This window comes from Mustelus asterias, chromosome 16, assembly GCF_964213995.1.
Source record: "Mustelus asterias chromosome 16, sMusAst1.hap1.1, whole genome shotgun sequence".
Classification (NCBI taxonomy): Eukaryota; Metazoa; Chordata; class Chondrichthyes; order Carcharhiniformes; family Triakidae; genus Mustelus; species Mustelus asterias.
Genome location: NC_135816.1, coordinates 9,427,021 through 9,493,143, shown reverse-complemented (window position 1 = coordinate 9,493,143; position 66,123 = coordinate 9,427,021). Strand labels below are relative to the sequence as shown.

General features: G+C 44.9%; 2 protein-coding genes across 2 annotated transcripts; both read left to right on the top strand.

Annotated features, from left to right (window-relative positions):
- Positions 1-7,298: 7,298 nt before the first annotated feature.
- Positions 7,299-23,799, top strand: LOC144505633 (dead end protein homolog 1-like). Its single transcript, XM_078231751.1, has 4 exons — positions 7,299-7,419; positions 14,064-14,531; positions 20,954-21,460; positions 23,732-23,799. Exons 1-4 carry the CDS (start codon positions 7,299-7,301, stop codon positions 23,797-23,799), a joined length of 1,164 nt encoding a protein of 387 aa, XP_078087877.1.
- Positions 23,800-32,938: 9,139 nt separating this feature from the next.
- zmat2 (zinc finger, matrin-type 2) lies at positions 32,939-56,389 on the top strand. Its single transcript, XM_078231755.1, has 6 exons — positions 32,939-33,031; positions 41,816-41,909; positions 43,138-43,261; positions 45,929-46,002; positions 52,472-52,617; positions 55,205-56,389. Exons 1-6 carry the CDS (start codon positions 33,014-33,016, stop codon positions 55,346-55,348), a joined length of 600 nt encoding a protein of 199 aa, XP_078087881.1. The 5' UTR covers positions 32,939-33,013; the 3' UTR covers positions 55,349-56,389.
- The last annotated feature ends 9,734 nt before the right edge of the window (positions 56,390-66,123 follow it).

The window sequence follows — 66,123 nt, the reverse complement described above, 5'->3', positions numbered from 1 at the left end:
AAGATACAAAATACATTTTAATTATGAGTATGATGTTGGCATATTGCCAGGTGTAAGCTTGATGTGATGGCCACATGCTAGGTGCCTGTTCTGTTACAAGTGAATGCTAATTATGTAAATTAACTGGCTGGCTCCAGGAATCTTTAATTGATTCTATCAACCCTTTCACCTGCCGTCAGAGGTGGGAAGTAAGAGATACAGCAGCAGGTGGGAACAATAAAGCTGTTTACACTGGAGAAAATGAAGCTTTTAAAAGAAGATGACAAGCTCATTTTAAATTGAAACACAAAGTTTAGATAGCATCAGCTAATGGTCTAAATAAGCATCGTGTAGTATTGTAAAAACGACTGGTTTTTTTTGCACTGTTTGTAATTATCGGATATGTTGTTTTGCAATGGCTTATTTGAGAGCTTTTTTTATGAATAAAGTATATTTTTGAAATAAAAATTCCTCTCTGGAATACAGCTGATTCTTTCCCTCTTGCTAACATTGTTACATTTGCTTTCTTGCGGTAAGTTTTATAAGAGTAATTGGAGTTGATTTTAAATTGTGTAATTGATAAGTTGTCCTTGTGTCAGTTGGAGCTCAGCTGCTAGTACTGTTACCAGTTTTGGGTTTACGTCTGAATCCAACAACTAAGCTCTGGGCCAGCACTTCAGTCAGAGGTGCTGGCTTTTGGATAAGATGTTAACCTGAGGCTCCTTCTGCTTTCTCGGGTAAATGTAAAGGATCCCATGATATCCCTTCAAAGAAGAGCCAGGGAAATATACCTACTGCCCTCGCCAATACTTATCCCTCAGTCAATATCACAAAAACAGATTCACTGGTAACCATTCACATGCTGTTTGTGAGAGTTAGCAGTTTCCAGGACATCACTGCAGGAATTCCACAGAAAGTGCCCAACAAACTTAAGCTGCTTCATCATTGACTTTCTCCCCATTATAAAGTGAGAAATGGGGATGCAGCATTCTATGTCCATATGCAGCAAGACCTGAACACCATTTGGGGCTTGACTGATAAGTGCAAAGTTACATTCATGCCACACAAGTGCCAGGCAATGACCACCTCCAACAAATGAGAACCTAGCCATCTCTCCTTGGCATTCAATGGCACTAACCTTACTGAATTCCCCCGCTATTGCTGAATTCCACCATTACCCTCTGGTAAAAAGGTTTTTCCTCACGTTCCCCCCTAAACCTCCTGCCCCTTACCGTGAACCTATGTCCCCTCATGACCGACCCTTCAACTAAGAGGAACAGCCTTGGAAATATGCAAGTTCTGTCAGTTAAAGTTTTGGAAAGAACGTTTAGAACACTTAATCATATTTCATGAATAGGGTTTATTCACTGCCTGGGTGATGTGGACTGGTGCCCAGACGTGAGTTAGTCTGGTTAGACAGTGACCTTTAAGGAACCTGTGAGAACTTTTATTTCAATTCTGGTCTGAGCCTCCAAGGCTACTAGGCAAGCGGGGAATGGGGTCAGCCAAGACAGGAGTCAGCTTCCGGATTTTACAGACTAATAAAGTACCATTATGTTGGAATGTGATTGTCTAAAATATTTGTCAGGTATTATTGTTGATTTGTGTATCTTGAAGATGACTGATTTCAAATTACTGAAAGGCAGGATAATTGATAAGAACAAACTATAATTGATCTGTTTTTGATTGTATATGTTAGATTCATCAGAGAGGTTTTGCTGCTCTATGTCAGAGCTGCTTAACCCTTTGATGAACTCCTGGTGGCCGCTGGTTTAAATAAAGTTACGTCTTTGATACAGAGACACTGGCTTCGTGAGTATTGTATTGTCTGAAGTTTAGGCAGTATTGGTCACCTCGGTTACCCCACCTTACCCAAACTTCATTTGTTGATCTTCAGAAGCATCAAAAGAAGCGTCCAGAATTGTAAGCTTAAAGATTGGTGTTGGTGGAAATGTGACCAAAAATAAATTCTATGAACCCCAGAAGCAATGGGAAGAGAGAAGTGTGAGGGTAATCCAAGGTCCAGGCGATTGTTCTGGGGACATGGGTTCAAATTCCACCGTGACAAGTGGTAGAATAGAAATTGAAGTAATGAATCTGGAATACAAACTAGTCTCAGTAATGGTGACCATGAAACCATTGTCGATTGTTGGAAAAATCCATCTGGTTCACTAACGTCCTTTCGGGAAGGAAATCTGCCATCCTTACCTGGTCTAGCCTACATGTGACTCCAGAGCCACAGCAATGTGGTTGACTCTTAACTTCCCTCTGAAATAGCTTAGCATGCCACACAGTTCAAGAGCAAATTAGGGACAGGCAACAAATGCTGGACTTGCCAGTGATGTCCACATCCCATGAAAGAATTTAAAAAATGCAAAACATCAATTGGCATTCAATAAGCTTTATTTTTAGTCACAATTTTATGTAGGAATATTAGTCAAGGCCCCAGAGAATCAATATCTGTAGAGACCTCTTTAATGTGGAGATGCCGGTGTTGGACTGTCTTGGCTGGAGACAATACACATCTCTTCAACCTGTGCTTAACCCTCTCTGCACTCACATTGTCTGTACTTTTAAGATTTGATTACCTGTAAAGACTCGCATTCCAACCATTATCTTGTAAATTGAGTTTGTGTCTTTATATGAACTCCCACTAACCTGATGAAGGAGCAGCGCTCTGAAAGCTAGTGGCTGGTGCTACCAAATAAACCTGTTGGACTTTAACCTGGTGTTGTGAGGCTTCTTACTGTGAGACCTCTTTACCCAGAGAGTGGTGAGAATGTGGAATGCACCAGATGCATTGATGTGTTCAACAGGAAGCTAGATAAATGCAGCAGGAGAAAGGAATCGAATGGCATGTTGATGGGTTTCCATGAAAAACAATGCTTTGGTGTGGAGCATAAACACCAGCTTGGATCTGATGGGCTGAATGGCCTATGTCTGTGCTGTAAATACTTTGTAAAGAACTGCTTGTTATTCTTCAAATAACCCTGAGGGAACTCCTGTTACCTGAACATTCGGATTATACAAAAATCTTTGGTGATGGAGCATTCTTTAGTATCTGCACTGATGTAACAGCTGAGTTTGTTTTATTCTTTGACAGAATGTGAGTGTCACTGACTGGCCAGCATTTATTGCCCATCCCTAGTTGCCCTTGATAAGATGGTGATGAGCTGCCTTCTTGAACCATTGCAGTCCATGTGGTGTAGGTACACCCACAGTGCTCTTAGGGAGGGAGTTCCAGGATTTTGACGCAATTCCTGAAAATGAGAGCTCAAATCCCCACTGTTGAATTGGAGGAAAGCAATGAAATCTATCAAACTGAACGGATATTGTTGTCAGCTATTGATGTGTGCTGTGTTCTACACAAATCTTTGAAGCTGGCAGGACTATTTATTTTGTTACTATTGTAAACCACTAGTTAGACCTCAGCTGGAGAATTGCATCGAATTCAGGTCACTGCATGCAGGGTAATAGGAGAGGGTGCAAGGGAGATAGAACCATAGAAAAGTTACAGCACAAAAGAAGGCTATTCAGCCCATCTTGCCTATGCCAGCCCTAGCACACCCAAGTGTCTTTTCTAATCCCATCTTCCTGCACCCGGCCCATAGCCCTGTATTTTACAGCACTTAAGGTGCAGATCCAGGTACTTTTTAGAAGAGTTTAGAGTCTCTGCCTTCACCACCAACTTGGGCAACGAATTCCAGACACCCACGTAAAAAGGTTTTGCGTAAAAAAGTCCTTTTTCATGTCCACTCTACAACTACTTTTCAGGAATATTCTTACACAGAGAGACTGGAGAGAAGCTGTGACTGGTCTCAATAAACAGCACTAACAATCCTCAGGTGAGCTTCCCACTCATATCATGCTATTGGGATTCAGGTAAAGCGTGTACCATTCACTGTTTTTGCAATCTGTGGCCAATTCATTCAGGATTTTGGAGGTGAGGTTAAGAAGAAGTTTCAAATTTGCATTAAGCTTATTATTTCCATTGAAACTTGGGATTGCAGCATCAAGAGCAAGGTTATATATCCAGCAAATAGGGATGGTATGAGAATAGGGCAGGAAAGTGGAGCGGAGCTGGAAACTATGCTACGATTTTACTGAATCCTGAGTAGGCTTGAGATGCCAAATGACCTGTTCCTATGTTCTCATCACAGGAGGAGGTTGAGGAGAGTTTTAAGGTGTTTGAAATGGACAAGGTCTGGAACAAACTGCCAGAGGTAGTAGCAGAGGCCAGTACAATTTTGTCTTTTAAAAAGCATTTAGACAATTACATGGGTAAGATGGGTATAGAGCGATATGGGCCAAATGCGGGCAATTGGGACTAGATTAGGGATTTTAAAAAGAAGGCAGCATAGACAAGTTGGGCCGATTGGCCTGTTTCCATGCTGTAAAACTCTATGATTCTATGAGGTACTCGGGGAAATTATTCCTACTGGCAGGAAGCTACAGATTTAAGATAGTTATCTAAAAAGTCAGCAAGGCAATAAGGAGCAATTTGTTTATTTTAGTGAGTTATGATCTGGAATTACTGTCTGAAGGGTAGTGGGGACAGATTAATTCAGAATTTTCAATAGGGGCTTGGACAAATACTTAAAAGGAAAACTTTACAGTGCTTTGGAGAACAGGCAGGTCTAACTGGCTGAAGGTTCTGTCCAAGAGCCGGTACAGGTTCAGTGGACTGAATAGCTTCCCTCTATCTTTTGATTCTGTGAGCGGTTACAGCTGTGAAGAATCACCTGAAGTTAAAGCTTTATTTAATATTAGGGCTGGGAAGCAAGTTTAATGACCTAATTAATGTTCAAGATTATGGAGTGAGTTAAAGTGCGATTGTTTCCGCTGATTGACGAGTTTACAGAAAGTACATGATCATAAGTGGGAAATCAAGATAAGATTCTTTACAAAGAGGGTGGTTAGAATGAGGAATCTGTCCCAAGCTACCATTGAAACAGAGTCAATAAATACTTTAAAAAATAGAATTAAGACAGCTAAGATAAATAAAAGGGAGATCAGTGAGATTAGACAAGGCAGTTTGAGGGAAAAAAACCTCAATGGTAGAAGGTGAAATAGATTGATCTGGGATTTTTTCACCTTGCATTTCCAATATTCCTAATCACTGGATTCATTCAGGTGGTCCACCCAGGCTCAGATCAGGCAGGCTGATCTCTCAGGCTAGGGTAGAGTCAACGATCAGGCAGGTTGATCTCTCAGACTAGGGTAGAGTCAATGATCAGGTAGATTGACCTCTCATGCTAGGGTAGAGTCAATGATCAGGGGTAATCAATGAGGTTTAACCGAAGTGTTGCCTGATGCAATTTTTCAAAGCCATCTCGGCCTTTTGGCTAAGGTTCACTAGAATGATTCCAGAGATGAGGGGTTTGTCGTATGAAGAGAGATTGAACAGTTTAGGTCGATACTCTCTGGAATTTAGAAGAATGAGGGGAGATCAAATTGAGGTAAACAAGATGATAAAATGTATGGACAAAGTAGATGTGGAGCAGATGCTTCCTCTTGTGAGGCATTCTAGGATGAGAGGTCATAGTCTAAGAATAAGGGGTAGCAAATTTAAAACAGAGTTGAGGAGAAACTACTTCCTCCAAAGGGTTGTGAATCTGTGGAACTAACCCAAAGTGCAGTGGATGCTAAGTGAGCAAATTTAAGGAGGAGATTTTTAATTGGTAATGAGTTTAAGGGTTATGGGGAGGAGACAGGAAAATGGGGATGAAGAGCATATCAGCCATGATCAAATGGTGGTGCAGACTCGATGGGCCGAATGACCTAATTCTGCTCCAATGTCTTATGAACTAAGATGAAACATCTGATTAAGCCTGGGATGGGATGCAATGTCTCATTGTATCAGCTTGGATCTTGTTCCTTTTGCGGAGACCATAAATTGGATTAAATTTTAACTTTTTTTGGATGGAATAATTTTTTTATTAGTTACTGTACTTTAACGTTGTACAATTTAATTAAAAGGCGCAATAATGAATTCTGTCAAGGCATCTACCAGTTTGGGAGATAGAAAATGCATTGCCTGCTTAGGGGTGGATGTAAAGTGAATAGAACTAGTCTTCTTGAGACAGAACCTTCCTTCTTGTTTTACCTCATAATATCTGATAGAATTCGGAGGGGTTTTTTTTGCTCTTTGCTTTAACTGTCTGGCGTTTTAACAATCAACACCCTCCACCCCCAGTGAGAAAAGGTCCCCACACCCCTTGGCCCCTGCACAGTTTCGGAAGGAATTGACCGATGCTGCGCTGCCCACGTTGAGACTTGGGGTTATATAAAGGGGTGTTGATGTTTGTGCACAGACCTTGCATGTGCTCAATGACGCATTAGGTCAGAACCAGCAAGAACAGGTTGGTGGATGGACATTTAATTGTTTGGCAGATCAGCCCCTGTAACGTTTTCCGAAATGTTGAGATTTAGCGGTTGCACAGTTTGCGTGGCCTACACACGTACCATTTCATCTAATTGTGTCGAAATGGACATTAATCACTTTTGCAACCCGGGAATCCTTTTATTTGGTGCTTTAAAGAGACCTTCAATTGTACTTGGAAGAACTTCGGACTGGGAGCCTGTCTAAACACACAGTAAACTTGGACGGCCAGTTGTCCTTTTTGTCGGCTTCGTTCTCCTTCTCTATCGGGTACTTTACACAGTGACTGTCCCTGTCTGGGTTGTGACTCTGAAGCTGCCAGGTTGCTCATGTTTGACCAGTATCGCAGCTCAGTGTCTGCCCCTCCTTGCACACTGCATGGGTGATGGTGGACAGACACCATTGTGATTAGGAGCCAGAACCCCACCCGGGTGAATTGAATTTTTATTCTACCTTGCTTTATCCAGCAATGTAGAGATGAAACTACTTGACGTAGAGTTGTATAAATTACGGAATCATTTTGTCCTGTTGTTGGTGACAGTTAAATCATAAAAGGCAATATTGTACCAGACTCAAAAACCACTCTAAAAGTCTGAACTGGAAGTAACATTTTCTAGGCTGACACATCTTTAAGTTTGTGGAGATTTAATGGGGATATATTTATAAAGGCTATTTCACCCATCCCAAAATTCAAAGCATTGTTAACAGAGTTGGCTTAACTGAAAGTATTATTGGAGTTTGAATTTTGATACAGGAAGGGGGTTCCACCTCTGTGTACATACTCTACATGTGTGTGGTCTCCTGCAGGAAGGTATATTTTAATGTAGGGAACTTCTGTGTCCGCTGAATACATTATTTTTTTTCTCCCTTTCAGAATTGTTTTCGTAAAACTTCTGTTATAAAATTCTAAATGCCCATGCCTTAATATTTTGCACAGATGATGGCGAATATCTTGTTGACCTCGGCTAATAAGTTGGCATTCGACGCATGGGTAGAAGCAACGGGTATCAGTCTGGTCCAAATTAATGGGCAAAGGAAGTTTGGCGGACCACCTCCAGGTTTGTCACAAGACATGTTCTCTTAACTCACACACTGCCTGCTGCCAATGTAATTTCCCATTTTCTTTTACAATCCCAAACCGATCAGACATCCATTCGATTGCTTTTGAGTTTGAAGGTACCATGCAGAATGACCTTTGCTTTGGACCATAGGAACAGGAACATTCAGCTCCTCGAGCCTGGTCTGGCAATTGTTTATGGCAGGTTTGTATATTCACTCTATGTACCCGCCTTGGCTCCATGTTCCTTCATGAAAATCATTTTGAACAGATCCCCAGCCTCAGTAGATTTAGTTGTTTTGTGGGGGGAGGTTTCCAGATTTCCAGCACCTTCTTTAAGTTAATGTTTGTTTATTAGTGTCACAAGTAGGCTTACGTTCGAATTATACACTGCAGAAGGAGACCATTCGGCCCATCGAGTCTGCACCAAACACAATCTCATCCAGGCCCTACCCCCATAACCACATGCATTTACCCTGCTCGTCCCCCTGACACTCGGGGACAATTTTAGCTTAGCCAATCCATCTAACATTAACACTGCAGTGAAGTTACTGTGAAAATCCCCTGTTTGCCACACTCCAGCGCCTGTTTGGGTACACTGAGGGAGAATTTAGCATGGCCAATGCACCTAGCCTGCATGTCTTTTGGAATGTGGGAGGAAACCAGAGCACCCGGAGGAAACCCAGGCAACCACTGGGAGAATGTGTAGACTCCACACAGACAGTGATCTGGCATAGTAGTTAGCACTGCTGCCTCACAGTGCCAGGGACCCGGTTTGATTCCTGGCTTGGGTCACTGTCTGTGTGGAGTTTACACGTTCTCCCCGTGTTTGCATGGGTTTTCTCCGGGTGCCCCTGGTTTCCTCCCACAGTCTGAAAAACCGTGCTGGTTAGGTGCATTCACCTGAACAGGCGCTGGAGTGTGGCGACTAGGGAAATTTCACAGTAACTTCATTGCAGTGTTAATGTAAGCCTTACTTGTGACTAATAAATAAACTTTAAAACCTTTGTCCAAGTCGGGAATTGAATCCGGGTCCCTGGTGCTGTGAGGCAGCAGTGCTACTCCCTTTATGTTTTCCTGAAGAACCTTTTGTTGATGTTTTGTCTGCACTTCAGTCCCACGCTCCTGATCTACGGACACCTGGTGCGGAGAGGGGAGGGTCGGGATGGCGACCTCCTCGTGAACCTGCTCCTGGGCCTGGCGAAACGCGCCATTTACCGGTCCAGGCTGCGGGCGATCGAGGGGGCCGTCCATCCTGACTGTCTTCCCCTCTACCGTGGCTACGTTCGCGGCCAGGTGTCCCTGGAGAGGGAGCATGCGGTGTCCACGGACGAGGTTGACGCTTTCCGCGCCCGCTGGGCACCGCAGGGGTTGGGGTGCATTATTGACCCCAATAATCACATTTTAATTTGATGTTTTTAAGTTTCCTTTGTACTTTGATTTCTGTTCGGGCTGTTCCCCCTCCTTTTTGGGGAGCTGCCCCTTTTACTTTGTCCTGATTTAATCTGAGTTTGTTTACTTGGTTTCGTTTGACCTAAAAAGAGGGCAGCAGTGCTTACCCACTGTGCTGCCCAGTATATGAAGAAGTGCTTTCTGAATGACACTTTGAGCATGCTAATTTTAAAGTTATTTCCCCCTTGCTCTCAGCAGGGAAAGTAGCTTACTTACCTTTATCTACACTGTCAATTCTTTGTCTTCAACACCTTAATCGTCCATACACCAGGAAATACAAGGCCAGTTGCTGTGATCTGTTCTCATTTCTTTAGCCTTGTTAGACCTCAGTAAATGGTCTGAATTGGCTGAGAAACAGGTGGAGAATGCCCGGGTGCAATCCTGCTATCGCTTTTACATCAAAGCAATTTCGGTGGGTGCCTTTCAAAAGTAAAGTGGCAGCAGAGATTTTGGAGTGAGGTGCTTCTCTAATTTTTGAAATTCAGGGTGGCTACCTCTAGCAAGCGGTGGCCACATACCACAAAATAATAAAATAAAACCTACTAGTAATGCAAGGAGTTGAGTAATATGATAAAAATGTTAAACCAAGGAAATAAGAGAGAAATGTTAGATTCTCAGCTCCTAAATGCTCAGTGATCAAGTCTCTTGGATTGCCAGTGGGAATAGCTATTTTCATGTGATGTCAGAGCTAATGGTCTCGTGATGAAGGGGAGATGTGTATCAAATCGTATTTATGTTGATTCAGCGATGTGCAGTTTTGTCTCCGTGTCATAAGAACATAAGAAGCAGGAGTAGGCCATCTGGCCCCTCGAGTCTGCTCCGCCATTCAATAAGATCATGGCTAATCTTTTCATGGACTCAGCTGCACTTACCCGCCCGCTCACCATAACCCTTAATTCCTTTACTGTTCAAAAAGGAGACTTGAGCACAAAGATCAGGCTAACCGTGAGACAATAAATCAAATCCCTGCCTGAGCCCTCCAGTGGAGGTTCAGAAAGTTCTATGAGCAGGAGATTCTCCCTGGTGCCCTGGTCAATATTTATTCTTTCACCAATGTCACTCAAACAGATTGTCTGATCATTATTACAGTGGAGATAATCCGCATTGGACAAAAATAAGATCCAGAATACTTTCTAAATGCTGAAAAGTTTCTCGAGGCCTAGGAAAAACTAGGGACGTTAATTTACCATCATAGATTTTGTTTTCATTCGGAGATGTGGACATCGCTGGCTAGGCCAGCATTTATTGCTCTCAAGAAGGCGGTGGTGAGTAGCCTTTTTGAACCACTGAAGTCCATATCGTGTAGAAATATCACACACACACATTGATTTTTGTTTTCAGTGTTAATTGAGTGCTGTTCTTTATCTCCAGAGAATATAAATAAGTTATGCAACAGCTTTACAAAGGCCTGGTTGAGGCACTCTTCCAGTTCCCACTCTTATCCTCCCCAAAAGGTGTGGTGCTATGTTGATCTTGGAGGGAATGCCATGTAGGCTTACTGGAATGATCCTCCGATTCCAAAAGGTTAAATTACAAGGAGTGACTGTGCAGCATTTTTAAATTCCTGGAATTCGGAGCATGAAATGTCGATTTTGATCAATATTGTGATGAGCTGTTGATGTGGATATGGCGAAAGGCTATTCCCACAGTTGCGAAGGTCCGAGATTGGGGTCATAAACTAAAAATTAGAGCCAGACTTTTCCGAGGGAAGTAGGGAAACATCTCGACAGGTCAATGTTTGTAGCTCTTTATGAATGGCAGTTGATGCTAATTGATGTTAGATTTCAGATTTAAATTGGCAGGGGTATGAGAAAAGGTGGGTAACCAGAAAGCTGGTTAGCAGGTAGGAAGCCAAGAGTTGGCATAAATGGGTCTTTTTCTGATTGGCAGTCAGTGACTAGTGGGGTTCTGTAGGGACCTGTGCTAGGATCCCAATTGTTCACATTATATATTAATGATTTGGAAGAGGGGACTGAATGTTTTATCCCCAAATTTGCAGATGATACAAAGTTGGCTGGGAGGGTGAGCTGTGAGGAGGATGCAGAGATGCTTCAGCATGATTTGGACAGGCTGAGTGTGTGGGCATCTGCAGGGCAGATGTAATTAAATGTGAGGTTATCCACTTTGGTAGTAATAATAGGAAGACAGATTATTGCTTTAATGGATGTAAATTGAGAAAGTTGGATACTCAACGAGACCTTGGAGTCCTCATGCATCAATTGCTGAAAGTAAGCACGCAGGTACAGCTGGCAGTAAAGAAGGCAAATGGTACGTTGGCCTTTATAGCGAGATGATTTGAGAATAGGCATAAGGATGTTTTGCTGCAATTGTATAGAGCATTGGTGAGACCACACCTGGAGTATTGTGGGCATTTTTGGTGTCCTTATCTGAGGGAGGATGCCCTTGGTATAGAGGGAGTATAGTGAAGATTTACCAGGCTGATTTCTGGGTCTGACATATGAGGAGAAACTAAATCGGTTAGGATTATATTCACTGGAGTTTAGAAGAGTGTGAGGGGATCTCGTAGAAACTTATGAAATTCTAACAGGGTTAGACAGGGTAGATTCAGAAAAAATGTTTCCAATGGTGGGTGAGTCCAGAGCTAGGGGGCCATAGTTTGAGGATAAGGGGTAAACCTTTTAGAACTGAGGTGAGGAGAAATTTCTTCATCCAGAAGATGGTGAATGTGTGGAATTCACTACCATAGAATGTCGTTGAGGCCAAAACGTTGCCTGATTTCAAGAAGAAATTAGATATAGCTCTTGGGGCTAAAGGGATCAAGGGATATGGGGGGAATCAGGATATTAAATTTGATGATCAAAGTGAAAGATGGAGCAGACTCAAAGGGCCGAATGGCCTACTCCTAGTTTCTATGTATGTTTCTATACAGGGTTAGGCTGCAGATCAGACCTAATCTCATTGTGGTGCAATACACTCTATGGGCTGAATGGCCTTTTCCTGTGTTTCTGTGTCATGTGTTGGCCCTTGTGCAAAGTAAGAACATAGAACATAGAACAGTACAGCACAGAACAGGCCCTTCGGCCCACGATGTTGTGCCGAGCTTTATCTGAAACCAAGATAAAGCTATCCCACTCCCTATCATCCTGGTGTGCTCCATGTGCCTATCCAATAACCGCTTAAATGTTCCTAAAGTGTCTGACTCCACTATCACTGCAGGCAGTCCATTCCACACCCCAACCACTCTCCGCGTAAAGAACCTACCTCTGATATCCTTCCTGTATCTCCCACCACGAACCCTATAGTTATGTCCCCTTGTAATAGCTCCATCCACCCGAGGAAATAGTCTTTGAACGTTCACTCTATCTATCCCCTTCATCATTTTATAAACCTCTATTAAGTCTCCCCCTCAGCCTCCTCCGCTCCAGAGAGAACAGCCCTAGCTCCCTCAACCTTTCCTCATAAGACCTACCCTCCAAACCAGGCAGCATCCTGGTAAATCTCCTCTGCACTCTTTCCAGCGCTTCCACATCCTTCTTATAGTGAGGTGACCAGAACTGCACACAATATTCCAAATGTGGTCTCACCAAGGTCCTGTACTCTTGCAGCATAACCCCACGGCTCTTAAACTCCAACCCCCTGTTAGTAAAAGCTAACACACTATAGGCCTTCTTCACAGCTCTATCCACTTGAGTGGCAACCTTTAGAGATCTGTGGATATGAACCCCAAGATCTCTCTGTTCCTCCACAGTCTTCAGAACCCTACCTTTGACCCTGTAATCCACATTTAAATTAGTCCTACCAAAATGAATCACCTCACATTTATCAGGGTTAAACTCCATTTGCCATTTTTCAGCCCAGCTTTGCATCCTATCTATGTCTCTTTGCAGCCTACAACAGCCCTCCACCTCATCCACTACTCCACCGATCTTGGTGTCATCAGCAAATTTACTGATCCACCCTTCAGCCCCCTCCTCTAAGTCATTAATAAAAATCACAAAGAGCAGAGGACCAAGCATTGATCCCTGCGGCACTCCGCTAGCAACCTGCCTCCAATCCGAAAATTTTCCATCGACCACCACCCTCTGTCTTCGATCAGACAGCCAGTTACCTATCCAATCGGCCAACTTTCCCTCTATCCCACACCTCCTCACTTTCATCATAAGCCGACCATGGGGGACCTTATCAAACGCCTTACTAAAATCCATGTATATGACATCAACTGCCCTACCTTCATCAACACACTTAGTTACCTCCTCAAAAATTCTATCAAATTTGTGAGGCACGACTTGCCCTTCACTAATCCGTGCTGACTATCCCGGATTAATCTGCATCTTTCTAAATGGTCGTAAATCCCATCTCTAAGGACCTTTTCCATCAATTTACCAACCACTGAAGTAAGACTAACCGGTCTATAATTACCAGGGTAATTTCTATTCCCTTTCTTAAACAGAGGAACAACATTCGCCATTCTCCAGTCCTCTGGCACCATCCCCGTGGACAGCGAGGACCCAAAGATCAAAGCCAAAGGCTCTGCAATCTTATCCCTTGCCTCCCAAAGAATCCTAGGATACATTTCATCAGGCCCAGGGGACTTATCGACCTTCAGTTTATTCAAAACTGCCAGGACATCCTCCCTCCGAACATCTATTTCCTCGAGCCTATTAGCCTGTAACACCTCTTCCTCAAAAACATGGCCCCTCTCCTTGGTGAACACTGAAGAAAAGTATTCATTCATCACCTCGCCTATCTCTACTGACTCCATACACAAGTTCCCACTACTGTCCTTGACCGGCCCTAACCTCACCCTGGTCATTCTTTTATTCCTCACATAAGAGTAAAAAGCCTTGGGGTTTTCCTTGATCCGACCCGCCAAGGACTTCTCGTGTCCCCTCCTAGCTCTCTTAAGCCCCTTTTTCAGCTCATTCCATTCCTTGCTAACTTGTAACCCTCAATCGAGCCATCTGAACCTTGTTTCCTCATCCCTACATAAGCTTCCCTCTTCCTTTTCACAAGACATTCCACCTCTTTCGTGAACCATGGTTCCCTCACTCGGCCATTTCTTCCCTGCCTGACAGGGACATACCTATCAAGGACATCCAGTATTTGCCACATGTTCTACATTGTAACAGTGACTACGTTTAACACTACAGAAATACATGCCTTTTAGTATTCTTATTTGTCATTTGGCTCTTTGGACAAGTTAGACTTTAGATGTTCCCATTTATTCTGCAGGTTGGACTGGTCCCCCTCCTCTCACTGGATCTGAGGTCTTCATTGGCAAACTCCCCCAGGACCTCTACGAGGACCAGCTAATCCCGTTGTTTCAGTCAGTTGGTAAACTCTACGAGTTCCGTCTCATGATGACATTCAGTGGTGAGAACCGAGGGTTTGCATATGCCAAGTATGCCAATCGCTGGTATGCCCAGTGCGCCATTGCAATGTTCAATGGCTACCAAATCCGTGAGGGGTTCCCCATTGTGGTGTGCAGAAGCACTGAGAAAAATGAGCTGTGTGTCAGAGGCATCCCATGGGGGAAGCAAAGGCTGGAGGTACTGGAGGTGCTGAAGGAAGTGACGGAGGGAGTGATGGACTTGTCACTCCACCTGAACACGGAGCGGAGGAAGAAGATGTCGATGCTTGCTATTGTCAAGTATGAGAATCATCGAGCTGCAGCAATGGCAAAGAAGAGGCTTGTAGAAGGTAGAGTTCCCTCTGTTTTTAGAATATCAGTGTTAACTATTTTGGAAGCGTCAGCTAAATAGTAAGGTCCAAATGGTCAACAGCAACTTGACTCGTTTGGCATTGCCTTGACTAATTTTGGTATCAGTGTTACACCATGGTCAGAATGAATTCATTATACTCGGTGAATAACAGCAATGAAGGATAATTCCGGCTAGTACAATGATTAGAATATAGAACTGTCAGATGGAGTACTTTGTGCAAATGGCAGAGATGTCTTAGTGACTGACCATGTCCAGAAGGACTGAACCTGTGGCAGTTGGTGAATGAACTAGCTTGGTTTTCTGTCGCAAGAACTGGACGACATTTCAAGCTTCGGCTGATAAGTGGTAAGTAGCTGTTGCGCCACTTAAGTGCCAGATAATGATCATCTCCAACAAGAGAGAGTTGAACCATTTCTTCTTGCTATCATCTACAAGGTGCATAGAACATAGAACATAGAAAGCCACAGCACAAACAGGCCCTTCGGCCCACAAGTTGCGCCGATCACATCCCCACCTCTAGGCCTATCTATAGCCCTCAATCCCATTAAATCCCATGTACTCATCCAGAAGTCTCTTAAAAGACCCCAACGAGTTTGCCTCCACCACCACCGACGTCAGCCGATTCCACTCACCCACCACCCTCTGAGTGAAAAACTTACCCCTGACATCTCCTCTGTACCTACCCCCCAGCACCTTAAACCTGTGTCCTCTCGTAGCAACCATTTCAGCCCTTGGAAATAGCCTCTGAGAGTCTACCCTATCCAGACCTCTCAACATCTTGTAAACCTCTATCAGGTCACCTCTCATCCTTCGTCTCTCCAGGGAGAAGAGACCAAGCTCCCTCAACCTATCCTCATAAGGCATGCCCCCCAATCCAGGCAACATCCTTGTAAATCTCCTCTGCACCCTTTCAATGGCTTCAACATCTTTCCTGTAATGAGGTGACCAGAACTGCGCGCAGTACTCCAAGTGGGGTCTAACCAGGGTCCTATAAAGCTGCAGCATTATCTCCCGACTCCTAAACTCAATCCCTCGATTAATGAAGGCCAGTACGCCGTACGCCTTCTTGACCGCATCCTCCACCTGCAAGGCCGATTTAAGAGTCCTATGGACCCGGACCCCAAGGTCCTTCTGATCCTCTACACTGCTAAGAATGGTACCCTTCATATTATACTGCTGCTTCATCCCATTGGATCTGCCAAAATGGATCACCACACACTTATCCGGGTTGAAGTCCATCTGCCACTTCTCCGCCCAGTCTTGCATTCTATCTATGTCTCGCTGCAACTTCTGACATCCCTCCAAACTATCCACAACACCACCTACCTTGGTGTCGTCAGCAAACTTACCAACCCATCCCTCCACTTCCTCATCCAGGTCATTTATGAAAATGACAAACAGCAAGGGTCCCAGAACAGATCCCTGGGGCACTCCACTGGTCACTGACCTCCATGCAGAGAAAGACCCCTCCACAGCCACTCTCTGCCTTCTGCAGGCAAGCCAGTTCTGGATCCACAAGGCAACAGCCCCTTGGATCCCATGCCCTCTCACTTTCTCAAGAAGTCTTGCATGGGGGACCTTATCGAACGCCTTGCTGAAGTCCATATAGACCACATCCACCGCTCTTCCTTCGTCAATGTGTTTGGTCACATTTTCAAAGAACTCAACCAGGCTCGTAAGGCACGACCTGCCCTTGACAAAGCCGTGCTGACTACTTTTGATCATACTAAACTTCTCTAGATGATCATAAATCCTGTCTCTCAGGATCCTCTCCATCAACTTACCAACCACTGAGGTTAGACTCACCGGTCGGTAATTTCCCGGGCTGTCCCTGTTCCCTTTCTTGAATATAGGGACCACATCTGCAATCCTCCAATCCTCCGGAACCTCTCCCGTCTCCATCGACGATGCAAAGATCATCGCCAAAGGCTCCGCAATCTCCTCCCTCGCCTCCCACAGTAACCTGGGGTACATCCCATCCGGTCCCGGCGACTTACCAACCTTGATGCCATTCAATAGTTCCAACACATCCTCTTTCTTTATGTCCACATGCTCGATCCTTTCTGTCCACCGCAAACCAGCAGTACAACCACCCAGATCCCTTTCCACCGTGAATACCGAGGTAAAGTATTCATTAAGCAGCTCCGCCATTTCTAACGGTTCCGCACAAACTTTTCTCCCTTCACCTTTTAAGGGTCCTATGCCTTCACATCTCATCCTTTTACTCTTGACATATTTGTAGAAAGCCTTGGGATTCTCCTTAATCTTACCCGCCAAGGCCTTCTCATGACCCCTTCTCGCTCTCCTAATTTCCTTCTTAAGCTCCTTCCTACATCCCGTATACTCCTCTAAATCCTTAACACCTCCTAGCTCTCTGAACCTTCTGTACGCCTCTCTTTTCTTATTCACCAGGTTCATCACAACCTTCGTGCACCACGGTTCCCGTACCCTACCAACACCCCCCTGTCTCATCGGAACGTTGTCATGCAGAGCTCCAGACAAACATTCCTTGAAAATCCTCCACTTTCCTTCGGTACTTTTCCCCAAGAATGCCTCCTTCCAATTTACCCGTCTAATTTCCTCCCTGATGACACTGTATTTCCCTTTACTCCAGAGAAACACTTTCCTAGCCTGCCTGATCCTATCTCTTTCCAATGCTATCGTGAAGGAGATAGAATTATGATCGCTATCCCCAAGATGCTCACCCACCGAGAGATCCTCCACCTGTCCAGGTTCATTAGCCAGCACCAGATCAAGTACAGCCTCTCCTCTAGTAGGCTTATCCACATACTGTGTCAGGAAACTCTCCTGGACACACCTAACAAACTCCTCTCCATCCACACCCCTAGCCCTAGGGATATTCCAATCTATGTTTGGGAAATTAAAATCTCCCATCACGACAACTCTGTTATTCCTACATCTCTCCAGGATCTGTTTCCCCATCTGCTCCTCAACATCTCTGTTACTATTGGGCGGCCTATAGAAAACACCCAGCAACGTTACCGACCCCTTCCTGTTCCTAACCTCCACCCACAGAGACTCCGTAGTCAATCCCTCCACGGCGTCCACCTTCTCTACAGCCGTGACACTATCCCTGATCAACAGTGCCACTCCCCCCCCCCCCCTCTCTTGCCTCCCTCCCTGTCCTTCCTGAAACATCTAAAACCCGGCACCTGAAGCACCCAGTCCTGTCCCTGAGACATCCAAGTCTCCGTAATGGCCACCACATCACAATTCGAAGCAGCAATCCACGCTCTAAGCTCATCCACTTTATTCACTACACTCCTGGCATTAAAATAGACACATCTCAGACCTTCAGCCTGAGCACTTCCCTTCTCCATCACTCGTCTAACCTCCCTCTTACCCTGTTTACATTCCTTATCTATTTGCGAGCTAACCTCCTCGCTCTCAGTCCCCTCATTTCGATTCCCTCCCCCCAACCTTTCTAGTTTAAAGTCTCTCCAGTAGCCTTAGCCAACCTTCCCGCCAGGATATTGGTCCCCCTGGGATTCAAGTGCCACCCGTCTTTTTTAAACAGGTCACACCTGCCCCTAAAGAGGTCCCAATGATCCAAGTACCCAAATCCTTGTCCCTTGCTCCAGTCCCTCAGCCACGCATTCATTCTCCACCGATTCCTGTTCTCACTCTCCCGCGGCACAGGCAGCAATCCCGAGATTACTACCTTTGCATTCCTCTTTCTCAGCTGTCTACCTAACTCCCTATATTCTCTTTTCATGACCCCTTCCCTCTTCCTACCTATGTCAGCAGTACCTATATGCATCACGACCTTCGGCTCCTCTCCCTCCCCCTTCAGGATTTCTGGGACTCGACCAGAGACATCCCGGACCCCTGCACCAGGGAGACAAACCACCATCCGAGAGTCCCGTCTGTGTCCGCAAAAACGCCTATCTGACCCCCTCACCGTAGAGTCCCCAATTAGCACTACCCTCCTTTCCTTACCCTTTTGCACTACTGGGCCAGGCTCAGCTCCAGAGACACTGCCACCGCTGCTTCCCCCAGGTGGGCTGTCCACCCCAGTAGTACTCAGACAGGAGTACTTATTATTAAGGGGCACATCCACCGGGGTGCTCACCATCAACTGAGCTTTCTCCTTCCTCACTGTTACCCAGTTACCCTCCTCCCGTGGTCCCGGTGTGACCACCTGCTGATAGCTCCTGTCAATGACCTCCTCACTATCCCTAACCCGGCGAAGGTCCTCGAGCTGCAATTCCAGTTCCCTAACATGGTCCCTTAGGAACCGCAGCTCAACACACCCAGCACAGATATGGTCGTCCGGGAGGCTAGGAGCCTCCAGGACCTCCCACATCCTACATTGGGAACAACATACTGGCCTCACACTCATAATTGCCCCTTTAAACACACAGGGGAAAAAAAAGTGAATGAAAATTTTAAACTTACCTTTCCTCCTCCTGTTTTCTCCAAAGCCCTGCTCTCACTGGGTCTTTTTTTTTAGGTTAGAGGAGGGAGGGTGGGATACTCTACAAGTGTAGAGTATCGGGATTCCTCTCTGTTCCAATTTATTGGGGAAAAAAAAAATCTCTCTCTCCCAGACCTCCCTGCGCGACCACTTCCGGGTTTAGATATTTTTAAAGAAAAAACCCGCGAAAAAGTAAGTTAAAAATAACCGCTTACCCGCAGCACTCCTCTCGCGAATCTCTCCCTCTCTGCTGCACTTCCAAGACTGCACTGCAGCAACTTCCCAAGGTTTCTTTGGACAGCACCTTCCAAACCTGTGACCTCTACCACCTGGAAGGAAAAGGGCAGCTGGCACATGGGCATAATACCATCTGAAAGTCTCTCCCAAGTCACTCATCATCCCGACTTGGAACCAAGTCACCATTCCTTCATTAGTGCTGGGCCAAAATCCTGGAGCTCAATCCCTAACAGTGCTGTAGATCTACCTACAGAACATGGGCAGCTCACCACCACCTTTTCCTGGGCAATTGGGGATGGGAATTAAAAACTGACCTTGCCAACCACTGACACAGCCATTTCATTGCTAGTTCTGGGCTTGCGTTTTGGGGAACCTTAAAAGGTTAAATTTGGCAATCCAAGTGTGATCTAGAGTGACTAGTGAATACGAAACTGAAATTGAAACATTATTTTGGCTTCATTTAATTTTGGATGCAATCCAAAACTTCAAATACACTGAAACAGAAGTGAAGAATGGCAACAATAAAAACTTTTATATTGTGTCTTATCATACCAAATGTAATTACCTTTCTGCAAATACCTTTTGATGTTTTTGCAATTACAGTTCCATTTTGTGCACCACAGTGAAATTGAATAAAGAGTTAACTGGTTTTGGCAGTGAGTAACTGAGGAAAGTTGGCAGGATCATCTGACAGATTGGAGACCTTTTCACGTGATGTAATAAGATTCCCGATAACTGAGTCTGTCTTGCTCTTTGTAGCTTATAGTTGATTAGGGTGTTGGAACTTTACCAATTGATGGTGGAGTTTCAAGTCACTTGTTATGAGACCGGGGTCAGAACTGTGGAACTTTTAATTTATTCTTTCGCGCGGTGTGGGTGTCGCTGGCTAGGCCAGCATTTATTGCCTGTCCCTAATTGGCCTTAGGAAGGCGTTAGTGAACTGCCTTTTTGAACCTCGAGTCCATGTGGTGTAGCAACATCCATAGTGCTGTTAGAGATGGAGCTCCGTGGATCACCAGGATTTAGACCCATCGACTGAAGGAACAGCAAGATGGGATGATAATATCTTGGAGTGCTGGAGAACAGCTTATTGCTGAGTATGTGTCCTTGATTCGGAACCTGGTTCTGAAAAGCAGTTGTTTCTGTTTCTCTTTCCCAAATCATAGAATCCCTACAGTGCAGAAGGAGGCCATTCAGCCCATTGGTTCTGCACCTACTCTCCAAAGGGCATCTGACCCAGGCTCAGCCCTCCTACCCTATCCTCATAACCCCATGCATTTACAATGGCTAATCCAACAAGCCTACATGTTTTTGGATACAAAGACGCAATTTATCATGGCCAATCCACCTTACCTGCACATCTCTGCAGTGTGGAGGAAACCAGAGCACTCGGAGGAAACCCACGCAGACGCGGGGAGAATGTGACAAAGTCACCCAAATCTGGAATTGAATCTGGGTCTCTGGTGCTGTGAGGCAGCAGTGCTAACTGTTGTGCCACCGTGCTGCCTGATGCTACCAGACTACCTTGGTTTTGACCTTCTGTTTTTATCTCTGATCTCCAGCATGCATAGTATTTTGATTTTATTTTGGGTTTTACCTTGCTTGCAGTGTGGCTAATTCAATAGCCATTAAAAGTTAGTTGTTAATTTCGACCATAATAATAAAAGCTGAAATTCGTGTGTGTGTTTGCTGGTAATTTCTTTTGCTTTTTCTTCGTCTCCCAGGCTGTATTGAACTCTGGGGCCAAGCCATTGAGGTTGACTGGGTGAAACCAGAAGGAAAACAGCAGAGGTTTCTCTCCAAAGCCCAGCCCAACTTCCCCCTAGCTCCCTTGCCGGCACTGACCCATGGGCTCCCTCTGCCACTGCTAAGAGGCAGTTCCACCATGTGCGCCATGCCTGACTTTGGCCACAGCCAGAGGAGATGTCCAAGTATTGGGCCTGGCAGCCAACTGACTCACCAGCTGTACCTGAAGCGGGGCCAAGGTTTGCCGAGTACGGGGTGTGATGATGTTCAACGTCTGAATGCCTACTGCATGAAGACGCAGCTCGGGACTCCAATTTATAGCATCCAAACTCTGAGTTCCGACGAGCCTTCCTTTCTGTTTAAAGTCTACTTGCCGGGAATTGGCGCATATTTCAGCGGGACGGTAACCCCGACTCCAGGTGATCTGACTTTGGGAAAGGACGTAACAATACGAGAAGCTGCGCGCCAGGTCCTCGTGTATTTAGGTGAGTAAACCTGCTTTACCTGTAGGGCTATTGGAACCCGTAACCTCTACCATCTTGGAAGGACAAGAGCAAGGCAGCACCTGCAAGTTTCCAAGTCGCACGCCATCCTGACTTGGAACTATAACGCTGTTCCTTCACTGGAAAGGTACAAAAAATAATTTAAAGGACTAATGGAATGTTGGCTTTCTCCTTGGAGGAGACTGGAATATGAAACTTGGAAGTGATGTTACCGCTATGCAAAATATCTGGTGAGGTATTCTACTTGAAGTAAGTGTGTTATGTTCGGGCAGTGTACTTCAAGAAAGAATCATAGAATCCTACAGTGCAGAAGGCCATTCGACCCATCGAGTCTGCACCAACCACAATCCCACCCAGGCCCCATTTCCATCACCCCATGTATTTCCACTGCGAGTCTCCCTGACACTAAGGGGCAATTTAGCATGGTCAGTCCACCTAATCCCCACATCTTTGGAGTGTGGGAGGAAACAGGAGCACCCAGAGGAAACCCATGCAGACGGGGAGAATCTGCAAACTCCACACAGGCAGTGACCCAAGCCAGAATTGAACCCGGGTCCCTGGCGCTGTGAGTGCTAACCACTGTGCCGTCCATTAGATATTAGTCTTTAGAGGTGATGTTGCATTAATTCATTAGAACGATACCAAGATGCACTGGATTAAATTATGGGGACAGGTGGCATGGACTTGGCTTCTAGTTACTCCAGTATAATCGGTGTTTTAGGAATTGATTGGGTGGATTAAGGGAAACTAGTGCCCCCTGGTGGTGGGAGACAGTCTAGAACAAGGGGACATAATGGCCTATCTTTTATTTTAATGTTCGGTGGGTGATGCTAAAAAGCACAGTTGGTGGAATGGAATTCTTTTGCACGCCCCCTCCCCCCCAACCCCCCTTAAAAATCAGCTTAAATTGAACATTTCAAATCTTGAGATGAATGTGAGACTAGGGCAGATAAATTAAGTAAACATACAGATCAACCAAGGTCTAAAGACTGTGTGGCCTACATTTGTTCCAACAGGAGAAGCAGATTTGGACTAGTTTGGCATTTAGATTCCTGTTCCATATGCATTTTGAAAGATTGATTGTAGAGAATTTTGATCTGCTGGGACCAGCATTTGAATTGGACATCATTAATGGAATGAGACTTTTTTCCTGTCTCAAATTCGTGCTGAATCCACCACCTCCACATTCATTAATGGGGCAGAAATTCAGCCTCATTGCTAGCCAATCTGATTGGCCAGCAGCTTTGTATAGCCCCAACAACCGCATTGGCCAGGACGGTGTCTGTGAGCAGTCTCCAGATTCAAAGTCCGGGAATAGGTAAGTGAGGGTGGGTCTCGTGATAGATGGGGAGGTGCCCAGCTGGTGAGTGGGGACAGAGGGGATGGCGTCAGGATGGAAGTCATTAATGGAGGGAGGGAGCATGCTTCCGGCTTCCGGGGGGGGGGGGGGGGGTATCCCTAGGATTAGGTGGTGTGCCTGATGTGAAAAGGGGACCCTTGAAGGAAGCCCCCACCCCGCTCCCCCATTCTCCGCTTGAGCAGGGTGAGCTGCGAGTCATCCTCCTCTGGCCCACTCCTGACTTCCTCCAGCCAGCCTTAAAATTGAAGCTGGGCAGGGTGTGGTCTTTATTGGCTGCTGAATAAGAGTCTCCGTTGGGGTGGTGGGGAGTGTGATCCCATTTGCAATAGGTACACAATAATATAACAGTAAGTGGTAGATCGGTCAAACATGTTTGTGTGTGTGTGTCTGTCCCTTGTCTGGCGAAATTGTGAACAGGTCATGAATGGGCAATAGGAAGCCCCCCCCCCTCCAATTTGCAAACCCGTTGGCACAGGACCATAAAATTCTGCCCAATGTGCTTTTTGTTGACTGATCTGTCATTTACCATTGTTATTATTGTACATCTATTGTAAATGGGGCCTCTTGATGGAATCATAAAAATGTTCACTCGCTCTGTTTGCTTTTTATACGTTTTTTTTAATGTGCTCCATCACATTCATTGTCAAAATCTGCCCAATTTCCACGGTTTCCTGCATTTGCGTAAAAGGTTTTGGACCAAGTTGCGGATAAAACCTTGGGAGCTGCCTTTTAGAATGCTGCTGTAACCAGGGAGCAGATCATTTTCCCGTAAAATGTGTATAATCCATTTGAGAAGGGTTTAAGTTGACGCTGGTTTTAGTCTTGTCTGCATAATACACCTGGGATAGAACGCTTCTTTCTACATGCTATTAATGGTTTTATTTCTGTTGCAGGTCATTCCATGGGTTTTGAAGACTTTAATCTCCCGAATGTCTCGACTCTGGAGAACCCATCTGAATGATGGGTTTCACTGTGAACTACTTCACTTTTTTGTTTCATTTCTTCTGAAACTTTTTTTTTCATTCGAGCATGACTTTACTTGTCACTGTTTAACAATATTTAAAGTTTGCCTACTCATTGTGAACTTTGCTGGGATAGTTTATTGTGCACTTAACTGGAGGTGAGTTATGTTTTAAGTGTTTGGTTATTTCTATTGGTGTTGCTTTATCTGTAGCAGCCTCTTGAGCTGAATTCCTGATGTGTTTATGGCTGGGTGATAACAAGTTCACCTCAGATGTGCAAATTTTGATATTCTGGGCAGCAACTTGGGACATGAGCATCAGAGTTTTAAATTAGGATTTTCAAAGAATGTCTAAATTCTTGTTCCTTATACTTCTTGACAATACCAGTCATTTACAAAGCCTGATCTGTTAACAATGGAGGAGCTGAAGTATTTACAAGTGCCTTTTCCTCCCCATGTACACACACGTACAGAATTATAATTTGAAGTTTTCATTGTATAAAAAATGTAAACTATTGTCCAATATTCTAGACTGTATTGTTATGCTTTATTTCTATTTTTTCCACCAAAATGTATAATTTAGCTGGAGTTCTGTTCATTTGGGATCTCTGCTGCATTTTGTGTTCTCACTTAAGTGTAACGTTGTAAATATTGTATAGCAGTCCAGTGACTGTTTATAAAAACCTTTCTTGCTGCCCAATGGGACCCAGACCAGGCCTTGCGTGTGAGAGTCTAAATGGAGCAAAAATAGATGAAGGTTTTCCTCCCAAGGTACAGATGTAATATTGTTTCATGTCCGTCTAAGGGGCTCAATAAATGGGTCACAGCTTCCCAACTGCAAAGTCTCCGGGATGACCCTGAGTTGCAGCATTTTTGGCCATTAGATGCTTTTTATGGCACAGGGATGTTGTATGGTATGCATGCCAGAATTAACATGTCTACCAGCTGCTGTCTTGCCAATTAATGACGTTAATATGATGGGCATTAGAGTCATAGAGATTTACAGCATGGAAATGGGCCCTTCGGCCCAATTTGTCTATGCCACCCTTTTTGTTTAACCACTAAGCTAGTCCCAATTGCACGTGTTTGGCCCATATCCCTCTATATTCATGCAACTGTCTAAATGCTTTTTAAAAGACAAAATTGTACCTGCCTCTACTACTACCTCTGGCAGCTCATTCCAGACATTAATGTAGGGAGAAAGGTAATCTCTGGTTCACGTTGACCTTGGAAAGAAAATGCGTCCTCTAATAACTGCACAGAGGCTATAATGGTAAATGGTTAAAAACCGTTATGGTGAAGCTGCAGCAGGCTAACTCCCCAGTTTTCTCTCTCTCTCTTTCCCCCCCCCACCCCCCTTTTTGACACTTGCCTTTTAGACTCAAACATTATTCACATGTATAATTCTTTCAGCTACCAGGTTTTTCAGTTGACACGTACATCTCTCTTCAAATCCTACTGCATCACACCTACACCAACACCCCTGTTTGGGGGGAGGGGGGGGGGAGGAGGGAGGAGAGAGAGCGAGAGGAGTAATAGATGCTTGTATTATTTGACCCAAACCCATTGAGTTGCACATTAGAAATGCATTGAATCACATCCGAGTAAGTTGCCATTCTGACAGCAGCTCGTGCTGGTCTTGGTGACCGTGAGATCATTTTGAAAAGTTTATTCATAAACTGATGTTTGGTTGGTTTTGTTTTACGCAAGTATTTTTGTTTCCTATAATTCGCAATGTTGTGGAAAACTGTTCTGGTTTAAAGTTGGCTGTAGTTTCTCTTGTTTTGATTTTTATTTTTTACAAAATTTTGTTGGAAGAAAATGTTGCCTTTCGTGTATTAAAACTGCATGTTTCAAAAATGGTGTCCCGTGGGTTGTAGTAAATGTTATGGTGTGACCCTCTTGCATTAGCCAAATGTGTCAGGTCAGTAATTCATCTTTAGAATTAAAGAAGGAACCATATGGGGCGGCACAGTGGTTAGCACTGCTGCCTCACCGCGTCAGAAATCCGGGTTTGATTCCCGGCTTGGGTCACTGTCTGTGCGGAGTCTGCATGTTCTCCCCGTGTCTGTATGTGTTTTCCCTGAGTGCTCCAATTTCCTCCCGCAGTCCGAAAGATGTGCTGGTTAGGTGCATTGACCCGAACAGGCGCCGGGGTGTGGAGACTAGGGGAATTTCACAGTAACTTCATTGCGGTGTTAATGTAAGCCTTACTTGTGACTAATAAATAAACCTTAGCTTTAAATGTTTGGATAGACAGTTAGTCAGCATCGAGTCTAAACATCTTCGGATGCTGACTATTCTGTTGTGTATTTCGAGAACTTTTTCCATTCATTTCTTTTTAAATGGCTTTAACCCTAACCCCTTAAATACAGGAGTGATAATGACAAAAAAACGAGAGGCTAAGAAAGGGTTAAGCAGCAGTGGATGTACAAGATTAAAAATAAAAAAGCAAAGCATTTTACAAGTGTTGGTAAAAGTGAAATGAGAGAATTGTCAATTTGCAGAGTCCGAGTCTCTCGGCACAGAAAGCAGCCTTTTCAAATGAACCAAGGCTTTGTCTGCTCTCTGAAGAGGACGAGAGAGGGCCACTATTTCTAAGAGAAGGTGCATTCTCTCCAGCGTCTCGGTCAATATTTATTCCTCAATCAACATCAGATTTTAAAAAATGTTTATGGGATTTTGCTGTGTGCAATTGGTTGAAATGTAGGAATTGTGGCAACAGTTAATGCACTTAGTGACTGTATGGAGCTTTGAAATGTGCTTTAAAAAAAACTTTGTACAATCCAATCTTTTCTTTAGACGAGCTATCCAGTTTTCCCCTTGGCCACCGCCACTCCTTTTACCTATAAATCTACACATTTCTCATTTTCCAAGTCTTTTAAAAGTTACTATAGTCCCTGCTTTTCCCATTCAGACCTGCATCCCAGATGACAATGATTTAGCTGAACAAAATTTTCTCCTTTATTTCCTCTCTGCTGGATCTTGTTCATGGGATGTCGGTTCATTGCCCATCCCTAATTGTCCTTGAGAAAGTAAGAGATATTAATTTCATTGCATCGGTCTTGGGTAAAGTGACTGATCTCAGGAGATCTGGATAAATTGTGACATCATGCTGTGACATTTTGATGAATCAATAGAATTTCGTTTTGAAATTAAAGCTCGTCATTCACTTGCCTTCAAGAAACTCCCTCAAAATGAGTTGTTTTGACCACATTCACTGACTAATCCTCCTAACCTACACATCTTAGGACCCTTAATGGGCAATTTAACATGGCCAATCCACCTAACATGCACAGCTTTGAACTATGAGGGGAACCGGAGCACCTGGAGGAAACCCACATATGTGTCTATGCTCAATGTGAGCTACCTCCCAACCCTCATTTCCTTTAAAGACATCCATGCTCTCGGCATCAACTACTTCATGGGCAGTAGCTTCCATACTCTAACCACTGACCCAGTCTTAATCACCTTCATTACCAGACACTGGGAGAACGTGCAAACTCCACACAGACATCACCCAAGGCCGGAATTGAACCTGGGTCCTTGGCGCTCTGAGGCAGCAGTGCTAATCACTGCAAATCTCCTAATATTGCTCAGTGTTCACTTCCACTTCATGTGCAGCACCTCAGGATGGTAATGATGATGAAAGCACTATTTATAAAATTAAGTCTCATTAATTGTTTACTTGGCTAACTTCCATTAAGTATGGGTAATAACTCAATATGGGCAATTGGCTCAGTTAGTACCATCCTTGAGCCAGGATCAGAGTTAATTATTTATACTTTGTGATTAATAGCTGGAATGGTAATGAAGGTGATTAAGACTGGGTCAGTGGTTAGAGTATGGAAGCTGCTGCCCATGGAGCAGTTGATGCAGAGAGCACAGATTTATTAAGGGAAATGAGGGTTGGGAGGAAACCCACATTGAGCGTAGACACAGAGACTTGTAACCCAGTTGGTTGAATGACTTGTTTCCTTGTAAACTCTGAATTGTCATTGGCTACCCCTTGATTTGAGGATGGCGTCTGTTTCGGATGGTGAGTTTCTGCAATGTTTTCATGTGACCAAACAGGCTGATTATTGACCCTGGGCACATGGGGCAGGATGTCTCCTGAGCTAGTGGGAGAGTGCAGGTTGTCAAGAGGGCATAAAGGCCTCCGATCAGCGTTGGAACCATTGCGTGCGATGTCGATCAGACAAAATATGTACCCACCTAACTGCTCCAGTTTTTTCAGGCCACACTTCAGAGCGTGGTCTCCCATCAGAGCCTCCAATGCAGCAGCAACCTGGGAAGGTCTCTCTGCAGCAGCGTAGAGGTGGTTCCCTAACTCAGGCAGCAGCTTGCTTTGGAGTTCAAACCATAAGGCGAGTGATTTTAAACTTCTCCAGCATATTTTGTGTCACAATTTTTAATGTCTTTTAAACATTTAAAGTTACTTAATTCTAAGTATAGCCTACTGAGATATACTCGTGTATTTGCATGGAGCAGAGTATCTTAATACAGAAGAAAATGAGCCAGAATTTCCAGGAGGCAGCGATGGATATTCTTCTAGTTGAAAAGGAAGTGAGATGTCCTAGCACCAGGTGGAAAAGCGAAGCCGCCCAGGGACATGATATCCTTTATCGTGGAAGGAAGTAGCACAGGCAGTAAATTAAAGTTGGCGTGCCAGGTAGGGAAGCAGAATGCCAGAAAAAACATATCCTTGCAGAATGCATCAGATTATGTATTAATGTCTTCAACTTAAATTCTAGTTTTTGAGATGAAGATGCAGGAAGGACATGAGATGCTCTCTTTGTTTAAGAATATAACAGAACTAGGAGCAGGAGTAGGCCATCTGGCCCCTCGAGCCTGCTCCGCCATTCAATAAGATCATGGCTGATCTTTTCGTGGACTCAGCTCCACTTGCCCGCCCGCTCACCATAACCCTTAATTCCTTTACTGTTCAAAAATCTGTCGAGCTTTGCCTTAAAACATTCAATGAGGTAGCCTCAACTGCTTCACTGGGCAGGGAATTCCACAGATTCACAACCCTTTGGGTGAAGAAATTCCTCCTCAACTCAGTCCTAAATCTGCTGCCCCTTATTTTGAGGCCATGCCCCCTAGTTCTGGTTTCACCTGCCAGTGGGAACAACTTCCATGTTTACTAGTTTTATGAGGTGTAATTGAATGCTATTGCTTTGGAGATTGCTTGACTTTAGTTTTATGTCCAATTGCACGCCCCCCCCCCCCCCCCGAGGTTGCAAGCTGTCTCCAGTCGTCATTAAATGTGTCACAAGACAGCACAGCAAAGCCTGGAACATAATTGGAATAATCTTACCGAGGCCAGTCTTCCCTCACGAATCACCCTTTTTATTTACAGTGATACCTGAGTGCTGTTCAAGGGCTACAAAGCACGGGTTAGTCCCAAGTCGATTGGCTGCTGGTCTGAGTGGAGCCAGGTGGTTCTAAACCCCCCCCCCCCCCCCCTCGCTGCTCCTTTTGGGCGAGCCTCCACTCAAGTATTAGGGGAGCTTCTACTCTACAAAGTCCACAGGGAGATCTATTGATGATCCCCCGTAGACATCATCACATCAGTTTTTTAAATTTTAATTTCTTCCTTCAGTTAAAGCTAGTCCACAAAGCCCAGGAGTACACGCTGACCATGGATGGTGTGGCATACTGGGACTGAACAGGAGGAGTTGCCCAGGCGGTCTTTTGGCCCCTCCAACTCGATGATGACCAGTGGTGGATCAGAAATGGGAACAAACAAAGGTGATGTTGTCAGCTGAATACTTAAGCCATCAGGAAGAGTGTTAATTTATGTGACACAAGAATAATTGTGATTTTTAAAAAACTTTCTCACTGGCAGATCTGTAGTTGTCCCTGGACACATCAGGTTAGGTGGATTTGCCATGATCAATGTGCAGGGTTCCAGGGATAGGGTGGGGAATGGCCCTAGTTGGAGTGCTCTTTTGGAGGGTTGATATAGACTTAATGGGCTGAATGGCCGCCTTCTGCACTGTAGGGATTAGATGGTGATGGAGGTGGGTTACTAGCAGCACCTGAGGTTCCTGATGTGGAAGGTATAGAGATGAATGTTTGACACCAAGACAGAATGAGAGCTGCAGCAGAGGAGGGAGAGGAGTGTCAGGAGGATGAGATCTGAGTTTGAAGGTAGTCAGTGGTGCTGAGCGTTCTGTCTTACAGTTTGTGTGGATTGGGTAGGGGGAGTGGCGGTGGGTACTCTGATGTTACAGCTGCTGTGGGAGGAAGGAAGGCACTCCAAACGTTTGGAAGCAGAAGCTCCACCGTCTCCCAGAGAAGGGCAGTGTCCGGCCCATGCTGCTGATGATGCCAATGACTTGCTGTTCCTTGAGAGCGGTTATATCATGAGAGGCCTCATGGCTGTTGCTAACTTGCTGCCCTGGACTTTGATTTGAGTCAGAATGTGAGTAACCTCGAGATGGGTCTTTGCCAGCATCTGAAACAATGAAACCCTCCGTGAAATGAGGCAGATCCTGGCTCAAATTGTAGTGGCTGCACCTTGTGGCCAGCAACATGCCAGTGCAGACATCTGTTGCTGGGAAAACCTCTGGTAGAGGATATGTTATAGAGCTGGGGGCACCCTGAAGGAATGGGAGGAGCCTATCTCCACCACTCCCTTCTCTACTTTTTATCAGCAGTGTTTTTTCTGCTTTTATTGATTGCTTTGTGTTGTGCACACACTGTTCTTTGATATTGATTATTTTGTTCACTGTGTTATGTATTGATATTTAAATGTGTGGTGTTCCAATTCAGATTTAGTATTTTGAGTGCTATGTTAATAGTTCTATTTGCATGGTATTGTATTCACTGTTTCTGGTGCTCGAGTAACTATTACCATTTTATTTGAATGAAACTAATGAAGAATGTTACAATATTTCAGAACACTTTGTTTGCATTATCTCTTACTTGAACAACTCAACTTCATTCCTTAAGTCTTTCAAGTGTTTTGTATTGAAATAAAAGCCACTTGTTTAACTTTGAAATAACAGTTCTGTTGCGTTATTTCCAGGGGAAGAGGAAATTTGTAATTCTCAATGTTAAAAAGTGGTCGTGTCCAGCTGATCTCTGGCTGCCCTGGTGGGTGGCTCAGCCTAGGTCTCCTTGCATGTTCCAGGAGGCAGCTCTGTATCTGGATCCATGTTGCATTCATTCCATCTCTTCCATTTCTGTGTCTTATGCACCCTCGGGGTGACGTTCCAGTCCTTCCTGGAAAGGAAATGCATAACGGATTAACCCACAATCTTTGAAACCTTCACAGGAAAGCAGTGTAAAGTGCCCTCCGACCTCTCCAAGCAATAGAAACATGACTTCATCACCCCTGTTGACCTCTCCACCACCTGATGTGTTTGCGCTTGTATTGTTCCAATGTCTCATTGCTGGTTCTGAGGTTGTGCTGTAATTTGCCATGTTCTTGATGTGTAGTGGCTATCCTGAACTTCCTGGTGATATGCTCATGGTCTGCTGCAACACTGCATTCACCAGGATAGATGAATCAAGCACTTCCCTGGCTATCTGCATTTAATGTGGAGATGCCGGCATTGGACTGGGGTAAACACAGTAAGAAGTCTCACAACACCAGGTTAAAGTCCAACGGGTTTATTTGGTAGCACAAGCCACTAGCTTTCGGAGCGCTGCCCCTTCGTCAGGTAAGTGGGAGTTCTGTTCACAAACAGGGCATATAAAGACACTAACTCAATTTACAAAATAATGGTTGGAATGCGAGTCTTTATAGGTAATCAAGTCTTAAAGATACAGACAATGTCAGTGGAGAGAGGGTTAAGCACAGGTTAAAGAGATGTGTATTGTCTCCAGACAGGACAGTTAGTGGGATTTTGCCAGCCCAGGCAAGTCGTGGGGTTACAGATAGTGTGATATGAACCCAAGATCCCGGTTGAGGCCGTCCTCATGTGTGCGGAACTTGGCTACCAGTCTCTGCTCAGCGACTCTGTGTTGTCGTGTGTCGTGAAGGCCGCCTTGGAGAACGCTTACCCGAAGATCAGAGGCTGAATGCCCGTGACTGCTGAAGTGTTCCCCAACAGGAAGAGAACAAGTTACAGTTCATTTGAACATCAAAGTGACCTTGAGCAGCTTTCAGGAGTTGCTGTTTTAACTTTCTGTATCTGTGTTTCCCTCTTACACACATTTCCCGATAAACCAGAAGAAATTGTAATTCTTTGTGTGAATATCTAGCTCAAGTCTCTGTGATCATGCCGATTTTCAAGGAGAGCCCCACACAACTATTGGAGCAATTTGGACAGCGTAAAGACCCTACTGGAACTTTGAACTTCCCGTATCTCAACTGTATATATCTGCAGGTTGGGACGCTATGTTTCCAGACCATGCTCTGGACACCAGGAGATTTGATCTAATATGTTTTTAATTGCTGAGAAACTATTTATTATTGATATTCAAAGAGATTTGGGTGTTCTATTACAGGAAACACAAGGTTAACCTGCAGGTATGCTAGCCTTTAATGCAAGGAGTGTACAAGAGTAAGGAAGTCTTGCTGCATTGTACCAGAGGGTCAAGCCCTGCCCCCAAATAACACAACTGCCCCTCTGATCACGCCCACCCTCAGCTCACACAATGCAAGCCACAAAAATACAGTGGAGTGCACAAATCACTGCTTCAGTGCTTTTTAATTTATGAAACAAGTCTGTAATTGGTGAATTCAAGTTCAATGCCACAATGTAAGTCAAAAAATACACACATGACAAATCACTCCCCGAGCCTGCCTGGGTTTCCTCCCACAGTCCAAAGACGTGCAGTGTTGATGGATTGGCCACATTAAATGAGTGGGGTTACAGGGATAGGGGGCCGGTGAGGGCCTGGGTAAGATACTCTGTCAGAGAGTTGGTACAGACTCGATGGGCTGAATGGCCCCTTCTTAAATGATTCTAAAGCAAAATACTGCAGGTGCTGGAAATCTGAATAAATGTTGGAAATATTCAACAGCTCAGGCAGCATCTATGTGGAGAAAAACAAGAATTCACCTCCCAGGTTGTTTAGACACAGGAGGTGATGGTTCTTCCAGTCCTCTGGGAGGCGCAGTGGTTTCCGAAGGGAGTTTCCAGTTGCTGGGATCCTCTTGTCCTCTCCAGGTTGTCCTTGGCGCAGGGTTCTCCCCGCTTTACGGCGGTCAGGCCGGCTCCGTGCGACAGTTTTGCGGCCGAGCGGCGGAGTCAGGATGGCGTCGGGGAGCGGGGTGAGTCCGCGGGCCGCCGCCGCCGCTTGCTGCGAGTAACCGGCGGCCGGGAGTGTGCGGGGAGGCCGCGGACTCCGGGCCTACCGCCTGGGAGCCTCGGGCCTGCCGAATAACAGAGGCCCGGCCTCGGGCAACAACTGCCCCGGAATCAACAAACATCAAACCGGGGGGGGGGGGGAGGAGACACTGAGGGGGGTGGGGGGTGGGGGGGGGGAGGAGACACTGAGGGGAGTGAGGGGGGGAGGGGGAGGAGACACTGAGGGGGGGGAGGGGGGGGAGGAGACACTGAGGGGAGTGAGGGGGGGAGGGGGAGGACACACTGAGGGGGGGGGAGGAGACACTGAGGGGAGCGAGGGGAGGGGGAGGAGGAGACACTGAGGGGGGGGAGGGGGGGGAGGAGACACTGAGGGGGGCATAGAATCCCTACAGTGCAGAAGGAGGCCATTCAGCCCATTGAGTCTGCAGCGACAACTATCCCACCCCGGCCCTATCCCCATAACAACCACATATTTATCACGGCCAATCAACCCAACCCGCTCATCTTCCGGACTGTGGGAGGAAACCGGAGCACCCGGAGGAAACCCACGCAGACACGGGGAGAACGTGCAGACACTGCACAGACAGTGACCCAAACCCTGGAATCGAACCCGGGTTCATAGCACTGAGAGGCAGCAGCGCGAACCACTGTGCCACCGTGTATCCCAAACTTGATGGAGAGTAGGGGCTGCATTGACGTGATGGAGAGTAGGGGCCGCATTGACGCGATGGAAAGTAGGGGCCGCACTGACACGATGGAGAGTAGGGGCCGCACTGACACGATGGAGAGTAGGGGCTGCATTGACGCGATGGAGAGTCGGGGCCGCATTGACGTGATGGAGAGTAGGGGCCGCATTGACGCGATGGAGAGTAGGGGCCGCACTGACACGATGGAGAGTAGGGGCCGCACTGACACGATGGAGAGTAGGGGCTGCATTGACGCGATGGAGAGTCGGGGCCGCATTGACGTGATGGAGAGTAGGGGCCGCATTGACGTGATGGAGAGTAGGAGCCACATTGACGTGATGGAGAGTCGGGGCCACATTGACGCGATGGAGAATAGGAGCCACATTGACGCGATGGAGAGTAGGGGCCACATTGACGCGATGGAGAATAGGAGCCACATTGACGCGATGGAGAATAGGAGCCACATTGACGCGATGGAGAGTAGGGGCCGCATTGACGCGATGGAGAGTAGGAGCCACATTGACGTGATGGAGAGTAGGAGCCACATTGACGCGATGGAGAATAGGAGCCACATTGACGCGATGGAGAGTAGGGGCCACATTGACGTGATGGAGAATAGGAGCCACATTGACGCGATGGAGAGTAGGAGCCACATTGACGCGATGGAGAGTAAGGACCACATTGACGTGATGGAGAGTAGGGGCTGCATTGACGCGATGGAGAGTAGGGGCCGCATTGACGCGATGGAGAATAGGAGCCACATTGACGCGATGGAGAGTAGGAGCCACATTGACGCGATGGAGAGTAGGAGCCACATTGACGCGATGGAGAGTAGGGGCCGCATTGACGCGATGGAGAGTAGGGGCCGCATTGACGTGATGGAGAGTAGGGGCCGCATTGACGCGATGGAGAATAGGAGCCACATTGACGCGATGGAGAGTAGGAGCCACATTGACGCGATGGAGAGTAGGAGCCACATTGACGTGATGGAGAGTAGGGGCTGCATTGACGCGATGGAGAGTAGGAGCCACATTGATGTGATGGAGAGTAGGGGCCACATTGACGTGATGGAGAGTAGGGGCTGCATTGACGCGATGGAGAGAAGAGGCCGCATTGACGCGATGGAGAGTTGGGGCTGCATTGACGCGATGGAGAGTAGGGGCTGCATTGACGCGATGGAGAGTAGGGGCTGCATTGACGCGATGGAGAGTAGGGGCTGCATTGACGCGATGGAGAGTAGGAGCCACATTGACGCGATGGAAAGTAGGGGCCACCATAGAACCATAGAAAATTACAGCTCAGAAACTGGCCTTTTGGCCCTTCTTGTCTGTGCCGAACCATTTTATGCCTAGTCCCACTGACCTGCACTTCGACCATATCCCTCCACACCCCCCTCATCCATGAACCCGTCCAAGTTTTTCTTAAATGTTAAAAGTGACCCCGCATTTACCACTTTATCCGGCAGCTCATTCCACACTCCCACCACTCTCTGCGTGAAGAAGCCCCCCCTAATATTCCCTTTAAACATTTCTCCTTTCACCCTTAACCCATGCCTTCTGGTTTTTTTCTCCCCTCGCCTCAGCGGAAAAGCCGGCTTGCATTCACTCTATCTATACCCATCAAAATCTTATACACCTCTATCAAATCTCCCCTCAATCTTCTACACTCCAGGGAATAAAGTCCCAACCTATTCAATCTCTCTCTGTAACTCAGCTTCTCAAGTCCCGGCAACATCCTTGTGAACCTTCTCTGCACTCTTTCAATCTTATTTACATCCTTCCTGTAACTAGGTGACCAAAACTGTACACAATACTCCAAATTCGGCCTCACCAATGCCTTATATAACCTTGATGTGGAGATGCCGGCGTTGGACTGGGGTAAACACAGTAAGAAGTTTAACAACACCAGGTTAAAGTCCAACAGGTTTATTTGGTAGCAAAAGCCACACAAGCTTTCGAGGCTCTGAGCCCCTTCTTCAGGTGAGTGGGAATTCTGTTCACAAACAGAATTTATAAGACACAGACTCAATTTACATGAATAATGGTTGGAATGCGAATACTTACAACTAATCCAGTCTTTAAGAAACAAAACAATGGGAGTGGAGAGAGCATCAAGACAGGCTAAAAAGATGTGTATTGTCTCCAGACAAGACAGCCAGTGAAACTCTGCAGGTCCACGCAACTGTGGGAGTTACAAATAGTGTGACATAAATTCTGATTCTAGGATCGCATGATAAAGACTCAGGAGGAAAAAAGCAGAAATATTTATGTGAAATAGTGTGACATAAACCCAATATCCCGGTTGAGGCCGTCCTTGCGTGTGCGGAACCTGGCTATCAGTTTCTGCTCCGCGACTCTGCGCTGTCGTGTGTCGCGAAGGCCGCCTTGGAGAACGCTTACCCGAATATCAGAGGCCGAATGCCCGTGACCGCTGAAGTGCTCCCCAACAGGAAGAGAACAGTCTTGCCTGGTGATTGTCGAGCGGTGTTCATTCATCCGTTGTCGCAGCGTCTGCATAGTTTCCCCAATGTACCATGCCTCGGGACATCCTTTCTTGCAGCGTATCAGGTAGACAACGTTGGCCGAGTTGCAAGAGTATGTACCGTGTACCTGGTGGATGGTGTTCTCACGTGAGATGATGGCATCTGTGTCGATGATCTTGCCTTCTTGCCTTCAAACAACCGCACAACCTCAAACAGACCATTGTCCGCAGCAAACTACCCAGCCTTCAGGAGAACAGTGACCAAGACACCACACAACCCTGCCACAGCAACCTCTGCAAGACGTGCCGGATCATCGACACAGATGCCATCATCTCACGTGAGAACACCATCCACCAGGTACACGGTACATACTCTTGCAACTCGGCCAACGTTGTCTACCTGATACGCTGCAAGAAAGGATGTCCCGAGGCATGGTACATTGGGGAAACTATGCAGACGCTGCGACAACGGATGAATGAACACCGCTCGACAATCACCAGGCAAGACTGTTCTCTTCCTGTTGGGGAGCACTTCAGCGGTCACGGGCATTCGGCCTCTGATATTCGGGTAAGCGTTCTCCAAGGCGGCCTTCGCGACACACGACAGCGCAGAGTCGCGGAGCAGAAACTGATAGCCAGGTTCCGCACACGCAAGGACGGCCTCAACCGGGATATTGGGTTTATGTCACACTATTTCACATAAATATTTCTGCTTTTTTCCTCCTGAGTCTTTATCATGCGATCCTAGAATCAGAATTTATGTCACACTATTTGTAACTCCCACAGTTGCGTGGACCTGCAGAGTTTCACTGGCTGTCTTGTCTGGAGACAATACACATCTTTTTAGCCTGTCTTGATGCTCTCTCCACTCCCATTGTTTTGTTTCTTAAAGACTGGATTAGTTGTAAGTATTCGCATTCCAACCATTATTCATGTAAATTGAGTCTGTGTCTTATAAATTCTGTTTGTGAACAGAATTCCCACTCACCTGAAGAAGGGGCTCAGAGCCTCGAAAGCTTGTGTGGCTTTTGCTACCAAATAAACCTGTTGGACTTTAACCTGGTGTTGTTAAACTTCTTATTATATAACCTTACCATAACACTCCAACTTTTATACTCGATACTCCGATTTATAAAGGCCAATGTACCAAAGGCACTCTTTACGACCCTATCCACCTGTGACGTCACTTTTAGGGAACTCTGTACCTGTATTCCCAGATCCCTCTGTTCAACTGCACTCTTCAGAGTCCTACCATTTACCGAGTACGTTCTTCTTTGGTTTGTCCTTCCAAAGTGCAATATCTCACACTTGTCTGCGTTAAATTCCATTTGCCATTTTTCAGCCCATTTTTCTAGTTGGTCCAAATCCCTCTGCAAGCTTTGAACACCTTCCTCGCTGTCCACTACACCTCCAATCTTTGTATCATCAGCAAACTTGCTGATCCAATTGACCACATTATCATCCAGACCATTGATATAGATGACAAACAACAATGGACCCAACACCGATCCCTGCGGCACACCACTAGTCACAGGCCTCCACTCAGAGAAGCAATCCTCCACAACCACTCTCTGGCTTCTTCCATTGAGCCAGTGTCTTATCCAATTTACTACCTCCCCATGTATACCCAGCGACTGAACCTTCCTAACTAACCTCCCATGAGGGACCTTGTCAAAGGCCTTGCTGAAATCCAGGTAGACAACATCCACCGCCTTCCCTTCATCCACTTTCCTGGTAACCTCCTCGAAAACTCTAATAGATTGGTCAAACATGACCTACCACGCACAAAGCCATGTTGACTCTCCCTAATAAGTCCCTGTCTATCCAAATATTTGTAGATCCTATCCCTTATCACACCTTCCAATAACTTGCCCACCACCGACGTCAAACTTACTGGCCGATAATTTCCCGGATTTCTTTTGGAACCTTTTTTAAACAACGGAACAACATGAGCCACCCTCCAATCATCCGGCACCTCCCCCGTGAATACTGACATTTTAAATATGTCTGCCAGGGCCCCTGCAAGTTCAACACTAGCTTCCCTCAAGGTCCGTGGGAATACCCTGTCCGGTCCTGGGGATTTATCCACTCATTGACGTGATGGAGAGTAGGGGCCACATTGACGTGATGGAGAGTAGGGGCCATACTGACGCGATGGAGAGTCGGGGCTGCATTGACGCGATGGAGAGTAGGGGCCACATTGACGCGATGGAGAGTAGGGGCCACATTGACACGATGGAGAGTAGGAGCCACATTGACGCGATGGAGAGTAGGAGCCACATTGACGCAATGGAGAGTAGGGGCTGCATTGACGCGATGGAGAGTAGGGGCCACATTGACGGGATGGAGAGTAGGGGCCGCATTGACACGATGGAGAGTAGGAGCCACATTGACACGATGGAGAGTAGGAGCCACATTGACACGATGGAGAATAGGAGCCACATTGACACGATGGAGAGTAGGAGCCACATTGACGCGATGGAGAGTAGGAGCCACATTGACACGATGGAGAGTAGGGGCTGCATTGACGTGATGGAGAGTAGGGGCTGCATTGACGCGATGGAGAGTGGGGGCTGCATTGACGCGATGGAGAGTCGGGGCCACATTGACACGATGGAGAGTAGGGGCTGCATTGACACGATGGAGAGTAGGGGCTGCATTGACACGATGGAGAGTAGGGGCTGCATTGACACGATGGAGAGTAGGGGCTGCATTGACACGATGGAGAGTAGGGGCTGCATTGACACGATGGAGAGTAGGGGCTGCATTGACACGATGGAGAGTAGGGGCTGCATTGACACGATGGAGAGTAGGGGCTGCATTGACACGATGGAGAGTAGGGGCTGCATTGACGCGATGGAGAGTAGGGGCTGCATTGACACGATGGAGAGTAGGGGCTGCATTGACGTGATGGAGAGTAGGGGCCACATTGACGCGATGGAGAGTAGGGGCCGCATTGATGTGATGGAGAGTTGGGGCCGCATTGACGTGATGGAGAGTAGGGGCCACATTGACGTGATGGAGAGTAGGGGCCACATTGACGCGATGGAGAGTAGGGGCCACATTGACGTGATGGAGAGTAGGGGCCACATTGACGTGATGGAGAGTAGGAGCCACATTGACGTGATGGAGAGTAGGGGCTGCATTGACGCGATGGAGAGTAGGGGCTGCATTGACGCGATGGAGAGTAGGAGCCACATTGACGCGATGGAGAGTGGTTGAAGCATAGAGTATGGATATAGTCTCCTATATGGTTGAAGCATAAAGCATTTAAGGGGAAGTTAACAATTACATGACGGAGAAAGGAATTGAGTGTTAATTTGATGTAGTGGGAGGTGGCTTGTTGGAGCATAAACACTGACATAAACTTCAAATTGATCTAGTATCTATGTTTCCTAATTTTAGCTGTTTAGCTCTGATTTTTTGACTATACACCCTGGGTTTAGTCTCCCTATGTTGAAGCACTTATTTCTGTGCTGAAAATACTTTGTCATACCATGTTATTTATAAGCAAAGAACTGAATATTTTCCCGTTTTAAATTGTTTGCAGGATTGAAATGAATCTCATGCTCACTTATTGATTGCATGCTGCCATGTCATCTGGATGATGCACAGCATTAATTACTTTTGTGTAGGCAGATATGGCAACTGAACCATACATAGCACAATTTCACAAGATACGAACCATCAAGGAAATAAAAGGCCAAATTTACTCAAAGTAACATGTTAATAAATAATATTTGCAAGAAAAAGTTCACTTTGGTTAGATGTGAGCATATCCAAAAGCAAGCCCTGATGCTGTCTCAAAAATGAGAAATTTGAACATACGAACAAGTGAAGGCCATTTAGCTCCTTTAGGAAGAACAGCTTCTTCCCTGCTGCGGTCAGACTTTTGAATGGACCTACCTCGCATTAAGTTGATCTTTCTCTACACCCTAGCTATGACTGTAATACTACATTCCGCATTCTCTCCTTTCCTTCTCTATGAATGGTATGCTTTGTCTGTATAGCGCACAAGAAACAATACTTTTCACTGTATCCTAATACATGTGACAATAATAAATCAAGTCCTCAAATCTATTCCCCCAGTTCAATGAGATCATGGCTATTTTTTGCACCTTAACACCATATTATCTGCCTTTGTTCCATATCCGTTATCGTTAATGTTAGATCTATCAATCTCTGTCTTCAAACTGATCTAGTGTTTCCTAATTTCAGCTGTTTGGTTCTGATTTTTTGACTCTGTACCCTAGTTTTAGAGTCCCTAGCAGCAGAAATAGTTTTTCTGGATCCACCCAACCTTAATACAGAAGAACAGAAGAAATAGCTTGAAAAATATGATCAAATCACTCCTTAAACATCTAAATTCCAGGAAGTGCAGGCTCTAGTTTATCTAATTTCTCCTCACAATTTAACGTTTGTAGTTGGTTCTGGAATATATTGTGCTGTTTGCATTAAGTGGAAGAAAACGACCATTTAATGGGACATTATGTTGAGATTTTGGTTCTTCATGATCAAATACTTTAAAGCTGAGGCCTTGAATCTGTCTCAGGATGGAAACAACTCAGCTCATTGCAGGTTTTATGCCCTTATTTCCTGTAAATTGGAAGGTATAGAATGAACATGTAAATCATTAATGTAGTTTGCCTTGGAGATCTTGGTTGGAGAAGCCGGATAAATTGTTCAGGGAAGCTCAGATATTGTGTGAGGCGTATTTTAAAATTCAAGCCTGCAGCTTTGCTGCTGAATTTTGGAATTATCAAGTTAAAAGCAGCCCCCTTGATTGGCTCCCCTTCCTACCACCTTAAACGTACACATCTTGCACTGCTTGATATCTGATTATCCAGGTGTATAACCCAGGGGTGCAAGAAAGGAATGCTTAGTTGATGCGATTCTGGTGTGGTGTGCCCTGGAAACGGGATATAAAAACTCTGTATCGAAGGAGAAAACATAATTTTCCAGATTTTCTAATTATTCTTAAGCATCCTCAACTCACTCAGTGTAATGTAGAAATCTGTTATTTCCAGCATTCTTCTGATCTGGATGATTTTCCCCCTCTGTCCCTATGTCAACTGTAGCCTCTCCATCAGAATGTTGTGGGTTCAAACTCCTCTCTATGTCTGGGGAAGCGTTGCACTGTCAGAGATGCCATTACAGATAAGACATTAAACCTCCTGGGCGATGTAAAATATTCCACGGCATTATGTCAAAGAAAAATAGGAAGTTCTTCTCAATGTCTTGGGGCCAATTTTTATTCCTTGTTCAAATCACTAAGGCAGATTAGTGGTTGTTATCACCTTGCTTTCTGTGAGATCTTGAGTGTGAAGTGGCTCAACTTGCCTATATTATAACAGCGACTTCACTTCAAAAGTACTTAATTAGTTGTAAAGTGCTTTTAGACATCATGTTGTTGTGAAAGGTGCTTTATAAATCCAAGTCTTTCTTTCTCTGCTGCTCAAATTTGTACATGCAGTTGTGGGGCCACAAATAGTTTCTGGGCAGGGTGGGCACTATTGACTGTTTTGATCAGTGCTTTTTCCCCCAGTTTCTATTTTTAACTCTCCTCTCCTTGCTGTGCAGACAAAAAACATGGACTTCCGCAAGAAGTGGGACAAGGATGAGTATGAGAAATTGGCGCAGAAGCGGTTGCAAGAAGAAAGAGAGAAGCGAGATGGTAAGTTGGTGTTTGGAATGGATCTTTCCCTTGAAACAAAACTACCTAGATTTTCCAATTGGTGCCATTTTAAGGTTGACATTAAGCCTTTTAGTTTAGAATGGGTTAAATACTCATTGGAAAATCTCACTGGACAATGAGGAAAGTAATTCTGTTACCTAAAATGCACTCCTAATGCTGATATGTCAGAAGTGCACAGGACATTTGACAATATATCTCCCATGTGGTTACTTTGAGTCCATTTTGAAGTGGTACAGGGATAATTGGTAGAAAACTTAGAGGGAAGTTGAGGATTTATTTTTCATTGAGAATTTATGGAGGTACCCATTTCAAATGGACTTGAACTAACTACATGGGGAATATATTGTCAAACGTCCTGTGTACTTTGACACATCAGCAGTTGCTTCCCACATTGCCCAGTGAGATTTTATCATAGAAATCATCATAGAAACCCTACAGTGCAGAAGGAGGCCATTCGGCCCATCGAGTCTGCACCGACCACAATCCCACCCAGGCCCTACCCCCACATATCTTCCCCGCTAATCCCTCTAACCTACGCATCCCAGGACTCTAAGGGGCAATTTTTTAACCTGGCCAATCAACCTAACCCGCACATCTTTGGATTGTGGGAGGAAACCGGAGCACCCGGAGGAAACCCACGCAGACACGAGGAGAATGTGCAAACTCCACACAGACAGTGACCCGAGCCGGGAATCGAACCCGGGACCCTGGAGCTGTGAAGCAGCAGTGCTAACCACTGTGCTACCGTGCTTATGAAGACAGGTTAGGATTTTACTCATTGGAATTTAGAAGAATGAGAGGTGATCTCATTGCAACATATCAGATTCTTAAAGGGCTTGACAGGGTAAATGCTGAGATGATGTATCCTCTCCTGGGAGAGTCTAGGTCCAGAGGGTGTCAATTTAATACTGAGATAAGGAGGAGTTTCTTCTTGTGGGTTGAGAGTCTTTGGAACTCCTTGCCACAAAGAGTTGTGAGGGCAGAGTCCTTATGTATATTTGAGGCTTAGATAGATTTATGACGCAGGCTCAGTTTGCATTACTTCAGATTGGTTTGGGCACCAGGAAGGATGTCAAAACCTTGGAGAGGTGCAAATGTTTCAATTTTTGTGTCTGTAAGTGACTGATCTGATTAATTTTATGCAGGAGTTATTTTGGAGTAACGTGTAGCTAGTTCCACATCCTCATGCTTTCCCTCTCTGTTTCAGCAAAGCCCCCAGTACCAATCAAACGTGAGCTCCTTCGTCACAGAGATTATAAAGTGGATTTGGAATCCAAATTGGGGAAAACCATCGTCATCACAAAGACAACACCCCAGTCTGAAATGGGAGGGTGAGTGCTGTGTTTCACACTCCATTTCTTTTTTCTTTCCTCCTCTGTAGATACTGTGATCAGAATTTTCTTGTCCCGCCTGCCACGGGAATCGTAGCGGGCGGAGGGCGGACCATGCAAAATTCCATTGACCTCGGGCAGGATTTTCCGGTTTTGGGCAAGCGCAGCCGGAAAATCCCGCCCTGTGAGAGGTGGGGTGGGGTGAAGGAGGAGGGTTGGTGGTGGAGACACTGTTCCATCAGAACCAGTCTGCCCACCCTTTTCTGTTACCTCAACCCAACGATCACCGCTCTTTACAGTGCGTAGAGTTCCTTGTCTTTTTGGGGATACAATTTGCAGATTGAGAATTGGGACAAATTAGTCCTGTATTGCATATGGGCTAAGAGTTAGCAGCGGCTGAATGGATTTCACTCTCCCCTTTGAGTTAGAAGGTTGTGGGTTTATGTCCCCAGTGCAGAGGCTTTCTAATATTTTATTCTGATAAAACCTCCATCAGTTTAGTTCAGTGCATCTTTTGCCCATTTGTTGCATTGCAGGATAGACTGAACATGAATCTTGTGCACATGTGCAGTGGAGATATAATTCCATTATTTCAGAAAGGTGAGAAAGAGAGTAACTGGGGATTACAGACCCATTGTCTAACATCAGTTGTGAGGAGGTTTTTGGAATCTACATTTAAGGACAACATGTCTAAACCCTTAGAGAAATTTAAGCGCCAACTTGGGTTTGTAAAAGATAGGGTCAGGCCTGTTGAACCTCATTGATTTGTTTGAGGAACTAACTAAAATAGTAGGCAGGGTAATTAGGTAATTCGCATCCAGAAAGCATTCAGTAAAGTTCCACGTAAGAGACTGTTAGCTAAAGTTAAAGAACAAAGAAAACTACAGCACAGGAACAGGCCCTTCGGCCCTCCAAGCCTGCACCGACCATGCTGCCTGTCTGAACTAAAATCCCCTACCCTTCTGGGGACTATATCCCATCCTATTCATGTGTTTGTCAAGACGTCCCTTAAAAGTCACTATCGTATCTGCTTCCACTACCTCCCCCACTCATGGAATAGCAGGCAAGTTATTTCCCTGGTTAGGTAATAGAATCAGTAAGAAGTCTAACAACACCAGGTTAAAGTCCAACAGGTTAACATAGGTGATAGAAGACAGAGTAGAGATAATGGCTACGTACTCAAGGGACACGTTATGTACATGAAGATTTCTGCTGGATCTTCAAGTATTCATAGAGAACCGTAATACCCAAGTTTGTTGATGGCAGAATAAGTAGTGCAGGCAGGAGCACAATGGGGCGTTGATAAAGCAAGTGGGTAAAAGCATGGCAGATGGCTTTCAACACAGCTAAGTGTGAGGTCATCTATTTTAGGTCAGAAAGGAGAAATCTGAATAAGTGCTAAGTATTGAAAAGTTAGAAATAGTGGTCTAATGAGATTTCGGGGTTTGTGTACACATCACTAAGATTTAGTAGTTGGGTACCAAATATAACCAGCCTAATGAACGTTAGTCTTTATACACTAGAGGGTTAGGATATAAAGGGCAGGATGTTTTGTTACAGCTACACAAAGCTCTGGTCAGTTGATGTTTGGCATACCGTATACTCTATCAATTCTGGATATTGTACCTTAAGATATATTCGCTTTAGAAATAGCACAGTGCTGATTCATCGGAATGTTAGTTGTGTTGCAGAGATTGAATTATGAGGAGAAATTACGTAACCTAGGATAGTTTTGTCTGGAATTGAAGGTTAAGGGTGATTTGAGCTTATTTATTTGGGTATCGAAACTAAATGATAGGATAGTTAGGAACTTTTTCTGCTGATAGATGAGTCTAGAAGGAGCCAGGTATAACAAAACCAGACAGCAGCTAGGAAACACTTCCTCAGTGTCACAACCCTCTGGGATATCTGCCCGTCTATATTTCTGGTCTGTTGTGCATCTCAGGTTTGAATTGCACCGTAAGGAGTCTAACAACACCAGGTTAAAGTCCAACAGGTTTATTTGGTAGCAAACACCACTAGCTTTCGGAGCGCTGCTCCTTCGTCAGATGGAATGGAAATCTGCTTTAACCTGGTGTTGTTAGACTCCTTACTGTGTTTACCCCAGTCCAACGCCGGCATTTCCACATCTTGAATTGCACCACCACGGGTGGCCTGTCTAAACTCTGGAATTCCCTCCCTACACCCCATTGCCTCTCTCTCTCTCGCTTTCCCCTTTAAAAGGCACTCCTTAAAATCTACTTCTTTGACCAAGCTTCCTATCATCTGACCTAATGTCTCTGTGGTTCTGTGTTATATTAGTTTTATACCCTCTGACGTTTTATTACATCAAAAGTGCTATATAAAGTAAGTTGTCGTTCATACAACAGAAGAAATGTGGAGCTTGCTCCCAGAAGAAAAAAACAGTAGATGCTAGTGCAGTTAATCATTTTAAATGATTTTTGCTAGCCGAGTGCTTAGAGGGGTGTGGTGCCAAAGCAAGTGCATGGAGTTAAGATGCAAATGTGATGATTTCATCGAGTGACAGAACGAGACTTAGGGGGCTGAATGGCCTTTTTCTGTTTCTGTGGAATACAAAACAATATAACTGAGTTGCTTGGCAAAGGTATTTTTTTTCCTCCCACTGTCTCCTGTCTTAAGCTTATTTTGTGTATGGTTTCTCGACAGATATTACTGCAATGTTTGTGACTGTGTTGTGAAGGATTCCATTAATTTCCTGGATCACATCAATGGCAAAAAACGTAAGTAAGCCGTATGGAAATGGGTGGCAGATGATAGCAGTGGAGCTGTAGATATGTGTTCTTTAATAAACACAATTGGATCTAACCTGGTCACTGCAGAATGTTATTTATTATGGAGGGCCATCATTGGTTCTGCTTGATATATTGGTGATGGCGACAATACACTATAGGGAAAAAAGTATCTCAATTTTGTGCAATGCTCTTAATTCAACAGAATGGTCAGTGACCAGAGGACACAGATTTAAAGTCATTGGCAAAGGAACTAGAGGCGAAACGAGGAGATATTTTTCATGTGACGAATTGTTGCACTTTCTAAGAGAGCTGAGGAAAGAGATTCACTGGTAATTTTCAAAAGGGAATTGAAAGGGAAAAACAATATTCTGCAGGGCTGCAGGGAAAAGGCAGGGGAATGCGATTAATTGGATAGTTCTTTCTCAGAGTCAGCGCAGGCGGGATGAACCGAATAGTCACCTCCTGTGCTGTATGATCTATGGTTCTATGAGCCAAGTTGCTACCATCTCTACCGCCAGAAATGTCAGAGCTGGAACGTCCAGTAATTTACCCCAGTATCATAAAACTCAGAATAAATCACCGGGTACAGCCAACATGTAGAAGGACAGTGCTGTTCAGCAGCATTCTGGTCAGAACACCACCTCGTGAGTTTTCAACGCCCATCCGAACTTTGAACTGTGCCTGTTCAAGAATACTTTTTCAGATTGTCTGCCAGGAGAATTTGTGGGGTATGCTGAAATAAAATGGTGTTTTATTCTTACAGTTAGAGAACGTTTTGTATTGGAGGTCACAGAGATGGCTAGTGTGTGCCAGTAACAGAAGAAATAAGAACATAAGAAGTAGGAGTGGGCCATCTGGCCCCTTGAGCCTGCTCCGCCATTCAATAAGATCATGGCTGATCTTTTCATGGACTCGGCTCCACTTACCCGCCCGCTCACCATAACCCTTAATTCCTTTACTGTTCAAAAATTTATCTTTGTCTTTAAAAACATTCAATGAGGTAGCCTCAACTGCTTCACTGGGCAGGGAATTCCACAGATTCACATTGGGTGAAGAAGTTCCTCCTCAACTAAGTTCTAAATCTGCTCCCCCTTATTTTGAGGCTATGCCCCCTAGTTCTGGTTTCACCCACCAGTGGAAACAACCTCCCTGCTTCTATCTTCATCATTTTATATGTTTCTATAAGATCTCCCCTCATTCTTCTAAATTCCAATGAGTATAATCTAAAGTCCAAGCTTATTTATTCGTCACAAGTAAGGCTTATATTAACACTGCAATGAAGTTACTGTGAAATTCCCCTAGTCGCCACACTACGGCGCCTGTTCGGGTCAATGCACCTAACCAGCACATCTTTTGGACTGTGGGAGGAAAACGGAGCACCCGGAGGAAACCCACGCAGAAGCGGGGAGAATGTGCAAACTCCACACAGATAGTAACCCAAGCCGGGAATCGAACCCAGGTTCCTGGTGCTGTGAGGCAGCAGTGCTAACCATTGTGCCGTCCCAGTCTACTCAGACTCTCTTCATAAGCCAACCCTCTCAACTTTGGAATTAACCCAGTGAATCGCCTCTACACCCCTTCCAGTGCCAATATATCCTTTCTCAAGTAAGGAGACCAAAACTGTACACAGTACTCCAGGTGTGGCCTCACCAGCACTTTATACAGCTGCAACATAACCTCGCTGTTTTTAAACTCAATCCCTCTAGCAATGAAGGACAAAATTCCATTTCCCTTCTTAATTACCTGCTGCACCTGCAAACCAACTTTTTGTGATTCATGCACAAGGACACCCAGGTCCCTCTGCACAGCAGCATGCTGCAATTTTTTACCATTTAAATGGAGATGTCAAAATGATAGGAGAAGCAGGGAATGGCTGAATGATGGGAGAAACAGGGCAGGGGAGATGTCACCTAGATTGGACAGACAGTTTGGGAATCTTGATAATGGGAGAGGTAGGAGGGTGTCACGGTTTGCTCACCCATGTGACCTTATTGACTACAGTAGCAATTGAGAGAAACTCGATAGAGTAGATGAAGAACTGGTCAAGATGCAGTTGAAGGTAATGAGAATGGATAGTGTTGCAATAGTTATTATCCAATGACTTCTCACTCGATATGTTGCAGTTGAACTAAAACAAACACCTTTTTTTTAATAAAAACAGATTGCAATAAATGTGTTTGTGAGACACACACTTTTACATGAATTGGTTTGATATGTTTTTTTTATCTGATTAGATAGAAATGCACTGGCGCAGTTGTAATAAATTTCAATTCGTTGATGTGTCTTTTCAAGGAATAAATGAGATGAACCAATGTCTTCCTCTCCATGCATGGGAGAGGTCAGGATGGGACTAGGGAGAGGTCAGGACGGGACCAGGGCGATGGGAGAGGTCGGGATGGGACCAGGGCGATGGGAGAGGTCAGGGTGGGACCAGGGCGATGGTAGAGGTCAGGATGGGACCGGGGCGATGGGAGAGGTCAGGGTGGGACCAGGGCGATGGTAGAGGTCAGGATGGGACCAGGGCGATGGGAGAGGTCAGGGTGGGACCAGGGCGATGGGAGAGGTCAGGGTGGGACCAGGGCGATGGGAGAGGTCAGGATGGGACCGGGGCGATGGGAGAGGTCAGGGTGGGACCAGGGCGATGGTAGAGGTCAGGATGGGACCAGGGCGATGGGAGAGGTCAGGGTGGGACGAGGGAGAGGTCAGGATGGGACCAGGGCGATGGGAGAGGTCAGGATGGGACTAGGGAGAGGTCAGGATGGGACCAGGGTGATGGGAGAGGTCAGGATGGGACCAGGGTGATGGGAGAGGTCAGGATGGGACCAGGGTGATGGGAGAGGTCAGGATGGGACCAGGGTGATGGGAGAGGTCAGGACGGGACCAGGGCGATGGGAGAGGTCAGGACGGGACCAGGGCGATGGGAGAGGTCAGGATGGGACTAGGGAGAGGTCAGGATGGGACTAGGGAGAGGTCAGGGTGGGACCAGGGCGATGGGAGAGGCGGGGACAGGGGTTGCTTTGACTTAGCGAAGAACGAGGGTGCTGATCGCCGAATTTCTCAGAGGAAGAGGAAGTCTGCGACCATGTAGCAGAGGCAGTAGCAGAGGGCGGGGAGTGTGCAGAAGAGAAGTTGCCCAGAATAACAGGAGTTCTGAGTGAAGAGATTGAAACCACTGGCGAGCGCTGGTACTCGCAGTGAAAATGAGGGAATGTAGTTGGGCTGAATGCTGCTGTTGCTGCTGAGAAAGTTTCTGTAACTTTCACCTGGGAGGATTCCAGCTCATTGAGGATAGATATGATTTAATTTTGAAGCAGCTTTTTTTCTATCCGGCTGTTTCTACCCCCTCCTCCCCTGTAGTGGGGTTTTGTACCCCCCATTCCAGGAGCAAGGAGCCATTCTTCATGTGAGAATTTAAACAATATTTAATTTTTGGTTATGGGGAGGCATGGGATTGATATCACAAACAGCTCTGATGCTGACTTCACTTTGGTCAGCTATGGGTATTGTCCAGCCAGGAGAGTGAATCTGAGCTGGTTATCACCGATTTTCCCCCCATGAGTTTATTTATTAGTGTTACAAGTGGGCTTACATTAACACTGAAATGTGGAAAATCCCCTAGTTGCTACACTCCGGTGCCTATTTGGGTACACTGAGGGAGAATTTAACATGGCCGATGCACCTAACCAGCATGTCTTTCAGACTGAGAGAGGAAACCAGAGGAAACCCATGCAGACACGGGGAGAACGTGCAGACTCCGCACAGTCACCCAAGCCAGGAATCAAACCGAGGTCCCTGAAGCTGAGAGGCAGCAGTGCTAACCACTGCCACCGTGCCGCCACTAGTATCATATTGCACTGACATTGAGGCCAATTCTAGCTTGTTGCCTTCGGCTAACTTTAAAGGCATCAATGAATATAGTTGGACCTACTGGCCTGTATGGATTTAGTGTTACACTTGTCAGGACCTTTGAGCACTGGTCCACCAAAGGAGCCTGGGAAGCATATTAACTCCAGATGATAGTTGTGTTATTAGATGATAGTTCTGCACATTAACTTCAGATGATAGACACTGTTCTGTGGTCTGCTGGACTTAGAGAACCCGGTGGTCCCAGGTTATTTTACCCCAAAAGAAATATGGAACACCCATGTGGTTCAGATGATCTGGCACTTGCTTTGATGTGTATTGTTTTTCTGACTTCTACATTGAAAAATGAAAAGGAATCTAATGGTTTGGCACAGTCCCAGGAGATAGAATGCTCATATCCACTATTAAGCTGGAGCGTTTTGTCATGCTGACAGTGTAGGCTATTAAAGACAGCTTATTTACTTCATAGAATTGGCTGCTTGTTCACAGTGGAAATTGGATCCAGTTCAGTGCTGATCAGAAGCGCAATTAAAACTCCACAGTGTTCGAAAAGCACATTCCAAGAGAGCCAAGATACAATCCGGAGCCTGAACATCACATTCTAGTCAGGCACAGGGAGTTTACTGGCAATTACAGTGGGATGAATGGAGATTCTGGTCCAAAAACCTGTGTACGTGTGATGGTTGTTTTAGATTAGAGTCTGGGACACTTTAAGCTGAGCATTAGTTTAGTGTGGTCCAATTCATGAAAGGAATATGGATTCTCATGTAAATTAGGCTACATTCCCATTTTAATTGACAAACTTTGGCTGTTTTTGCGAGGGTTTTAACAAAGGTTTCTATCTCTTTTCCCCCAGTGCCCCGACATCCTACTACAGATTCAGTGGACGGTCATTTAGTCAGAATGTCTTTCCTATTAGGCATTTGTTCTAATGGCATCACCAGGCATTTTAATTAAATTGATGAAATATGAGTTTAGAATAATCCTGGGAGGGGCAATGGAAAATGTTGAAATCTCTGGAGCAGGTTTTATATAGATTTACATTTCGTTTCATTTAAACCAGAGAGTAGGCCAGTCAGTGCCTTTTAAACTCACTGCAGCTGAGCCTACATTGTACAGATGCCACCAGAAGCTAGCAATTTTGTGCTGTCTGTTTTAGAGAATGATGCTGCATGCCAGGAGGCTGTGCTGACTCTTTGAAAGAGCTATCCAGTTTAGAGCCACTCTCCTGCTCATTGTCCCACAGTCCAGCAAAAGTGTCCTATTCCCGGTATTTACCCAGTTCCTTTCTTAAAATTTGCTGTTAAATCTGCTTCCAACAGCCTTTCAGGCAGCGCGTTCCAGGTTGTAACAATTTCTGGGTAAACGCATGACTCTTGTGCCACTTGCACAGGAGGGAGTCCGAATACAACAGTTATTCTCACCTGGTTATGGATTGAGAGGGCTTAATATCTGTATTACAGTGATCTCTTTCTCCTCTAAAGTGACCAAAATGGTGAGATAATGAAACTGGTAACAAGGAAAGTCTTTGCCTTTTGTCATGACATACTGTAAATGCAGGGAGCAGAAATGAGTCACGCAGAGGGTGGTGAGTGTCAGGCTGCCAGAGACAGTAGTAGAGGCGGGTACAATTTTGTCTTTTAAAAAGCATTTAGACAGTTACATGGATAAAATTGGTATAGAGGGATATGGGCCAAATGTGGGCAATTGGGACTAGCTTAATGGTTTAAAAAAGGGGGCGGGTGGACAAGTTGGGCCGAAGGGTCTGTTTCCATGCGGTAAACCTCTATGACTGAGTCATTCAGCCTCTTGAATCAGTTCCATCATTCTGTTAGATCATGGTTGATCTGTTTCTTTATTCTATTTAACTGGGTTCTGTAATTCTTGACATCTGGCCTAACAACAATCTTTCAATCTCATCTTGACATTTTAGTTGACCCGAAGCCTCGAAAGTTTTGGAGGTGAGCGTTCCAGATTTCCACCGCCCTTTGAATGAGGAATTGCTTCTTGCCATCCTAAACGGCCAAGCTCTGAGCTTACAATTGTACCCTGCTGTTTTTATACTTGCTCTGATGTGGAGATGCCGGCGTTGGACTGGGGTAAACACAGTAAGAAGTCTCACAACACCAAGTTAAAGTCCAACAGGTTTATTTGGTAGCACAAGCCACTAGCTTTCAGAGCGCTGCCCCTTGAAGGGATTGTGAGACTTCTTACTGTTTATACTTGCTCACCAGGGGAGATGTTTTCTCTCACTCTCTTTGTCCCCTATTGAATCGCTTTATCAATTTAAACATCTGTTAGACCAGTCCTCAACCATCTGAAGTCCAGGGAATACAAGCTAATTTTATCTAACCTGTCCTCACTATTTACCATTTAAAGCTGGTATCATTCTGGTATGTTGGCCTTGTGCTCTCATGCAGCCCCTTTCCTGATGTGTGGTGCCAGTACTGAATGCAGTGCTGATTGCGAGTAGGTTACAAATATATATTCTTGTTTGTCCATTCACAAGTGTAAAAATCACATTTAGGTGTATCTGCAGGCCAGTGCGTTCTGCTACCCGACCCAGTTTGACGATGCTGTTTTTGCTCGACAGACCAACGGAATCTGGGAATGTCAATGAAGGTGGAGCGCTCAACACTGGACCAAGTAAAGAAACGGTTTGAGATCAATAAAAAGAAAATTGAGGAAAAGCAAAAGGAGTACGATTTTGAGGAGCGCATGAAAGAACTCCGGGAGGAGGTAAGACCCGTTGGGAGTGGGATAAGAGGATCATGATTATGTTTATCTTGGGTGGGTAATTGTGTGGCAATTTTGCATCATGTTGCCATATAAATGCAGAAGACTGTCCCTCAGAAACCGATTATGTGGTCATCATCTCATTGCTGCGAGGGGGCGCTTGTCCTGTGCAAATTGACTGCTCTGTTTCCTGCCTTTCAGCAGTGATTCCGCCTCAGAACAAGTACCTACTGTAAAGTGCTTTGGGTTGTCCTGAGGTTGTGAAAGGTTATATACAAATGCAAGTTCTTTTTATTCCCCACTGTTGGTTACTCAAATTGAATCTTAACTGTTCTTTGGTGAGAGGTTTATTGCGATGCTTAGTTGTTTTACTGAAGCTCCCTCAATGCTCCAGCTAAACGTTCAGTGCTGAGTTAAACTATAGACACGAGCAAGACCTCAGCTTTGATCCCAGCGCTGTGCTGAGCTGGCTAATCATGCTTGGTGAGGAATATGTCACAGACTTGGCTTTTGCTTGCTATTTTTTTTAAATCACCCCCACCTTGAGTCCGTGAGGATAATAATGTACCAGCAGTGAATCGAAGCCTTGTAAAAAGGACAACAGCTTTAATACAGAAAATACACTGCTGTTACATTCATTATTTAAAAAAAATTTGGGTTAATGTTTCGACAAAGCTTGAAGTGCTCGTCTTTCTTTTCTCTTCCAGACGCTGTCAGAACTGTTGTATATTTCCAGTGGTTTCCCTTTGGCATTTTGCAGCCTTTCCTTTTTAAATCCTTTTTCTTCCAAACTTCAACTTTTCTTTCACTTTTTAAGTAGACGAAGCAAAAGCTAGAGCCAATAAATATAAGATAATCTCTAATAAGTCTCATAGAAAATTCAAGAGAAATGCCCCGAGGCCCCTGATATAAATTGCAAGATGATTCTCCATTTTGCAAGATGTGCTTTAACATTTGAAGAGAATATATTTTTCTGATGCTAGTTTGGATGTATTATTTTTTTGACTGCAAATGCTGTTTCAACTCCACACACACACAAAGCCCTAATGCCCAGCCAGGATTCACATCAACCCAGCCAGAATTCACATCAGCTCTTATGTTATCAGTTTTGGCGATGGAGGACTAGAGATAATATTTAACAAGTGTGTATGTATGTTCTGGAGAGTTAGGGGGCAGAACGGAGATTCTGGTACATTGTATTGAAGCCCTGGAGGTGTTTTTAATGATCTTATTGACTTGAAGTTGGTTAAATTGCCTCCATTTGGCAGCAAGATCCAGTGACGCAAAATCTTACATTGAACAGTCCCAGCTGCTTCTTGTGCCTGACAACCGTGGAGGCAAAAGGAGGTGGAACATGTTTCACTTCACCTGTGCAATTAGGAGTGCTGGGATCATGACGAGTTGTGAAATTGGCTTTGATTAAAGTGGCTTATTTTGTGGGCTGAGGAAATAATCAAGAGCAGTCAGATTATCATTAAAAACCGAATTGGGTCATTGAGACGTTGGATTTGTGTTTCTGACAGAACTGTGGATGGAATCACAAATTTAATTTGCGCACCCACCCGCCCAAGCAAAACTCAGCTAAAAAATTCCAAGTAATGAAACTGGAATTTGACAACCTGAGCATGAATCAGTAATCACAGAATCTCTACAGTGCAGAAGGAGGCCATTTGGCCCATCGAGTCTGCACAGACAACAATCCCACCCAGGCCTCTCCCTGTAATTCCACATATTTACTCCACAAATCCCCCTAATCTAAGCATCCCGGGACATTAAAGGTCAACTTAGCATGGCCAATGAACCTAACCCGCACATCTTTGGACTGTGGGAGGAAACCAGAGCACCCGGAGGAAACCCACGCAGACACACAAAGCATGTGCAAACTCCGCACAGTGATCCAAGCTGGGAATGGAATTCAGGTCCCTGGAGCTGTGAGGCAGCAGTGCTAACCACTGTACTACCGTGCCACCCAATCCTAATGTAATTCCTGAAACATCAAGTACAATCCATTAACCAGCAGCCCTACCCTTGTTTGTTGAATCATCAGTTAAGGTTCTCCACTCTTCTCACTTTGTCTAATTTCTCATTCCCGGTTTTATGATGAGAATTTTGAAATTCTTTCCCTGTTTTCAGATCACATGGCCTGACATCAAGTCATAGAGTTTTACAGCAGAAAAAGACCCCCTTCGGCCCATTGTCTGTGCCGGCCATCAAGCACCTAACTATTCCAGTCCCATTTTCCAGCACTTGGTCCATAGCGTTGTATGCTATGGCCTCACCCTATCTCCTCATCTAGCCTTTAGCCCTTTCCAGATTTGTGCACCTCCCCAGTTCTGGCTTGTGTACTCCTAATTTCATCGCTCCTCTGTTGTTGGCAATGCCTGGAGCTCTGGAATATTTCCCTATACCAGTGCCTTGCCACCTCTTCCACTCCTCGTGTATGATGCTCCTCAAAACTTCCTTTTTGACCAAGTCCACCTGCCCTGCTATATCCTTATGTTGCTCAGTACCAAAGGTTTGTCTGATGTGCTCCTGTGGAACATCTTGCAATGTTACGGGTGGTATATAAATGCAGGTTGTGTTGTTGTAGGAAGAGAAAGCGAAGGCATACCGAAAAGAGAAGCTGAAGGAGAAGAAGCGGAAAGCGGAGGAGGAGCTGACATTTGAGGAGGATGACGAGATGGCGGCAGTGATGGGATTTTCAGGCTTTGGTTCATCAAAGAAGAGCAGCTGACCGACCCCACCAGACTGACACAAGACATCCTTTTATTGACTCTTCTTTTTCCCCTTGCTGCCCCTTTTTATTTCTCCTCCCATCCCTGCACCCCAGTTGAGTGGGATTGTGCACTGCGTGAATGAAGATGTGTTTATTAATAAAGGATTATTCTGTTAAAAGTTACAAGCACCCCATTTCTCCAGGACCTTTTCACTGAAAAGTTTCAGATGCGTTCAGAAGGTTGCCTGGCTTTTGGTTCCAGCTGTTCCATGCTTTGGGAACGGTGAGGAGGAAGCCATTTAACTCCCTCAGCTTGTTCCACCTTTTAAAGAGATCATGGCTGATATGTAACAAAAACAGAAAGTGCTGGAAAATCTCAGCCGATCTGACAGCATTTGTGGAGTGGGAACAGAGCTAATGTTTCAAGTCTGGCTGCTTTAGCTCTGCTCTCTCTCTCCACAGATGCTGTCAGACCTGCTGGGATTTTCCAGCATTTTATGTTTTTGTTTCAGATTCCAGCACCCGCAGTAATTTTTATCTTATGGCTGATGTGTATCTTGGTTTTCTTTTGTTAAAAGTGCTGCCCCTGCAGGTTGTGTGAACAGGTAATCTACAGGCAAAGAATGACTCTTATTCAGACTCTGGTCTGTGCTGGTTTGGATGATCACAGCCAGGGCAATGTCTTGGGTGCTCCACTTGGGTAAAGGAGGGGATAATCAGGCAAGGTTCCCACTTAGTGTTAATTTTGTAGTGATCCTCTCAGTATGTAAGTCTGAGCTGTCACATGTGCCTGAATGTGCGCTGTCACATGAGAAATGGCCACTTGGTGAAGGGGTCCTGACCTTCCCTGACATCGAAACCAGAAACTCAATAACTATTATTGATTTGGTTTTATTAAATTCTCTCCATTTCTGATTCAGGTGGACAGTATTAACTCTTAAACTCGACCAGCTGATCTGAAGCAATTCGAGGAACTCATTTCAGTTGCTCTTTGTTTATAAGGCAGAGATTCAAAAGTCGTGCTACAAGAATGAAGTTATAAAGTCCTTTTCTAAGCTTCTCAGATTCATTGCTGTCTGTTATTTTCTATGACATTTGCAATCTTTGTAAAGTTTGAACACAAATGTTCATGTTGCATTACACATCTGATTGCTAAACTTGACAAGCTCTTCCTTGTTGCTCAATAGGTCAATGTGTGTCCGTGTTTATGCAGTACTGACTCGACCAATATATAGCGGATTTCAATAGCTGCCTATTAAGTTGGCCAATCTCAATTGGAGCCAATTGACCTCCAGAACTCTGGGTTGCATGCCGATTGAAAGAAATCAAAATGGATTCCTGATCCTCAACGGCACAGTGGTTAGCACTGCTGCCTCTCTGTGCCAAGGACCCGGGTTCAATTCTGACCATGCACATTATCCCCGTGTCTGCATGAGTTTCCTCCCGCTATTCTAAGATGTGCGGGTTAGGTTGATTAGCCACACTAAATTGACCCTAGTGTCAGGGGATTGACAGGGTAAATATGTGGGGTTACGGGAATAGGGCCTGGGTGGGATTGTGGTCAGTACAGACTCGATGGGCCGAATGGCCTCCTGTACTGTAGGGATTCCATGATTCGCATCAATCTTGGTCTGAAATGATCTGATAATGCTCTTTCCCCATATCACTTTTTCCCCCTTTTTCATGTATGTATTTTGAAAGTTACTGCTGAATCTGTTTCCACTTCCCTATTGGGCAGTGCATTCCAGATTACACAACTAGGTGTGTAAAAAAAAAAGAAAAAACTTCTTACTCCTCTGTGGCTCTTTTGTCACTTATTTTAAATTTCATGGCCCATGTTTTTGAGAATGATCTTCAAATGAAACATTGATTGGCACGATGGTCCACTGTAAAAGCAGTGTAAGAGTGCAGTGGGTAATGGGTTATTTCCTTATTGCTGGATTGTGGAGGGAACTTGAAGACTTCTTTTTTTAAAAAAACTGTACACTGTCCAAGGTCTAAATTATTTGAGACGTGCTGGTTTGCCCTGAGATAATTCAGCCTGCCAGGCTAATTTATGTATGAACTTGATCAGAATGTGAAATGGTGAATGATTTGTATCTGGAGTACAGTTGTTCCTATTTTGGATTTCCTTGACGTGTGCTGAGCTCTGAAGTTTCTCCATGTGCTTTACTTTTTCTCTTCCAGTTGACACTAAAATACAAAGGGTATTTTGTTTCTTACTGTGTGTGAAAGATCTTGGCGTCTGTGACCCATTTTCTTTTACATTAAAGGTAAACCAGAATTCTCAAGTTTTTTACGTTAGGTTCCTCCCTTGATGAAAAAGAAAAGAAAAAATATTTTTTTCTTGTTCTGTTGAAAATCTGAGCTCTCCTTTCTGACTTTTCCCTACTGTCTCCATGATGGATGAATTGCCTTTTTGTGTCCCACAGTGACTACACTGCAAAAGTGCCTCATTTGGCTGCAAAGTACTTTGGGGTGTCCTTGTGGCTCTGAAAGTCACTTATGAATGTACCTCCTTCTGTAGCTCCTTCCAGGACTTCCTAAAGGATTTGACACTTCAAAAACCAAGCCCGTTGGCTGAAATTGTGGTTGTACTCAGGAAAATAGCTACTCTGTACACAGCGAAGTCCCCTCAAATCCATCACTTTGAGCTCAAGTCTCATGCTGAACTTACTGTGCTGGCTAGATAAGTTGCTGGTGTCTCCCAGAATCCAGTTATCAGCAGCTAAAGAGCCAGTGGGTCTGTGACTGGAAAAACAACCAGGGTTTTCTGGACAGATTAACCCAACTGGGTACATGATCTTCCTCACGCCTACCTGTTTTACCCAATAAATCCATTGACTAACATGGGCACAAAGTATCTTGATTAGTAAGCTCCCAGCACCTGATTTGTCAGATGCCATTTTAAAAAAAAGTGTATTTTGGTATTGCCAAAAGCAAAATCTGTTAGGCTGAGGAAGGTAGCAACACATTGCAATTGATGCCCTTGTTTGCTGTTATTTGAATTTGCTCCAGTTCAGGAGCATGTCCCAAACCATTGGTATCTACCACCTAGAAGGACAACAGGGGCAAGTGTGTGGGAGTGCCATCAACTAAATACTTTTCCGCGTCATACACCATTCTGACTTTGAATTGCATTGCTGCTCCTTCCTCAGCACAGGGTCAAAGTTCTGTAGCTCATCCATAATGGCACTGTGGGAGACTAAAGTAAAGTTTATTTATTAGTCACAAGTAGACTTACATTAACACTGCAATGAAGTTACTGTGAAAATCCCCATGTCGCCACACTCCGGCATCAGTTCGGGTACACTGAGGGAGAATTTAGCATAGCCAATGCACCTAACCAGCACGTTTTTCAGACTGGGAGGAAACCAGAGCACCCGGAGGAAACCCACACAGACATGGGGAGAACGTGCAGACTCCACATCGACAGTGACCCAAGCCGGGAATTGAACCTGGTCCCTGGCGCTGTGAAGACAATCACATTTTAATTTGATGTTTTTAAGTTTCCTTTGTACTTTGATTTCTGTTCGGGCTGTTCCCCCTCCTTTTGGGGAGCCGCCCCTTTTACTTTGTCCTGACTTAATCTGAGTTTGTTTATTTGGTTTGACCTAAAAAGAGGGCAGCAGTGCTAACCACTGTGCCACTGGGCCGCGCACTCACATGAATTGTGTTGGTTCAAGAAGATGACTCGTGACCACTTTCTCAAGGGCAACAAGATGCTTTAATAGTGATGCCCAGAACCCAGGAATAACAAGTATTATTTTAATTGCAAATTTGTATGCATCAATATACTTAATGAGATTAATAGTTAAAATTGGAAACATCAATGCAGAATTTATTGGTACTTGAAGAAAATCAGATTTGGGGAAAATGTTCCTTCACAACAGGAGGGATAGTCTTCACTACAAAAAAAAATGATCAGCCTTGTATGTACTGTGGCTGAATAATAATTATGTAACCAGCAACTCTGCTGGTAAGAGAACAGACCTCTGGGGCTAATGACTGCAGCAGCAGACTTCAAGACACGCAGCTAATTATCAGCACAAATGACAGACCGTGGCCTCTGGTCAGACTAGAGCTCAGTGGGGAAAGCCTCTCCAGCAGTTATGGACTATCAGAGGCTTCTCCAACTCGTTCTCTCCTGTTGTGACCACATCTGTTCCACAGCAACTCTTCAGCAACACAAATAAGTATCAGGAGCATCCATTAACATCAGCCTTTTATCTGTCTTCTGAGCTAAATAGTAAGAGTTTTAACAACACCAGGTTAAAGTCCAACAGGTTTATTTGGTAGCAATGGTATTTGCTACCAAATAAACCTGTTGGACTTTAACCTGGTGTTAAAACTCTTACTGTGTTCACCCCAGTCCAACACCGGCATCTCCACATTCTGAGCTAAACACAGAGTCTCTAGTCTCTCCACGTCGCTGAAGTCTTTCATCTCTGATACCATTCTAGTAACTCTCCTCTGCACCCTTTCAGAGCCTTGCCATGTTCCTGAAAATGTGGTATCCAGAATTGGCTTCAATATCCCACTGGGGCCTAACCAGTGTTTGAAAATGATTCAGCGTTATTTACTTGATTTTTAAAAAGATTCTTTCATTGACTATGAATATCGATGATGAGGCCAGTATTTAATGCTATCTTTGTACGCTCTACCTCACTTTATAAAGCCAAGAATCCCTTATGGCTATTTAACTGCCTTCACAACTCTCCTCCACCCCCAAAGATTTGCTTATGTACAACACTGATCCCTCTTTCTGCACTGCCTTTAATATTGTACAGTTTCATTTATGTGCCTTCTTTCATTCTACTTGCCAAAATAATGATATGGAGATGCTGGCATTGGACTGGGGTGGGCACGGTAAGAAGTCTCACAACACCAGGTTAAAGTCCAACAGGTTTATTTGGAATCCTGAGCTTTCGGAGCGCCGCTCCTTCATCAGGTGAGCACCTGGTGAAGGAGCAGCACTCCGAAAGTTCGTGATTCCAACTAAACCTGTTGGACTTTAACCTGGTGTTGTGAGACTTCTTACCCTGCCAATATAAGTTTATGGTGAGATTTGAACTCCCATTCACGTCATTATTAACTAGATCTCTAGTCATGTACTACGGTTTTTTACAAAGTGGGGGTTGTGACCCATGGGATGTTGAAAAATGGGTCACCAACAATAATCCCCAATGATCACCTGACCTTTTTTTCCCATTTTCTCTCTGGGGAAATTCTCACTGTGTACCACTGCATGACCATGTGAGGCAAGAATAAACAGGTCAGTGAACCCTGTAAATGCACTTGCCGCCAATTTACTTTGCCTTTCTAGTAAGCCGAATGTAGACGTGGATCATTTTGTTACGCGGAAGAGCGGGCCAGAGACAAGTAGTCAGTGAACGTGATGTGGACCACGAGGGATGGCCACTTGGTAAAAGTGGGTCACCGGAAAAAACGTTGCTAAATAAACACTGAAGTACTCTACCCAAGTGCAAACGACGAGTCTTGATTACAACACACTAAGGCTGCAGGTTTAAGGAAACGCGAATAAAGCATAGTCTCAGGGCTCAAGAAAGAAAAGTTGAATAGACCATTATTATTGACTTGGGCAAGGACACATATCCCGAGCTGACTGCTCTGTTTGACAATTCCATTAGTTATCTACAAGAACATCAGCAGCCAAAAGGCCCAGTTCGCATTCACTCACATTCCTATCAAAAGGTCACAGTTTATGCCCTCTGGCAATGTAAATTGCAATGTGTCAGTTCCAATTAGAGACTAAAGACATATTGAAATATCACCTAGAGGAAGAGAAGGAAAAGAATTGCAGGGCATCGGGCAACCCAATGGCACAACATAAAGCACCGTTAACATGGCAAACGTCCCAAGGTGCTTCACAGGACCAATTATCAAATAAGAGTTGACATCAAACCATAAAAGGAGGTGTTAGAACTGGTGACCGAAACTCAGCCAAAGATGAAGTAACATTTAGGAAGTGACTTAGCGAGGAGAGAAGCAGAGAGGTTGAGGGAGGGAGATCTGGAAGCTAGGGCAAACTGACAGAGGCGGAAGTTGGCCTTGGTTATGGAATTAATATATGGCCAGAACTTGACTCTGGGTTCAATAGAAGGTCACGGTTGCAAACTGGTTCAGCATTGGTGAAGAAAACCAAGGTTGGAGTCATCGGCTAGGGAACAGAGTTTGTGACTGGCACTGAAGATAATGATTTTGATCTTCTCAATACTTGTTTGGAGGAAATATTGATCACATATTGCCAGTTGCTGGGATTCTGTGCTGTGTCATCCTTATAATGGGAGCAGGATTGTGTTATGGGTGGGGACTGACTTGGTTACTAATATGGGAAGATAGTGGCAAAGTCATTGGACTAATAATCCAGAAGCCCAGGCTCAGACTCTGGTGATGAGGCTTCATAGCAGCTGGTGGAATTTAAATTCAATTAATAATTTGGGAATTGGAAAACTGGTCTCATAAATGGTGAGCACAAAACCAGTTCTGTAGAAGGGTCATTTGGACTTGAAACGTTCACTGTTTCTCGCTACACAGATGCTGCCAGACCTGCTGAATTTGTCCAGCACTTTTGGTTCTTATTTTATGAAACCCTTGTTGATTGTCATAAATGCCCATCTGGTCCACTAAAGTTTATTTATTCGTGTCACAAGTAGGCTTACACTATACTGCAATGAAGTTACTGTGAAAATCCCCGAGTCGCCACACTGTTCGGGTACACTGAGGGAGAATTTAGCATAGCCAATGCACCTAACCAGCACGTCTTTTGGACTGTGGGAGGAAGCACCCGGAGGAAACCCACACAGACACGGGGAGAACATGCAGACTCCACACAGACAGTGATCCAAGCCGGGAATCGAACCCTGGTACCTAGCAATGTGAGCCAGCAGTGCTAACCACGGTGCCACCATACCATCTACTCATGCCCTTTAGGGAAGGAAATCTGCCTTCTTTATCTGACCTGGTCTACATGTGACTCCAGACCCACAGCAATGTTCTTGACTCTTAATGGCCCTGTGAAATGGTGTGGCAAGTGATGCCCACGTCCCATGAAAGAATAGAGGAAAAAAAAACTTCCTTACCACTGATTAATGTGCAATTCTGTCTAATTCAAAAAATGTACAACGAAATTGCCAATTGTGAAGATTTGCCATTTACAAAGTCAGTGCTGGTGAATAGATGAGCTTTCTCTTTTGATGTCCTTTTGGGTGAAAATCAACTTCAAGTGTGAGCACAAATCAGTCAGTAGCAGATTAACAATACACCCCATCTGATTTCCTTCTCCGTTATGTGTACACAATGCCTTTCACATCCCCCAGGTGTACTAATGTGCTTTCAAGGTGAAGAGTTCAACAACCTCAGATCATGAACTCTCTCCTCCAATTTGATATAATTTTTTCCAACCCCTTCCCTCCACTCCCACCCCTGGGACACTCTGACTTGTTCTCATGTTTTGCTTTCAGACGGCGCTGACTCACATTCTGCTTTCTGACCTTTATGCCACTATTATTAGCTACTTTAGTCTTCAACATTACCATTGCCACCACCTCTCTTTAACAGTGTAAAACTGATCACATTTCTACCTCTCTTCAACTCTGAGGAAGAGTCATACGGACTCCTAACATTAATTCTGTTTCTCTCTCCACAGATACTGCTAAACCTGCTAAGTTTTTCCAGCACTTTCTGTTCTTATCCCAAGGTATTTTCCGATCAATTTAAAAATTTTTAAATCTTTAAAATTTTAGCCTCTGTTGTAATGTAGGAAACTGGGAAGCCAGTTTGTGCACAGTAAGCTCCCACAAACAGCAAAGATCTAAGTGAATTTATAAACTGCTTCCGCGATGGATTGAGAGACCCAAGTTATATGTCGAGACTGGAGAAGCGGGGACTGTTATCCTTAGAGAATTTGAAGATGAGTTTGAATGGAGGTGTCAAAATCATCGTAGAGTAAATAATGATAAGCTGTTTCCAGCGGCAACCAGAAGACACAGTTTTAGAGTCATAGCATTTTATTGCTTGGAAAGAGGTCCTTCAGCCCATCATGTCTATGCCGGCCATTAGGCACCTATCCTAATCCCATTTTCCAGCACTTGGTTCGTAGCCTTGTATGCTATGGCATTTCAAGTGCTCATCTAAATATTTCTTAAATGTGAGGGTTCCTGGTTCTATCACCGTTTCAGGCAGATTCCCCCTATCCTCTGGGTGAAAATGTTTTTCCTCGCTCCTCCTGTAAACTTCCTGCCCCTTAACTTAAATCTATCCCCTCTGGTTATTGACTCCGCTAAAGAGAAAAGTTCCTTCCTATCCACCCGATCTGTGCCCCTCATAATTTTATACACCTTAATCAGGTCCCCCCTCCGTCTCCTCTGCTCCAAGGAAAACAACCCCAGCCTATACAATCTCTCTCGATAGCAGAACTGCTCCAGCCATGGCAACATCCTGGTGAATATCCTTTGCATCTTCTCTAGTGCAATCACTTCCTTCCTATAGTGTGACGACCAGACCTGCACACAGTATTTCAGTTGTGGCCTAACCAACATTTTATGCAGCTCCATCACAATCTCCCTGCTCTTATATTCAATGTCTCAGTTAATAAAGGCAAGTATTCCATACGCCTTCTTAACCACCTTATTTCCTTGTCCTGCTGTCTTCAGAGATCTATGGACATGCATCCCAAGGTCCCTCTAATGCCCTGTATTTCCTAGGGTCTGACCATTCATTGTATATTCCCTTGCCTTGTTAGTTCTCCCAAAATACGTTACCTCACACTTTTCAGGGTTAAATTCCATTTGCCACTGTTCTGCCCATCCATAAGCTCATCTATATCATCCTGTAGTCTAAGGCTTGTCTCCTCACTATTTACCACACTACCAATTTTTGTGTCATCTGCGAACTTACTCATCATACCTACTACATTCATGTCCAGATCATTAATGTACACTACAAACAACATGGGACCCAGCACTGATCCCTGCTGCTCACCACTGGACACAGGCTTCCAGTCACAAAACAACCTTCAACCTTCACCCTTTACCTCCTGCCACAAAGCCAGTTTTGGATCCAGATTTGCCAAATTGCCCTGGATCCCTTGGGCTCTAACCTTCTTCATCAGCCCCCCATGTGAGACCTTATCAAAAGCTTTACATGTCGACTACATCAACTGCATTTCCCTCATCTACACATTTAGTCACCTCCTTGAAAAATTCAATCACATTTGTAAGACATGATTCCCCCTGACAAAGCCATGCTGACAATCCTTGATTAATCCTTGCCTCCCCAAGTGGAGATTAATTCAATCCCTCAGAATGTTTCCCTATAGATTCATTACCAGTGATGTTAGACTCACTGGCCTGGAATTACCTTGTTTTTCCCTACTTCCCTTCTTGAATAATGATGCCACATTAACTGTCCCCCAGTCCTCTGGCACCTCTCCTGTGATGTGGAGATGCCAGCGTTGGACTGGGGTAAGCACAGTAAGAAGTCTCACAACACCAGGTTAAAGTCCAACAGGTTTATTTGGTAGCTACCAAATAAACCTGTTGGACTTTAACCTGGTGTTGTGAGACTTCTTACTGTACCTCTCCTGTGTCCAGAGAAGATTTGAAAATTAGTGTCAGAGCCCCTGTAATCTCCTCCCTTGCCTCTCACAGCAGCCTGGGATACATCTCATCTGGGCCTGGGGATTTATCCACTTTTAGGCCCATTAAAAAACAATTAACACCTCCTCCCTCTTAATGTTAAGTTGTTCAAGTAAATTAGTGCCCCTCCCTGATTTCTCTACCTAAAAGACCATAAGACATAGGAGCAGAATTAGGCAACTCGGCCCATCGAGTCTGCTCTGCCATTTAATCACGGCTGATATTAACCAATACGAACACAGAGTTAAAGTAAGGCAAAGCAAAGTTTTAAGGTGGTTGGTGAAAGAACGAGTGCAGCAGCTTGTGGATTCATACAGCTGGAAAGGGCGGTGGAAGCAGATTCAATAATAAGTTTTGAAATTGTCAGATATTCAAGGGAAAAGATGCGAGGGCAGCGAGCTATGGAGCGAGATTGATTGTGTAGCTATTTCAAAGAGGTAGCACAGGCACCATTTACTAAATGACCTTCCCTGCTCGACCATTCTTATGATTCTGTGTAAGCAATTGCACGTCGCATTGGACTATAACTGGAGTGGAGATGGAAGCACATTGCTCCCTTCATTAGACAGAATGTATTATAATACCAGTGGCACGTTAGAAGTGAGCTTCTGAATGAATTTCCTGAACAAATGCATTGCACCGACATAAGATCTTATAGACATTGGAAGGTCTCCAGCTTAAATTGCAGTTTCATAGAATCTCACAACACAGAAGGGGACCATTCAGCCCATCGTGTCTGTTCGACTCTCCCTCTCTTTCCCCATAGCCCTGCAGATTTTCACAGTAACTTCATTGCAGTGTTAATGTGAGCCTACTCGTGACACTAATACTTAAATTTTAAATCCGTTTTATTTCCTGTTGTGCTGAACTTTGTCTAAGTTTTATGTTCTGAACTACAGTTCAGCAGGCAGTTGGAGGCGCTGTAATTCAGTCTTGGACAAGTATTAAACCCTGAGCTCGGTGCTCAGTGAATGCTGAGTTCTCTCGCTATCCAGGTTCCTGGAGGAAAGGCCTGGGGTGAAGGCAGCAGCTGGTGTTGTTAAAACTCTTACTGTGAAGGCAGCAGACAGCAAGACAGTCATGGGAAAGGGCTACCACAATAACGGCTGTTTGCCTTAAAGAGAGGAGTGACTG

Excerpts from the sequence above, each read along its gene's own strand:
- LOC144505633 (XM_078231751.1), top strand. The coding sequence starts at position 7,299 with ATGATGGCGAATATCTTGTTGACCTCGGCTAATAAGTTGGCATTCGAC. Across the intron at positions 7,420-14,063 it reads GTTTGGCGGACCACCTCCAG|GTTGGACTGGTCCCCCTCCT; the intron begins GTTTGTCACAAG and ends TTTATTCTGCAG. Across the intron at positions 14,532-20,953 it reads AAAGAAGAGGCTTGTAGAAG|GCTGTATTGAACTCTGGGGC; the intron begins GTAGAGTTCCCT and ends TTCGTCTCCCAG.
- zmat2 (XM_078231755.1), top strand. Across the intron at positions 41,910-43,137 it reads AGAAAGAGAGAAGCGAGATG|CAAAGCCCCCAGTACCAATC; the intron begins GTAAGTTGGTGT and ends TCTCTGTTTCAG. Across the intron at positions 46,003-52,471 it reads TCACATCAATGGCAAAAAAC|ACCAACGGAATCTGGGAATG; the intron begins GTAAGTAAGCCG and ends TTTGCTCGACAG.